The 57,548-nt window shown below is 46.3% G+C and overlaps 7 non-coding genes across 7 annotated transcripts; all 7 read right to left on the reverse strand.

Annotated features, from left to right (window-relative positions):
* Positions 1 to 3,612: 3,612 nt before the first annotated feature.
* TRNAM-CAU (transfer RNA methionine (anticodon CAU)) lies at positions 3,613 to 3,685 on the reverse strand. Its single transcript has one exon. It is a non-coding gene; the product is annotated as a tRNA-Met (tRNA).
* Positions 3,686 to 17,883: 14,198 nt separating this feature from the next.
* Positions 17,884 to 17,956, reverse strand: TRNAM-CAU (transfer RNA methionine (anticodon CAU)). The gene has a single exon. It is a non-coding gene; the product is annotated as a tRNA-Met (tRNA).
* A 7,124-nt stretch (positions 17,957 to 25,080) lies between these two features.
* On the reverse strand, positions 25,081 to 25,153 carry TRNAM-CAU (transfer RNA methionine (anticodon CAU)). The gene has a single exon. It is a non-coding gene; the product is annotated as a tRNA-Met (tRNA).
* Positions 25,154 to 32,278: 7,125 nt separating this feature from the next.
* TRNAM-CAU (transfer RNA methionine (anticodon CAU)) lies at positions 32,279 to 32,351 on the reverse strand. The gene has a single exon. It is a non-coding gene; the product is annotated as a tRNA-Met (tRNA).
* Positions 32,352 to 39,474: 7,123 nt separating this feature from the next.
* TRNAM-CAU (transfer RNA methionine (anticodon CAU)) lies at positions 39,475 to 39,547 on the reverse strand. Its single transcript has one exon. It is a non-coding gene; the product is annotated as a tRNA-Met (tRNA).
* A 7,125-nt stretch (positions 39,548 to 46,672) lies between these two features.
* TRNAM-CAU (transfer RNA methionine (anticodon CAU)) lies at positions 46,673 to 46,745 on the reverse strand. Its single transcript has one exon. It is a non-coding gene; the product is annotated as a tRNA-Met (tRNA).
* A 7,123-nt stretch (positions 46,746 to 53,868) lies between these two features.
* Positions 53,869 to 53,941, reverse strand: TRNAM-CAU (transfer RNA methionine (anticodon CAU)). Its single transcript has one exon. It is a non-coding gene; the product is annotated as a tRNA-Met (tRNA).
* Positions 53,942 to 57,548: the final 3,607 nt, after the last annotated feature.

A 57,548-nucleotide genomic window follows, 5' to 3' on the forward strand; every position in this document is an offset into this window, starting at 1 on the left:
CGGGTCCTTTCTATTCATTTTAAAGAGGTTTCAGACGGCAGCAGCTTCAGGGCAATCACTAGTTAATTTAAGTCGCTTAACAGCAGGGGTCTTTGCATGGAGTGGATGGGCCTCGAGTACTGGGCTTGCAGATGGTCTACAAGCCCAGTCCAGTCCTCCAGAGTAAAAAACGCTATAAAGGGTAGATGACCTGTCCGGGCACTGGCCCCTTTATTTTATGTTTTTATCTTTACTTACTATTTGTGATCACGTCGGCCCACGTGCATGCACAAATAATGTCTTCTGCTGTCCACCTCGGCTGGGTTGCAGGGCTGGGTTGAGCTAGGCAGAGCCTTCTGTTGGCCTGCTGTAGCTCCGGATAGAGGCCTTGTCGCTGTTGTTACACTTGCAAGTTGCATGTGCTTTGCTTTGCAACAGCCAGAGGGCCAGAGGCCTGCAGGCTGCTACTCCATGTCAACAATTCCTTCCTTGTTTACCAAATGTGCGGGGGGCTGTCGTGGTGAGTGACCGACCGCACCCAGACCCAGCAGCACAATACACCATGCACATGCGGTCCGCTCACGTGATTGACTGCCAAGCCAGCCCAAGCCACATTGCAGCAGCAGGCCCCTGGCAGTTGCCTGGCCGCTGCCCCGACGCTCACAGCGAGGAGGACTATACACTAGGCAGGTCACCCCGCGCACCACCCTCCCCCAAAACAAACATGCACACAACACAGGACAGGAAGCGCCCACATCAGAAGGCGAGCTCTCAGCTCTCTCCCTCCCAACCCCCAGGACAATTTGTTACAATTTGGTGTTTAATCAAAGTGCGGCTGCCTCCTGGCACCACACCGGCAGATGGCTGGGGACACACACTGCCCATCACGGCCTCAGCTATTGTGTGCATTCATCAAAGCAAAGTTAACACTTACTAAGTGTTAACCTTCTTTGAAGGATGCCTGCTGCATTCCATCAGCTGTGCGGCGGCGAGTAACTCAGAGCAATATGTAACATTACCTTGCCTAAAGTAACTTAAGTTACTCAATCGCAAAAATAATGTTATATTCCAAACTGGCCCCAGGGTGGCTTGTAAAACTGGCCCCAGGCCATCCCAAGTCCGAATTGCATTCTGCCGGTGGCAGAACGTCCCATAGGGCAGTCCGCCCCTGACAGCAGTGAAGGAAATGAGATGCAAACTACAGTGCCCTGAATCCCCTGAGGTATAAATACAGGGTTTAAGCAACTCTCAACTTTTGTTTGGGGGGAGGTTGCATTTTGGTGGCTGATGGACAGTTTTGAAAAGTGGGTTACAAGTGGAGCCATGCAGGGTCACCCAACGCCTAGTGCCCCTCCAAGTGCCTGCAAGCCCACTATCAATTGTGCCTATGTTTTGTGCACTCTTACCTCGGTAACCCACAGCATACAAACGTGTCTCTCTGCACCCGACTGACATGAGGAAAATATGTGAAGCTTAATGTCAGTGCTGATAAGTTATCTGTGCTGCGAATCAAACAGGGCAACTTCTCGAGACCAGGCGAGATGACTAAAGTTCCCAGCTTATCAAGCAAACATGCATCAGAGTCTCACCAGAACTGGATGTGTGGCCTGCAGGTTATACAGAGAGGTCTGAAGTCAGTCCATTAACCCATTGGGCACTCTTATCAGGTTTCAAACTGGGGACTTGCACATTTCAAATTCGGAGGAGCGCTTCTGGAAAATCAGGTGTTCCGAATGCAGGTCGGAATCTGTCAGTTACTGGCCATGCAAATAACTTTCAGGTGTGTCATTTATTCATTGGAGATGACCCCCACACACCGCTCCCTGCCACTCCTGACCCCAGGGGAGTATACAGCATTGCAAGAGTGGGGGAGCGAGCCACAAAAAAGTCCTGCAACATGTCCCCCAAACACAGCTTGGAAAATTCAGACTAAACTGACATGCAATCGTTTCCGCCGCGCCGTTTGATAAACAACGGCGTGTGCGCTGCAGCTAGAACTTTACTTTCTTAAGTCCCTGAGCGCATTCACTAGTCCGATTTCAGAAATTAGTCAAATCATTTCTTTCTGGAGTCGTACACTCTGACCCCGGAAAGAAATGACCTGACTTCTTTCAGAAGTTCAGACTAGTAAATGCGCGCAGGACTGGAGCTGAAGTCAGAGCATGCAACACTGTCTGGTGTCCATGTCCCTCACCGCTCCAGGCTGCATCTGATGCAGCAGCCCAGAATGAGGTGGGACATGGGCACCTATTTCCGTGTGCTCTTGGTCGAATGGCAACACCCTCATTGTTAGGGTGGACAACTTCACAAAATGGTTTCACAGGACACTGTCCTTGCCCTTCCGAACTCCCAAGCATCCAATATCCCATTTGGTGTGTTATGTGCCCCACCGAGACCTATCAAACCTTGGGGATTGTCCCAGGGTCTCTGGGTTTTCATGCTCTTCTCCGAGTACCTGGGGAAGAGCAAGAAATCTCTGGGTTTGTATGGGCCTGCAATAAAATGCAGTGCCTGTCTTCTCTCATATCTCGTCGGTGATCTGAGGATGGCTGTGAGACAAGCAAGGTAAACAACCCCGCTAAGGCAGAAAAGAGCGACCACCGTGGTATTTGAAAACTTAACATCTCTTTGTAATCGTCAGAGAATAGCAATGAGGGGACATTAGTTATTTTGTAGCACAAAGCCCAAAATAAAGCTGCAGAGAGTTATCCAAGTCTTTGCCTGTTTTCAAGGCAAAAACATTTGAACTGTTTCTCATTTTCAGGCCCCTGCCGGCAGTGAATTCACTGAATCACTGGCACCGTTAACAGCGGTGCCAGTGATTCAGTGGTTCTCAATGGGCACTTACCGTGACTGCGCCAGCTGTAATATCCCGGTAATATCGGGATATCGGGCGGTGGAAGCAGTAAGCTGTGTTTGCTGTTGGCGGCTTACCGGCAAACTCGTAAGGAACACCATAGTCTTTCCGATAAAAGACATGCCGCTACTCTGGGCTGGCAAGTACCCGCCCATTTAAAGCACATTAGTACATAATGCCCCGTGAGTAGATGATGCTAGACTTTGGTTTTTGTGTTGTGTTTCAATGTACAGCTCAGATGAAGCAACTGCAGTTGTCTTGTTCTCGGACCCAAAATGGGATGCTTTCTTGAATCTATAGGTTGCCTTGATAACTAACAGGTAGGCTTTCAAAGGCACTGGACCATTCTTATTGACAGGAGTGGATATCAAGAAAATGGCAGACCTGTGTGATTTTGGGAATTCATTTTTTGGAATCTCCTGTCAACCTTCAACGTTATCCGTGATGAGATTCCCCCGGATCCATATATATTGGTTTGAGTGCGGCACCATACGTTGCCTGGATCACATGCTTTTTTACACACGAGCACAAACTATCTTTCTCCTGCACTTTGAATGACATGAGCTGGTATTCCCGCGTTCCTTTGAGATTAATCGAAAACCAGGCCACTGTTACTGCAATTAATGTGATTTATTAATGGATGACTTGATATATGAATGGATGAATTGGAGTGAGAATGTGCAGTGATTTCATGGATCTGCACAACAGCCGAAGGAGAATAATATTTAAAAGTAAAGGCCCGAAGCAGTTAATTCTAATGAATAGTCAAATGTAAATGCCCTCTGTGAGGCGCGAACTCACGACGTTCAGATTATGAGACTGACGCGCTGCCAACTGCGCTAAGAAGGCACTGTTATCATATACCTCAACACGGCTCATACCAGAAATGCAGGCCAATCGCATTCATTTATATCGGCTTCCATGCTGTCACTACTATCATTACATTCAAACTCTCCTTAAGACTACCAATAATAGTTTTCAGATTGGATTTTGTTCTGCATATGCTAATGATTCTGAATCTAAAACTTGCCACAATACTACAGAATCGGATAAAAAAAACAATGTTGAAAAGTAGAACACCTGCTGAGCTCATTTCACCCATAAACATTTTTACTGAAGGTGATTTCCCTTGCAGAAAAAGTCGTCTACAACCAGAGAGGGTGAGGGGAGTTAGTCATGCTGATCGAATTTCACCGCTAGACGGCGCAGAAAGTTGTCAACAGTGAAGGAAATGTGATGTATACTAGAATGGCCTGCATCCCTTGCGGTATAGATCCAGGGATGGAGCCAGCCTCCATTTTGGGATGCTGGAGGGAAGGTTTGCCTGCTGATCAGCTTCCTGCATGACCACGAGAGTGCGTAAAAGCTGTCATATAGCAGTCAGGCTCGGACTGGGACAAGAAAGACGGCCGGGCACCTAAAAGAAAAGTGGCCAGTCCTTCGCATCAAAAAGAGGGGCCCTCAAACCAGCATCCGTGAATCACGTCAATTCACAACATTGCATGCACCGGTGAGATAACCAAATGGGCGACTACACCTGCTGCAGAAATCTGTGGAGGCATGTTATGGTATCAGGTGTGACCTGCCTTACAGAGGCAGCTCACATCCTGTAAGCTGGTCTTGAGTACCTGGCACACACTGCCAACAACTCCCACACTTTGTTGGGGCCACCTGTTACCGCTGGCGATACCACAACTCTCTGAACTTCCAGGGCATAGCTCCTGCAAGAACACGTTATGCTGGAGAAGAATCACAGATACACCCCACGTTGTGAATGTGAGTACCTGGGCTGGCCCACGCTGCCTCAATCTACCACTCTCCATTGGTGCCACCGCGGACCCCAAGCCAATCCGACAACTCACCCCTGCAAGAACAGGCTATGCATGAAAAGGAGTGGATTAATGCATGTGCTGTACAATTCTGGGGACTGTGATGTGTGCAGTGGTGCAAGTGGAAATAAGAAACTAGTGGTACTCTGGCTGCATCCAAAAAGGAGGGAGTGGGATGGCCAAACAGCTGGTGGAGGGGGTGGGTGGAATGGACTAGGAGGATCACAAACTTTGGCTGAACGCTAAGCGCCACTCTTCAAATTTGATCACATACCTTCCAAGCTTGACTGGGTACAAATAGTTTGGATTTCAAGGCCTTCGGTAATAATGTCTTATAGAGTTTACTTACAAAAAACAGAAATGGCATGATCGAGCCACATGACAACATGTAAATCCGTATAGCAACATGTTAAGCCAAAAGAATATTTTGTGGCTTTAATTTTCACATCCTGAATAGTAAGCTATACGTCCCAGAAGGTGAGATAATGGCAACCTGAAAAATATATATAAACACACTGTACTTTCAGTGATTTAACACATGCAACACAATAAGTTGTGCAATAAACACTGATATGGAGATTCATTGTCACAAAATTCCAGCTGGCCCAACTTCCTCCTGCCCATCCATCCATCCATGGATCCATTACTATATACACCAACCTATGCCGTCCATCCATCCATTCATCCATCCATTGGTCAAGGCACTCTGTAGCGCATAAAGGAATTCAGGTGGGAATTCATGAACCTTGAAGAGGGTTTTTCTTTTAAACAGGTGCTTTTTGGTTGGTGAAGCTCTGTTGCTGGCACACAGATAGCTGCATCATAAGAGCAGCAGAGTAAATATGTAAACTTTGTGTCTCAATGATGCTTCTGCGCTTTGCTCTGTTAAGCGAGTCCACTTAAAAAAGGCACATAATTAGGATAATACATTAATGCACTTTCTGGCTCCATATTTACAGTCTCGTTCACAGGACTGAGCAAAATTTGCAGTGAACTGCATGTGCCTGCAGTTTCTGGGGCATTTCCACGTAAGCGCACTCACATGCTGAGCGGCAATAGACAGGGACTCTATGCCTGAAAAGTTCCCATTGCCATCAACTCTCAGATCCTCCAGCACACGGCTGGCCCTTACAGCAGTAGTGGTGGAAGAAGGGTGCATCAAACTGGCTGTGCTAGGTCAAAACTGTGTGGAGTGTGCTCGGCGTTGAATGAACGAGCCACGTTTCAAGAGACCTAAAACTGAACAGATCTAATCTTTTGCCCTGCATTTCCAAGCACTAATTCAACTTATTTTTTCATCAGAAGCATACACATTGAACCACCATTCTCCAATCTGTCTACCTGCCCCAGGCTAACCACAAGGTACTCTCCCCAGAGAACCGGACCTGATGCATCAGCAGATTAATAATTGCTGGAATGCCTCATCTGCTCGTTGTCCATGAAAGCGATGTTGAAAACATTTGATTAGTGACATAAAGCAACTACTTTTGGTGCATATTTCAAGATATCAGTCATCATGTGGAGCGTGCTGTGTTGCTGACCTGCACCAACCATAAAGAAGATCACTGCAGGTAAAAGGGAAGTTTAGAAATAAAAAAAATATTTGTATGCATATGCAGTGTGTGTGTGCGTCGCAAATTGATATCAGCACAGGGTGGGTTAGTCTCTCCAAAACATCTCTGCAGTCATGGACCTCGTCTCGGCCGATTTAAATGAACATAAAACACGCAGAATGTGTGGAGGCATGTAGTCCGTTTACACACACTTCCATGTACTGCACGATCCTACAGAGAGAGAGTTACAGAAATGGGCAGGGCCAGCCGCACAATGGAACTTAATTGTTTGAAAAAGAAACTAAACTCGGAGCATGATTTCCTGAACTATACAGAATGGAACAGACAGTTGTGTTAGATCAAACAAATCATTGAACTCTGCCATGCGTACACTTTAGCGTATTCACTGTTAGAAATGTAAAAGATAAGGGAATGGGATCTTAGGGCACATATTTCTTTAAGATATATAGATTGTTACTGGGACATTTCACTCTGTCAAAAAGGATGTTTTCATGATGTCATGTTCCATTGAAGTATGTGTACATTGGGCAGTTTACCCGCTGGGTATGTCATTTCAGTTATACACACTCTGCTATCTGGTGCTGGGAATTATTTTCTTGTTCATTCAGTTAACTTAATAAAGGTTCATTTTTAACAAATACATATATTTTTAGATTTACTGGTAGCACTAGGAATACTAGTAACAAGAGAATAAAAGTACAAAGCAAGCAAAACTGCAAAATAAACGGTGTGCTCTTAGCGGCATGCCTACAGTGACTTCTAAATGAAGCAATGCTTCAACGGGTCTATGGCATGGTTGGGTGCTCTGCTTTCTTTCTCCTTTTGACCTTCAGCACATCTATCCTTTTCAAGGAGTAGCCGGGTCCTTTCTATTCATTTTAAAGAGGTTTCAGGCGGCAGCAGCTTCAGGGCAATCACTAGTTAATTTAAGTCGCTTAACAGCAGGGGTCTTTGCATGGAGTGGATGGGCCTCGAGTACTGGGCTTGCAGACGGTCTACAAGCCCAGTCCAGTCCTCCAGAGTAAAAAACGCTATAAAGGGTAGATGACCTGGCCGGGCACTGGCCCCTTTATTTTATGTTTTTATCTTTACTTACTATTTGTGATCACGTCGGCCCACGTGCATGCACAAATAATGTCTTCTGCTGTCCACCTCGGCTGGGTTGCAGGGCTGGGTTGAGCTAGGTGGAGCCTTCTTTTGGCCTGCTGTAGCTCCGGATAGAGGCCTTGTCGCTGTTGTTACACTTGCAAGATGCATGTGCTTTGCTTTGCAACAGCCAGAGGGCCAGAGGCCTGCAGGCTGCTACTCCATGTCAACAATTCCTTCCTTGTTTACCAAATGTGCGGGGGGCTGTCGTGGTGAGTGACCGACCGCACCCAGACCCAGCAGCACAATACACCATGCACATGCGGTCCGCTCACGTGATTGACTGCCAAGCCAGCCCAAGCCACATTGCAGCAGCAGGCCCCTGGCAGTTGCCTGGCCGCTGCCCCGACGCTCACAGCGAGGAGGACTATACACTAGGCAGGTCACCCCGCGCACCACCCTCCCCCAAAACAAACATGCACACAACACAGGACAGGAACCGCCCACATCAGAAGGCGAGCTCTCAGCTCTCTCCCTCCCAACCCCCAGGACAATTTGTTACAATTTGGTGTTTAACCTGGCACCATACCGGCAGATGGCTGGGGACACACACTGCCCATCACGGCCTCAGCTATTGTGTGCATTCATCAAAGCAAAGTTAACACTTACTAAGTGTTAACCTTCTTTGAAGGATGCCTGCTGCATTCCATCAGCTGTGCGGCGGCGAGTAACTCAGAGCAATATGTAACATTACCTTGCCTAAAGTAACTTAAGTTACTCAATCGCAAAAATAATGTTATATTCCAAACTGGCCCCAGGGTGGCTTGTAAAACTGGCCCCAGGCCATCCCGAGTCCGAATTGCATTCTGCCGGTGGCAGAACGTCCCATAGGGCAGTCCGCCCCTGACAGCAGTGAAGGAAATGAGATGCAAACTACAGTGCCCTGAATCCCCTGAGGTATAAATACAGGGTTTGAGCAACTCTCAACTTTTGTTTGGGGGGAGGTTGCATTTTGGTGGCTGATGGACAGTTTTGAAAAGTGGGTTACAAGTGGAGCCATGCAGGGTCACCCAACGCCTAGTGCCCCTCCAAGTGCCTGCAAGCCCACTATCAATTGTGCCTATGTTTTGTGCACTCTTACCTCGGTAACCCACAGCATACAAACGTGTCTCTCTGCACCCGACTGACATGAGGAAAATATGTGAAGCTTAATGTCAGTGCTGATAAGTTATCTGTGCTGCGAATCAAACAGGGCAACTTCTCGAGACCAGGCGAGATGACTAAAGTTCCCAGCTTATCAAGCAAACATGGATCAGAGTCTCACCAGAACTGGATGTGTGGCCTGCAGGTTATACAGAGAGGTCTGAAGTCAGTCCATTAACCCATTGGGCACTCTTATCAGGTTTCAAACTGGGGACTTGCACATTTCAAATTCGGAGGAGCGCTTCTGGAAAATCAGGTGTTCCGAATGCAGGTCGGAATCTGTCAGTGACTGGCCATGCAAATAACTTTCAGGTGTGTCATTTATTCATTGGAGATGACCCCCACACACCGCTCCCTGCCACTCCTGACCCCAGGGGAGTATACAGCATTGCAAGAGTGGGGGAGCGAGCCACAAAAAAGTCCTGCAACATGTCCCCCAAACACAGCTTGGAAAATTCAGACTAAAATGACATGCAATCGTTTCCGCCGCGCCATTTGATAAACAACGGCGTGTGCGCTGCAGCTAGAACTTTACTTTCTTAAGTCCCTGAGCGCATTCACTAGTCCGATTTCAGAAATTAGTCAAATCGTTTCTTTCTGGAGTCGTACACTCTGACCCCGGAAAGAAATGACCTGACTTCTTTCAGAAGTTCAGACTAGTAAATGCGCGCAGGACTGGAGCTGAAGTCAGAGCATGCAACACTGTCTGGTGTCCATGTCCCTCACCGCTCCAGGCTGCATCTGATGCAGCAGCAAAGAAAGAGGTGGTTCATGGGCACCTATTTCCGTGTGCTCTTGGTCGAATGGCAACACCCTCATTGTTAGGGTGGACAACTTCACAAAATGGTTTCACAGGACACTGTCCTTGCCCTTCCGAACTCCCAAGCATCCACAATCCCATTTGGCGTGTTATGTGCCCCACCGAGACCTATCAAACCTTGGGGATTGTCCCAGGGTCTCTGGGTTTTCATGCTCTTCTCCGAGTACCTGGGGAAGAGCAAGAAATCTCTGGGTTTGTATGGGCCTGCAATAAAATGCAGTGCCTGTCTTCTCTCATATCTCGTTGGTGATCTGAGGATGGCTGTGTGACAAGAAAGGTAAACAACCCCGCTCAGGCAGAAAAGAGCGACCACCGTGGTATTTGAACACTTAATATCTCTTTGTAATCGTCAGTGAGTAGTAATGAGGGGACATTAGTTATTTTGTAGCTCAAAGCCCAAAATTAAGCTGCAGAGAGTTATCCAAGTCTTTGCCTGTTTTCAAGGCAAAAACATTTGAACTGTTTCTCATTTTCAGGCCCCTGCCAGCAGTGAATTCACTGAATCACTGGCACCGTTAACAGCGGTGCCAGTGATTCAGTGGTTCTCAATGGGCACTTACCATGACTGCGCCAGCTGCAATATCACGGTAATATTGGGATATCGGGTGGTGGAAGCAGTAAGCTGTGTTTGCCGTTGGCGTCTTACCGGCAAACTCGTAAGGAACACCATAGTCTTTCCGATAAAAGGCATGCCGCTACTCTGGGCTGGCAAGTACCCGCCCATTTAAAGCACATTAGTACATAATGCCCCGTGAGTAGATGATGCTAGACTTTGGTTTTTGTGTTGTGTTTCAATGTACAGCTCAGATGAAGCAACTGCAGTTGTCTTGTTCTCGGACCCAAAATGGGATGCTTTCTTGAATCTATAGGTTGCCTTGATAACTAACAGGTAGGCTTTCAAAGGCACTGGACCATTCTTATTGACAGGAGTGGATATCAAGAAAATGGCAGACCTGTGTGATTTTGGGAATTCATTTTTTGAAATCTCCTGTCAACCTTCAACGTAATCCGTGATGAGATTCCCCCGGATCCATATATATTGGTTTGAGTGCGGGACCATACCTTGCCTGGATCACATGCTTTTTTACACACGAGCACAAACTATCTTTCTCCTGCACTTTGAATGACATGAGCTGGTAATCCCGCGTTCCTTTGAGATTAATCGAAAACCAGGCCACTGTTACTGCAATTAATGTGATTTATTAATGGATGACTTGATTTATGAATGGATGAATTGGAGTGAGAATGTGCAGTGATTTCATGGATCTGCACAACAGCCGAAGAAGAATAATATTTAAAAGTAAAGGTTGAAAAGGCCCGAAGCAGTCAATTTCTAATGAATAGTCAAAAGCATATGCCCTCTGTGAGGCTCGAACTCACGACCTTCAGATTATGAGACTGACGCGCTGCCTACTGGTTAGAAGGCACCGTCGTTTTATCCCTCAACACGACTTATACCAGAAACCCAGGCCAATTGCATTTATTTATATTGGCTTCCATGCTGTCACTGCTATCATTACATTCAAACTCTCCTTAAGACTACCAATAATAGTTTTCAGATTCGATTTTGTTCTGCATATGCTAATGATTCTGAATCTAAAACTTGCCACAATACTACAGAATCGGATAAAAAAAACAATGTTGAAAAGTAGAACACCTGCTGAGCTCATTTCACCCATAAACATTTTTACTGAAGGTGATTTCCCTTGCAGAAAAAGTCGACTACAACCAGAGAGGGTGAGGGGTGTTAGTCATGCTGATCGAATTTCACCGCTAGACGGCGCAGAAAGTTGTCAACAGTGAAGGAAATGTGATGTATACTAGAATGGCCTGCATCCCTTGCGGTATAGATCCAGGGATGGAGCCAGCCTCCATTTTCTGGTGGGATGCTGGAGGGAAGGTTTGCCTGCTGATCAGCTTCCTGCATGACCACGAGAGTGCGTAAAAGCTGTCATATAGCAGTCAGGCTCGGACTGGGACAAGAAAGACGGCCGGGCACCTAAAAGAAAAGTGGCCAGTCCTTCGCCTCAAAAAGAGGGGCCCTCAAACCAGCATCCGTGAATCACGTCAATTCACAACATTGCATGCACCGGTAAGATAACCAAATGGGCGACTACACCTGCTGCAGAAATCTGTGGAGGCATGTTATGGTATCAGGTGTGACCTGCCTTACAGAGGCAGCTCACATCCTGTAAGCTGGTCTTGAGTATCTGGCACACACTGCCAACAACTCCCACACTTTGTTGGGGCCACCTGTTACCGCTGGCGATACCACAACTCTCTGAACTTGCAGGGCATAGCTCCTGCAAGAACACGTTATGCTCGAGGCCACGCACCGGTATGATAATCCAGTGGGTGAACACACCTGCCGCAGGAATCTGTTGAATTAGGTTGTGTGTCGCACAGGCATCACCCGGCATTACAGAAGAATCACAGATACACCCCACGTTGTGAATGCGAGTACCTGGGCTGGCCCACGCTGCCTCAATCTACCACTCTCCATTGGTGCCACCGCGGACCCCAAGCCAATCCGACAACTCACCCCTGCAAGAACAGGCTATGCATGAAAAGGAGTGGATTAATTCATGTGCTGTACAATTCTGGGGACTGTGATGTGTGCAGTGGTGGAAGTGGAAATAAGAAACTAGTGGTACTCTGGCTGCATCCAAAAAGGAGGGAGTGGGATGGCCAAACAGCTGGTGGAGGGGGGTGGGTGGAATGGACTAGGAGGATCACAAACTTTGGCTGAATACCTTCCAAGCTTGACTGGGTACAAATAGTTTGGATTTCAAGGCCTTCAGTAATAATGTCTTATAGAGTTTACTTACAAAAAACAGAAATGGCATGATCGAGCCACATGACAACATGTAAATCCGTATAGCAACATGTTAAGCCAAAAGAATATTTTGTGGCTTTAATTTTCACATCCTGAATAGTAAGCTATACGTCCCAGAAGGTGAGATAATGGCAACCTGAAAAATCTATATAAACACACTGTACTTTCAGTGATTTAACACATGCAACAAAATAAGTTGTGCAATAAACACTGATATGGAGATTCATTGTCACAAAATTCCAGCTGGCCCAACTTCCTCCTGCCCATCCATCCATCCATGGATCCATTACTATATACACCAACCTATGCCGTCCATCCATCCATTCATCTATCCATTGGTCAAGGCACTCTATAGCGCATAAAGGAATTCAGGTGGGAATTCAAGAACCTTGAAGAGGGTTTTTCTTTTAAACTGGTGCTTTTTGGTTGGTGAAGCTCTGTTGCTGGCACACAGATAGCTGCATCATAAGAGCAGCAGAGTAAATATGTAAACTTTGTGTCTCAATGATGCTTCTGCGCTTTGCTCTGTTAAGCGAGTCCACTTAAAAAAGGCACATAATTAGGATAATACATTAATGCACTTTCTGGCTCCATATTTACAGTCTCGTTCACAGGACTGAGCAAAATTTGCAGTGAACTGCATGTGCCTGCAGTTTCTGGGGCATTTCCACGTAAAGCGCACTCACATGCTGAGCGGCAATAGACAGGGACTCTATGCCTGCAAAGTTCCCATTGCCATCAACTCTCAGATCCTCCAGCACACGGCTGGCCCTTACAGCAGTAGTGGTGGAAGAAGGGTGCATCAAACTGGCTGTGCTAGGTCAAAACTGTGTGGCGTGTGCTCGGCGTTGAATGAACGAGCCACGTTTCAAGAGACCTAAAACTGAACAGATCTAATCTTTTGCCCTGCATTTCCAAGCACTAATTCAACTTATCTTTTCATCAGAAGCATACACATTGAACCACCATTCTCCAATTTGTCTACCTGCCCCAGGCTAACCACAAGGTACTCTCCCCAGAGAACCAGACCTGATGCATCAGCAGATTAATAATTGCTGGAATGCCTCATCTGCTCATTGTCCATGAAAGCGATGTTGAAAAAATTTGATTAGTGACATAAAGCAACTACTTTTGGTGCATATTTCAAGATATCAGTCATCAGGTGGAGCGTGCTGTGTTGCTGACCTGCACCAACCATAAAGAAGATCACTGCAGGTAAAAGGGAAGTTTAGAAATAAAAAAAATATTTGTATGCATATGCAGTGTGTATGTGCGTCGCAAATTGATATCAGCACAGGGTGGGTTAGTCTCTCCAAAACATCTCTGCAGTCATGGACCTCGTCTCGGCCGATTTAAATGAACATAAAACACGCAGAATGTGTGGAGGCATGTAGTCCGTTTACACGCACTTCCATGTACTGCACGATCCTACAGAGAGAGAGTTACAGAAATGGGCAGGGCCAGCCGCACAATGGAACTTAATTGTTTGAAAAAGAAACTAAACTCGGAGCATGATTTCCTGAACTATACAGAATGGAACAGACAGTTGTGTTAGATCAAACAAATCATTGAACTCTGCCATGCGTACACTTTAGCGTATTCACTGTTAGAAATGTAAAAGATAAGGGAATGGGATCTTAGGGCACATATTTCTTTAAGATATATAGATTGTTACTGGGACATTTCACTCTGTCAAAAAGGATGTTTTCATGATGTCATGTTCCATTGAAGTATGTGTACATTGGGCAGTTTACCCGCTGGGTATGTCATTTCAGTTATACACACTCTGCTATCTGGTGCTGGGAATTATTTTCTTGTTCATTCAGTTAACTTAATAAAGGTTCATTTTTAACAAATACATATATTTTTAGATTTACTGGTAGCACTAGGAATACTAGTAACAAGAGAATAAAAGTACAAAGCAAGCAAAACTGCAAAATAAACGGTGTGCTCTTAGCGGCATGCCTACAGTGACTTCTAAATGAAGCAATGCTTCAACGGGTCTATGGCATGGTTGGGTGCTCTGCTTTCTTTCTCCTTTTGACCTTCAGCACATCTATCCTTTTCAAGGAGTAGCCGGGTCCTTTCTATTCATTTTAAAGAGGTTTCAGACGGCAGCAGCTTCAGGGCAATCACTAGTTAATTTAAGTCGCTTAACAGCAGGGGTCTTTGCATGGAGTGGATGGGCCTCGAGTACTGGGCTTGCAGACGGTCTACAAGCCCAGTCCAGTCCTCCAGAGTAAAAAACGCTATAAAGGGTAGATGACCTGGCCGGGCACTGGCCCCTTTATTTTATGTTTTTATCTTTACTTACTATTTGTGATCACGTCGGCCCACGTGCATGCACAAATAATATCTTCTGCTGTCCACCTCGGCTGGGTTGCAGGGCTGGGTTGAGCTAGGCGGAGCCTTCTGTTGGCCTGCTGTAGCTCCGGATAGAGGCCTTGTCGCTGTTGTTACACTTGCAAGTTGCATGTGCTTTGCTTTGCAATAGCCAGAGGGCCAGAGGCCTGCAGGCTGCTACTCCATGTCAAAAATTCCTTCCTTGTTTACCAAATGTGCGGGGGGCTGTCGTGGTGAGTGACCGACCGCACCCAGACCCAGCAGCACAATACACCATGCACATGCGGTCCGCTCACGTGATTGACTGCCAAGCCAGCCCAAGCCACATTGCAGCAGCAGGCCCCTGGCAGTTGCCTGGCCGCTGCCCCGACGCTCACAGCGAGGAGGACTATACACTAGGCAGGTCACCCCGCGCACCACCCTCCCCCAAAACAAACATGCACACAACACAGGACAGGAACCGCCCACATCAGAAGGCGAGCTCTCAGCTCTCTCCCTCCCAACCCCCAGGACAATTTGTTACAATTTGGTGTTTAATCAAAGTGCGGCTGCCTCCTGGCACCACACCGGCAGATGGCTGGGGACACACACTGCCCATCACGGCCTCAGCTATTGTGTGCAATCATCAAAGCAAAGTTAACACTTACTAAGTGTTAACCTTCTTTGATGGATGCCTGCTGCATTCCATCAGCTGTGCGGCGACAAGTAACTCAGAGCAATATGTAACATTACCTTGCCTAAAGTAACTTAAGTTACTCAATCGCAAAAATAATGTTATATTCTAAACTGGCCCCAGGGTGGCTTGTAAAACTGGCCCCAGGCCATCCCGAGTCCGAATTGCATTCTGCCGGTGGCAGAACGTCCGATAGGGCAGTCCGCCCCTGACAGCAGTGAAGTTAATGAGATGCAAACTACAGTGCCCTGAATCCCCTGAGGTATAAATACAGGGTTTGAGCAACTCTCAACTTTTGTTTGGGGGGAGGTTGCATTTTGGTGGCTGATGGACAGTTCTGAAAAGTGTGTTACAAGTGGAGCCATGCATGGTCACCCAACGCCTAGTGCCCCTCCAAGTGCCTGCAAGCCCACTATCAATTGTGCCTATGTTTTGTGCACTCTTACCTCGGTAACCCATAGCATACAAATGTGTCTCTCTGCACCCGACTGACATGAGGAAAATATGTGAAGCTTAATGTCAGTGCTGATAAGTTATCTGTGCTGCGAATCAAACAGGGCAACTTCTCGAGACCAGGCAAGATGACTAAAGTTCCCAGCCTATCAAGCAAACATGCATCAGAGTCTCACCAGAACTGGATGTGTGGCCTGCAGGTTATACAGAGAGGTCTGAAGTCAGTCCATTAACCCATTGAGCACTCTTATCAGGTTTCAAACTGGGGACTTGCACATTTCAAATTCGGAGGAGCGCTTCTGGAAAATCAGGTGTTCTGGAATGCAGGTCGGAATCTGTCAGTGACTGGCCATGCAAATAACTTTCAGGTGTGTCATTTATTCTTTGGAGATGACCCCCACACACCGCTCCCTGCCACTCCTGACCCCAGGGGAGTATACAGAATTGCAAGAGTGGGGGAGCGAGCCACAAAAATGTCCTACAACATGTCCCCCAAACACAGCTTGGAAAATTCAGACTAAACTGACATGCAATCGTTTCCGCCGCGCCATTTGATAAACAACGGCGTGTGCGCTGCAGCTAGAACTTTACTTTCTTAAGTCCCTGAACGCATTCACTAGTCCGATTTCAGAAATTAGTCAAATCATTTCTTTCTGGAGTCGTACACTCTGACCCCGGAAAGAAATGACCTGACTTCTTTCAGAAGTTCAGACTAGTAAATGCGCGCAGGACTGGAGCTGAAGTCAGAGCATGCAACACTGTCTGGTGTCCATGTCCCTCACCGCTCCAGGCTGCATCTGATGCAGCAGCCCAGAACGAGGTGGGACATGGGCACCTATTTCCGTGTGCTCTTGGTCGAATGGCAACACCCTCATTGTTAGGGTGGACAACTTCACAAAATGGTTTCACAGGACACTGTCCTTGCCCTTCCGAACTCCCAAGCATCCAATATCCCATTTGGCGTGTTATGTGCCCCACCGAGACCTATCAAACCTTGGGGATTGTCCCAGGGTCTCTGGGTTTTCATGCTCTTCTCCGAGTACCTGGGGAAGAGCAAGAAATCTCTGGGTTTGTATGGGCCTGCAATAAAATGCAGTGCCTGTCTTCTCTCATATCTCGTCGGTGATCTGAGGATGGCTGTGAGACAAGCAAGGTAAACAACCCCGTCCAGGCAGAAAAGAGGGACCACCGTGGTATTTGAACACTTAACATCTCTTTGTAATCGTCAGAGAATAGCAATGAGGGGACATTAGTTATTTTGTAGCACAAAGCCCAAAATAAAGCTGCAGAGAGTTATCCAAGTCTTTGCCTGTTTTCAAGGCAAAAACATTTGAACTGTTTCTCATTTTCAGGCCCCTGCCGGCAGTGAATTCACTGAATCACTGGCACCGTTAACAGCGGTGCCAGTGATTCAGTGGTTCTCAATGGGCACTTACCGTGACTGCGCCAGCTGTAATATCCCGGTAATATCGGGATATCGGGCGGTGGAAGCAGTAAGCTGTGTTTGCCGTTGGCGGCTTACCGGCAAACTCGTAAGGAACACCATAGTCTTTCCGATAAAAGACATGCCGCTACTCTGGGCTGGCAAGCACCCGCCCATTTAAAGCACATTAGTACATAATGCCCCGTGAGTAGATGATGCTAGACTTTGGTTTTTGTGTTGTGTTTCAATGTACAGCTCAGATGAAGCAACTGCAGTTGTCTTGTTCTCGGACCCAAAATGGGATGCTTTCTTGAATCTATAGGTTGCCTTGATAACTAACAGGTAGGCTTTCAAAGGCACTGGACCATTCTTATTGACAGGAGTGGATATCAAGAAAATGGCAGACCTGTGTGATTTTGGGAATTCATTTTTTGAAATCTCCTGTCAACCTTCAACGTAATCCGTGATGAGATTCCCCCGGATCCATATATATTGGTTTGAGTGCGGCACCATACGTTGCCTGGATCACAGGCTTTTTTACACACGAGCACAAACTATCTTTCTCCTGCACTTTGAATGACATGAGCTGGTAATCCCGCGTTCCTTTGAGATTAATCGAAAACCAGGCCACTGTTACTGCAATTAATGTGATTTATTAATGGATGACTTGATTTATGAATGGATGAATTGGAGTGAGAATGTGCAGTGATTTCATGGATCTGCACAACAGCCGAAGGAGAATAATATTTAAAAGTAAAGGTTGAAAAGGCCCGAAGCAGTTAATTCTAATGAATAGTCAAAAGTAAATGCCCTCTGTGAGGCTCGAACTCACGACCTTCAGAATATGAGACTGACGCGCTGCCTACTGCGCTAAGAAGGCACTGTCGTTCTGTACCTCAACACGGCTTATACCAGAAACCCAGGCCAATTGCATTTATGTATATTGGCTTCCATGCTGTCACTGCTATCATTACATTCAAACTCTCCTTAAGACTACCAATAATAGTTTTCAGATTCGATTTTGTTCTGCATATGCTAATGATTCTGCATCTAAAACTTGCCACAATACTACAGAATCGGATAAAAAAAAACAATGTTGAAAAGTAGAACACCTGCTGAGCTCATTTCACCCATAAACATTTTTACTGAAGGTGATTTCCCTTGCAGAAAAAGTCGTCTACAACCAGAGAGGGTGAGGGGAGTTAGTCATGCTGATCGAATTTCACCGCTAGACGGCGCAGAAAGTTGTCAACAGTGAAGGAAATGTGATGTATACTAGAATGGCCTGCATCCCTTGCGGTATAGATCCAGGGATGGAGCCAGCCTCCATTTTCTGGTGGGATGCTGGAGGGAAGGTTTGCCTGCTGATCAGCTTCCTGCATGACCACGAGAGTGCGTAAAAGCTGTCATATAGCAGTCAGGCTCGGACTGGGACAAGAAAGACGGCCGGGCACCTAAAAGAAAAGTGGCCAGTCCTTCGCCTCAAAAAGAGGGGCCCTCAAACCAGCATCCGTGAATCACGTCAATTCACAACATTGCATGCACCGGTAAGATAACCAAATGGGCGACTACACCTGCTGCAGAAATCTGGGGAGGCATGTTATGGTATCAGTTGTGACCTGCCTTACAGAGGCAGCTCACATCCTGTAAGCTGGTCTTGAGTACCTGGCACACACTGCCAACAACTCCCACACTTTGTTGGGGCCACCTGTTACCGCTGGCGATACCACAACTCTCTGAACTTGCAGGGCATAGCTCCTGCAAGAACACGTTATGCTCGAGGCCACGCACCGGTATGATAATCCAGTGGGTGAACACACCTGCCGCAGGAATCTGTTGAATTAGGTTGTGTGTCGCACAGGCATCACCCGGCATTACAGAAGAATCACAGATACACCCCACGTTGTGAATGCGAGTACCTGGGCTGGCCCACGCTGCCTCAATCTACCACTCTCCATTGGTGCCACCGCGGACCCCAAGCCAATCCGACAACTCACCCCTGCAAGAACAGGCTATGCATGAAAAGGAGTGGATTAATGCATGTGCTGTACAATTCTGGGGACTGTGATGTGTGCAGTGGTGGAAGTGGAAATACGAAACTAGTGGTACTCTGGCTGCATCCAAAAAGGAGGGAGTGGGATGGCCAAACAGCTGTTGGAGGGGGGTGGGTGGAATGGACTAGGAGGATCACAAACTTTGGCTGAACGCTAAGCGCCACTCTTCAAATTTGATCACATACCTTCCAAGCTTGACTGGGTACAAATAGTTTGGATTTCAAGGCCTTCAGTAATAATGTCTTATAGAGTTTACTTACAAAAAACAGAAATGGCATAATCGAGCCACATGACAACATGTAAATCCGTATAGCAACATGTTAAGCCAAAAGAATATTTTGTGGCTTTAATTTTCACATCCTGAATAGTAAGCGATACGTCCCAGAAGGTGAGATAATGGCAACCTGAAAAATCTATATAAACACACTGTACTTTCAGTGATTTAACACATGCAACAAAATAAGTTGTGCAATAAACACTGATATGGAGATTCATTGTCACAAAATTCCAGCTGGCCCAACTTCCTCCTGCCCATCCATCCATCCATGGATCCATTACTATATACACCAACCTATGCCGTCCATCCATCCATTCATCTATCCATTGGTCAAGGCACTCTGTAGCGCATAAAGGAATTCAGGTGGGAATTCATGAACCTTGAAGAGGGTTTTTCTTTTAAACAGGTGCTTTTTGGTTGGTGAAGCTCTGTTGCTGGCACACAGATAGCTGCATCATAAGAGCAGCAGAGTAAATATGTAAACTTTGTGTCTCAATGATGCTTCTGTGCTTTGCTCTGTTAAGCGAGTCCACTTAAAAAAGGCACATAATTAGGATAATACATTAATGCACTTTCTGGCTCCATATTTACAGTCTCGTTCACAGGACTGAGCAAAATTTGCAGTGAACTGCATGTGCCTGCAGTTTCTGGGGCATTTCCACGTAAAGCGCACTCACATGCTGAGCGGCAATAGACAGGGACTCTATGCCTGCAAAGTTTCCATTGCCATCAACTCTCAGATCCTCCAGCACACGGCTGGCCCTTACAGCAGTAGTGGTGGAAGAAGGGTGCATCAAACTGGCTGTGCTAGGTCAAAACTGTGTGGAGTGTGCTCGGCGTTGAATGAACGAGCCACGTTTCAAGAGACCTAAAACTGAACAGATCTAATCTTTTGCCCTGCATTTCCAAGCACTAATTCAACTTATTTTTTCATCAGAAGCATACACATTGAACCACCATTCTCCAATCTGTCTACCTGCCCCAGGCTAACCACAAGGTACTCTCCCCAGAGAACCGGACCTGATGCATCAGCAGATTAATAATTGCTGGAATGCCTCATCTGCTCGTTGTCCATGAAAGCGATGTTGAAAACATTTGATTAGTGACATAAAGCAACTACTTTTGGTGCATATTTCAAGATATCAGTCATCAGGTGGAGCGTGCTGTGTTGCTGACCTGCACCAACCATAAAGAAGATCACTGCAGGTAAAAGGGAAGTTTAGAAATAAAAAAAATATTTGTATGCATATGCAGTGTGTATGTGCGTCGCAAATTGATACCAGCACAGGGTGGGTTAGTCTCTCCAAAACATCTCTGCAGTCATGGACCTCGTCTCGGCCGATTTAAATGAACATAAAACACGCAGAATGTGTGGAGGCATGTAGTCCGTTTACACGCACTTCCATGTACTGCACGATCCTACAGAGAGAGAGTTACAGAAATGGGCAGGGCCAGCCGCACAATGGAACTTAATTGTTTGAAAAAGAAACTAAACTCGGAGCATGATTTCCTGAACTATACAGAATGGAACAGACAGTTGTGTTAGATCAAACAAATCATTGAACTCTGCCATGCGTACACTTTAGCGTATTCACTGTTAGAAATGTAAAAGATAAGGGAATGGGATCTTAGGGCACATATTTCTTTAAGATATATAGATTGTTACTGGGACATTTCACTCTGTCAAAAAGGATGTTTTCATGATGTCATGTTCCATTGAAATATGTGTACATTGGGCAGTTTACCCGCTGGGTATGTCATTTCAGTTATACACACTCTGCTATCTGGTGCTGGGAATTATTTTCTTGTTCATTCAGTTAACTTAATAAAGGTTCATTTTTAACAAATACATATATTTTTAGATTTACTGGTAGCACTAGGAATACTAGTAACAAGAGAATAAAAGTACAAAGCAAGCAAAACTGCAAAATAAACGGTGTGCTCTTAGCGGCATGCCTACAGTGACTTCTAAATGAAGCAATGCTTCAACGGGTCTATGGCATGGATGGCTGCTCTGCTTTCTTTCTCCTTTTGACCTTCAGCACATCTATCCTTTTCAAGAAGTAGCCGGGTCCTTTCTATTCATTTTAAAGAGGTTTCAGACGGCAGCAGCTTCAGGGCAATCACTAGTTAATTTAAGTTGCTTAACAGCAGGGGTCTTTGCATGGAGTGGATGGGCCTCGAGTACTGGGCTTGCAGACGGTCTACAAGCCCAGTCCAGTCCTCCAGAGTAAAAAAAGCTATAAAGGGTAGATGACCTGGCCGGGCACTGGCCCCTTTATTTTATGTTTTTATCTTTACTTACTATTTGTGATCACGTCGGCCCACGTGCATGCACAAATAATGTCTTCTGCTGTCCACCTCGGCTGGGTTGCAGAGCTGGGTTGAGCTAGGCGGAGCCTTCTGTTGGCCTGCTGTAGCTCCGGATAGAGGCCTTGTCGCTGTTGTTACACTTGCAAGTTGCATGTGCTTTGCTTTGCAATAGCCAGAGGGCCAGAGGCCTGCAGGCTGCTACTCCATGTCAAAAATTCCTTCCTTGTTTACCAAATGTGCGGGGGGCTGTCGTGGTGAGTGACCGACCGCACCCAGACCCAGCAGCACAATACACCATGCACATGCGGTCCGCTCACGTGATTGACTGCCAAGCCAGCCCAAGCCACATTGCAGCAGCAGGCCCCTGGCAGTTGCCTGGTCGCTGCCCCGACGCTCACAGCGAGGAGGACTATACACTAGGCAGGTCACCCCGCGCACCACCCTAACCCAAAACAAACATGCACACAACACAGGACAGGAACCGCCCATATCAGAAGGCGAGCTCTCAGCTCTCTCCCTCCCAACCCCCAGGACAATTTGTTACAATTTGGTGTTTAACCTGGCACCACACTGCAGATGGCTGGGGACACACACTGCCCATCACGGCCTCAGCTATTGTGTGCATTCATCAAAGCAAAGTCAACACTTACTAAGTGTTAACCTTCTTTGATGGATGCCTTCTGCATTCCATCAGCTGTGCGGCGGCGAGTAACTCAGAGCAATATGTAACATTACCTTGCCTAAAGTAACTTAAGTTACTCAATCGCAAAAATAATGTTATATTCCAAACTGGCCCCAGGGTGGCTTGTAAAACTGGCCCCAGGCCATCCCGAGTCCGAATTGCATTCTGCCGGTGGCAGAACGTCCGATAGGGCAGTCCGCCCCTGACAGCAGTGAAGGAAATGAGATGCAAACTACAGTGCCCTGAATCCCCTGAGGTATAAATACAGGGTTTGAGCAACTCTCAACTTTTGTTTGGGGGGAGGTTGCATTTTGGTGGCTGATGGACAGTTTTGAAAAGTGTGTTACAAGTGGAGCCATGCATGGTCACCCAACGCCTAGTGCCCCTCCAAGTGCCTGCAAGCCCACTATCAATTGTGCCTATGTTTTGTGCACTCTTACCTCGGTAACCCACAGCATACAAACGTGTCTCTCTGCACCCGACTGACATGAGGAAAATATGTGAAGCTTAATGTCAGTGCTGATAAGTTTTCTGTGCTGCGAATCAAACAGGGCAACTTCTCGAGACCAGGCGAGATGACTAAAGTTCCCAGCCTATCAAGCAAACATGCATCGGAGTCTCACCAGAACTGGATGTGTGGCCTGCAGGTTATACAGAGAGGTCTGAAGTCAGTCCATTAACCCATTGGGCACTCTTATCTGGTTTCAAACTGGGGACTTGCACATTTCAAATTCAGAGGAGCGCTTCTGGAAAATTAGGTGTTCTGGAATGCAGGTCGGAATCTGTCAGTGACTGGCCATGCAAATAACTTTCAGGTGTGTCATTTATTCTTTGGAGATGACCCCCACACACCGCTCCCTGCCACTCCTGACCCCAGGGGAGTATACAGCATTGCAAGAGTGGGGGAGCGAGCCACAAAAAAGTCCTGCAACATGTCCCCCAAACACAGCTTGGAAAATCCAGACTAAACTGACATGCAATCGTTTCCGCCGCGCCATTTGATAAACAACGGCGTGTGCGCTGCAGCTAGAACTTTACTTTCTTAAGTCCCTGAGCGCTTTCACTAGTCCGATTTCAGAAATTAGTCAAATCATTTCTTTCTGGAGTCGTACACTCTGACCCCGGAAAGAAATGACCTGACTTCTTTCAGAAGTTCAGACTAGTAAATGCGCGCAGGACTGGAGCTGAAGTCAGAGCATGCAACACTGTCTGGTGTCCATGTCCCTCACCGCTCCAGGCTGCATCTGATGCAGCAGCCCAAAACGAGGTGGGACATGGGCACCTATTTGCCGTGTGCTGTTGGTCGAATGGCAAAACCCTCGTTGTTAGGGTGGACAACTTCACAAAATGGTTTCACAGGACACTGTCCTTGCCCTTCCGAACTCCCAAGCATCCACAATCCCATTTGGCGTGTTATGTGCCCCACCGAGACCTATCAAACCTTGGGGATTGTCCCAGGGTCTCTGGGTTTTCATGCTCTTCTCCGAGTACCTGGGGAAGAGCAAGAAATCTCTGGGTTTGTATGGGCCGGCAATAAAATGCAGTGCCTCTCTTCTCTCATATCTCGTCGGTGATCTGAGGATGGCTGTGTGACAAGCAAGGTAAACAACCCCGCTCAGGCAGAAAAGAGCGACCACCGTGGTATTTGAACACTTAACATCTCTTTGTAATCGTCAGTGAATAGTAATGAGGGGACATTAGTTATTTTGTAGCTCAAAGCCCAAAATTAAGTTGCAGAGAGTTATCCAAGTCTTTGCCTGTTTTCAAGGCAAAAACATTTGAACTGTTTCTCATTTTCAGGCCCCTGCCGGCAGTGAATTCACTGTATCACTGGCACCGTTAACAGCGGTGCCAGTGATTCAGTGGTTCTCAATGGGCACTTACCGTGACTGCGCCAGCTGCAATATCCCGGTAATATCGGGATATCGGGCGGTGGAAGCAGTAAGCTGTGTTTGCTGTTGGCGGCTTACCGGCAAACTCGTAAGGAACACCATAGTCTTTCCGATAAAAGACATGCCGCTACTCTGGGCTGGCAAGTACCCGCCCATTTAAAGCACATTAGTACATAATGCCCCGAGAGTAGATGATGCTAGACTTTGGTTTTTGTGTTGTGTTTCAATGTACAGCTCAGATGAAGCAACTGCAGTTGTCTTGTTCTCGGACCCAAAATGGGATGCTTTCTTGAATCTATAGGTTGCCTTGATAACTAACCGGTAGGCTTTCAAAGGCACTGGACCATTCTTATTGACAGGAGTGGATATCAAGAAAATGGCAGACCTGTGTGATTTTGGGAATTCATTTTTTGAAATCTCCTGTCAACCTTCAACGTAATCCGTGATGAGATTCCCCCGGATCCATATATATTGGTTTGAGTGCGGCACCATACGTTGCCTGGATCACATGCTTTTTTACACACGAGCACAAACTATCTTTCTCCTGCACTTTGAATGACATGAGCTGGTAATCCCGCGTTCCTTTGAGATTAATCGAAAACCAGGCCACTGTTACTGCAATTAATGTGATTTATTAATGGATGACTTGATTTATGAATGGATGAATTGGAGTGAGAATGTGCAGTGATTTCATGGATCTGCACAACAGCCGAAGGAGAATAATATTTAAAAGTAAAGGTTGAAAAGGCCCGAAGCAGTTAATTCTAATGAATAGTCAAAAGTAAATGCCCTCTGTGAGGCTCGAACTCACGACCTTCAGATTATGAGACTGACGCGCTGCCTACTGCGCTAAGAAGGCACTGTCGTTCTGTACCTCAACACGGCTTATACCAGAAACCCAGGCCAATTGCATTTATGTATATTGGCTTCCATGCTGTCACTGCTATCATTACATTCAAACTCTCCTTAAGACTACCAATAATAGTTTTCAGATTCGATTTTGTTCTGCATATGCTAATGATTCTGCATCTAAAACTTGCCACAATACTACAGAATCGGATAAAAAAAAACAATGTTGAAAAGTAGAACACCTGCTGAGCTCATTTCACCCATAAACATTTTTACTGAAGGTGATTTCCCTTGCAGATAAAGTCGTCTACAACCAGAGAGGGTGAGCGGAGTTAGTCATGCTGATCGAATTTCACCGCTAGACGGCGCAGAAAGTTGTCAACAGTGAAGGAAATGTGATGTATACTAGAATGGCCTGCATCCCTTGCGGTATAGATCCAGGGATGGAGCCAGCCTCCATTTTCTGGTGGGATGCTGGAGGGAAGGTTTGCCTGCTGATCAGCTTCCTGCATGACCACGAGAGTGCGTAAAAGCTGTCATATAGCAGTCAGGCTCGGACTGGGACAAGAAAGACGGCCGGGCACCTAAAAGAAAAGTGGCCAGTCCTTCGCCTCAAAAAGAGGGGCCCTCAAACCAGCATCCGTGAATCACGTCAATTCACAACATTGCATGCACCGGTAAGATAACCAAATGGGCGACTACACCTGCTGCAGAAATCTGTGGAGGCATGTTATGGTATCAGGTGTGACCTGCCTTACAGAGGCAGCTCACATCCTGTAAGCTGGTCTTGAGTACCTGGCACACACTGCCAACAACTCCCACACTTTGTTGGGGCCACCTGTTACCGCTGGCGATACCACAACTCTCTGAACTTGCAGGGCATAGCTCCTGCAAGAACACGTTATGCTCGAGGCCACGCACCGGTATGATAATCCAGTGGGTGAACACACCTGCCGCAGGAATCTGTTGAATTAGGTTGTGTGTCGCACAGGCATCACCCGGCATTACAGAAGAATCACAGATACACCCCACGTTGTGAATGCGAGTACCTGGGCTGGCCCACGCTGCCTCAATCTACCACTCTCCATTGGTGCCACTGAGGACCCCAAGCCAATCCGACAACTCACCCCTGCAAGAACAGGCTATGCATGAAAAGGAGTGGATTAATGCATGTGCTGTACAATTCTGGGGACTGTGATGTGTGCAGTGGTGGAAGTGGAAATACGAAACTAGTGGTACTCTGGCTGCATCCAAAAAGGAGGGAGTGGGATGGCCAAACAGCTGTTGGAGGGGGGTGGGTGGAATGGACTAGGAGGATCACAAACTTTGGCTGAACGCTAAGCGCCACTCTTCAAATTTGATCACATACCTTCCAAGCTTGACTGGGTACAAATAGTTTGGATTTCAAGGCCTTCAGTAATAATGTCTTATAGAGTTTACTTACAAAAAACAGAAATGGCATAATCGAGCCACATGACAACATGTAAATCCGTATAGCAACATGTTAAGCCAAAAGAATATTTTGTGGCTTTAATTTTCACATCCTGAATAGTAAGCTATACGTCCCAGAAGGTGAGATAATGGCAACCTGAAAAATCTATATAAACACACTGTACTTTCAGTGATTTAACACATGCAACAAAATAAGTTGTGCAATAAACACTGATATGGAGATTCATTGTCACAAAATTCCAGCTGGCCCAACTTCCTCCTGCCCATCCATCCATCCATGGATCCATTACTATATACACCAACCTATGCCGTCCATCCATCCATTCATCTATCCATTGGTCAAGGCACTCTGTAGCGCATAAAGGAATTCAGGTGGGAATTCATGAACCTTGAAGAGGGTTTTTCTTTTAAACAGGTGCTTTTTGGTTGGTGAAGCTCTGTTGCTGGCACACAGATAGCTGCATCATAAGAGCAGCAGAGTAAATATGTAAACTTTGTGTCTCAATGATGCTTCTGTGCTTTGCTCTGTTAAGCGAGTCCACTTAAAAAAGGCACATAATTAGGATAATACATTAATGCACTTTCTGGCTCCATATTTACAGTCTCGTTCACAGGACTGAGCAAAATTTGCAGTGAACTGCATGTGCCTGCAGTTTCTGGGGCATTTCCACGTAAAGCGCACTCACATGCTGAGCGGCAATAGACAGGGACTCTATGCCTGCAAAGTTTCCATTGCCATCAACTCTCAGATCCTCCAGCACACGGCTGGCCCTTACAGCAGTAGTGGTGGAAGAAGGGTGCATCAAACTGGCTGTGCTAGGTCAAAACTGTGTGGAGTGTGCTCGGCGTTGAATGAACGAGCCACGTTTCAAGAGACCTAAAACTGAACAGATCTAATCTTTTGCCCTGCATTTCCAAGCACTAATTCAACTTATTTTTTCATCAGAAGCATACACATTGAACCACCATTCTCCAATCTGTCTACCTGCCCCAGGCTAACCACAAGGTACTCTCCCCAGAGAACCGGACCTGATGCATCAGCAGATTAATAATTGCTGGAATGCCTCATCTGCTCGTTGTCCATGAAAGCGATGTTGAAAAAATTTGATTAGTGACATAAAGCAACTACTTTTGGTGCATATTTCAAGATATCAGTCATCAGGTGGAGCGTGCTGTGTTGCTGACCTGCACCAACCATAAAGAAGATCACTGCAGGTAAAAGGGAAGTTTAGAAATAAAAAAAATATTTGTATGCATATGCAGTGTGTATGTGCGTCGCAAATTGATACCAGCACAGGGTGGGTTAGTCTCTCCAAAACATCTCTGCAGTCATGGACCTCGTCTCGGCCGATTTAAATGAACATAAAACACGCAGAATGTGTGGAGGCATGTAGTCCGTTTACACGCACTTCCATGTACTGCACGATCCTACAGAGAGAGAGTTACAGAAATGGGCAGGGCCAGCCGCACAATGGAACTTAATTGTTTGAAAAAGAAACTAAACTCGGAGCATGATTTCCTGAACTATACAGAATGGAACAGACAGTTGTGTTAGATCAAACAAATCATTGAACTCTGCCATGCGTACACTTTAGCGTATTCACTGTTAGAAATGTAAAAGATAAGGGAATGGGATCTTAGGGCACATATTTCTTTAAGATATATAGATTGTTACTGGGACATTTCACTCTGTCAAAAAGGATGTTTTCATGATGTCATGTTCCATTGAAATATGTGTACATTGGGCAGTTTACCCGCTGGGTATGTCATTTCAGTTATACACACTCTGCTATCTGGTGCTGGGAATTATTTTCTTGTTCATTCAGTTAACTTAATAAAGGTTCATTTTTAACAAATACATATATTTTTAGATTTACTGGTAGCACTAGGAATACTAGTAACAAGAGAATAAAAGTACAAAGCAAGCAAAACTGCAAAATAAACGGTGTGCTCTTAGCGGCATGCCTACAGTGACTTCTAAATGAAGCAATGCTTCAACGGGTCTATGGCATGGATGGCTGCTCTGCTTTCTTTCTCCTTTTGACCTTCAGCACATCTATCCTTTTCAAGAAGTAGCCGGGTCCTTTCTATTCATTTTAAAGAGGTTTCAGACGGCAGCAGCTTCAGGGCAATCACTAGTTAATTTAAGTTGCTTAACAGCAGGGGTCTTTGCATGGAGTGGATGGGCCTCGAGTACTGGGCTTGCAGACGGTCTACAAGCCCAGTCCAGTCCTCCAGAGTAAAAAAAGCTATAAAGGGTAGATGACCTGGCCGGGCACTGGCCCCTTTATTTTATGTTTTTATCTTTACTTACTATTTGTGATCACGTCGGCCCACGTGCATGCACAAATAATGTCTTCTGCTGTCCACCTCGGCTGGGTTGCAGAGCTGGGTTGAGCTAGGCGGAGCCTTCTGTTGGCCTGCTGTAGCTCCGGATAGAGGCCTTGTCGCTGTTGTTACACTTGCAAGTTGCATGTGCTTTGCTTTGCAATAGCCAGAGGGCCAGAGGCCTGCAGGCTGCTACTCCATGTCAAAAATTCCTTCCTTGTTTACCAAATGTGCGGGGGGCTGTCGTGGTGAGTGACCGACCGCACCCAGACCCAGCAGCACAATACACCATGCACATGCGGTCCGCTCACGTGATTGACTGCCAAGCCAGCCCAAGCCACATTGCAGCAGCAGGCCCCTGGCAGTTGCCTGGTCGCTGCCCCGACGCTCACAGCGAGGAGGACTATACACTAGGCAGGTCACCCCGCGCACCACCCTAACCCAAAACAAACATGCACACAACACAGGACAGGAACCGCCCATATCAGAAGGCGAGCTCTCAGCTCTCTCCCTCCCAACCCCCAGGACAATTTGTTACAATTTGGTGTTTAACCTGGCACCACACCGGCAGATGGCTGGGGACACACACTGCCCATCACGGCCTCAGCTATTGTGTGCATTCATCAAAGCAAAGTTAACACTTACTAAGTGTTAACCTTCTTTGATGGATGCCTTCTGCATTCCATCAGCTGTGCGGCGGCGAGTAACTCAGAGCAATATGTAACATTACCTTGCCTAAAGTAACTTAAGTTACTCAATCGCAAAAATAATGTTATATTCCAAACTGGCCCCAGGGTGGCTTGTAAAACTGGCCCCAGGCCATCCCGAGTCCGAATTGCATTCTGCCGGTGGCAGAACGTCCGATAGGGCAGTCCGCCCCTGACAGCAGTGAAGGAAATGAGATGCAAACTACAGTGCCCTGAATCCCCTGAGGTATAAATACAGGGTTTGAGCAACTCTCAACTTTTGTTTGGGGGGAGGTTGCATTTTGGTGGCTGATGGACAGTTTTGAAAAGTGTGTTACAAGTGGAGCCATGCATGGTCACCCAACGCCTAGTGCCCCTCCAAGTGCCTGCAAGCCCACTATCAATTGTGCCTATGTTTTGTGCACTCTTACCTCGGTAACCCACAGCATACAAACGTGTCTCTCTGCACCCGACTGACATGAGGAAAATATGTGAAGCTTAATGTCAGTGCTGATAAGTTTTCTGTGCTGCGAATCAAACAGGGCAACTTCTCGAGACCAGGCGAGATGACTAAAGTTCCCAGCCTATCAAGCAAACATGCATCGGAGTCTCACCAGAACTGGATGTGTGGCCTGCAGGTTATACAGAGAGGTCTGAAGTCAGTCCATTAACCCATTGGGCACTCTTATCTGGTTTCAAACTGGGGACTTGCACATTTCAAATTCAGAGGAGCGCTTCTGGAAAATTAGGTGTTCTGGAATGCAGGTCGGAATCTGTCAGTGACTGGCCATGCAAATAACTTTCAGGTGTGTCATTTATTCTTTGGAGATGACCCCCACACACCGCTCCCTGCCACTCCTGACCCCAGGGGAGTATACAGCATTGCAAGAGTGGGGGAGCGAACCACAAAAAAGTCCTGCAACATGTCCCCCAAACACAGCTTGGAAAATCCAGACTAAACTGACATGCAATCGTTTCCGCCGCGCCATTTGATAAACAACGGCGTGTGCGCTGCAGCTAGAACTTTACTTTCTTAAGTCCCTGAGCGCATTCACTAGTCCGATTTCAGAAATTAGTCAAATCATTTCTTTCTGGAGTCGTACACTCTGACCCCGGAAAGAAATGACCTGACTTCTTTCAGAAGTTCAGACTAGTAAATGCGCGCAGGACTGGAGCTGAAGTCAGAGCATGCAACACTGTCTGGTGTCCATGTCCCTCACCGCTCCAGGCTGCATCTGATGCAGCAGCCCAAAACGAGGTGGGACATGGGCACCTATTTGCCGTGTGCTGTTGGTCGAATGGCAAAACCCTCGTTGTTAGGGTGGACAACTTCACAAAATGGTTTCACAGGACACTGTCCTTGCCCTTCCGAACTCCCAAGCATCCACAATCCCATTTGGCGTGTTATGTGCCCCACCGAGACCTATCAAACCTTGGGGATTGTCCCAGGGTCTCTGGGTTTTCATGCTCTTCTCCGAGTACCTGGGGAAGAGCAAGAAATCTCTGGGTTTGTATGGGCCGGCAATAAAATGCAGTGCCTCTCTTCTCTCATATCTCGTCGGTGATCTGAGGATGGCTGTGTGACAAGCAAGGTAAACAACCCCGCTCAGGCAGAAAAGAGCGACCACCGTGGTATTTGAACACTTAACATCTCTTTGTAATCGTCAGTGAATAGTAATGAGGGGACATTAGTTATTTTGTAGCTCAAAGCCCAAAATTAAGTTGCAGAGAGTTATCCAAGTCTTTGGCTGTTTTCAAGGCAAAAACATTTGAACTGTTTCTCATTTTCAGGCCCCTGCCGGCAGTGAATTCACTGTATCACTGGCACCGTTAACAGCGGTGCCAGTGATTCAGTGGTTCTCAATGGGCACTTACCGTGACTGCGCCAGCTGCAATATCCCGGTAATATCGGGATATCGGGCGGTGGAAGCAGTAAGCTGTGTTTGCTGTTGGCGGCTTACCGGCAAACTCGTAAGGAACACCATAGTCTTTCCGATAAAAGACATGCCGCTACTCTGGGCTGGCAAGTACCCGCCCATTTAAAGCACATTAGTACATAATGCCCCGAGAGTAGATGATGCTAGACTTTGGTTTTTGTGTTGTGTTTCAATGTACAGCTCAGATGAAGCAACTGCAGTTGTCTTGTTCTCGGACCCAAAATGGGATGCTTTCTTGAATCTATAGGTTGCCTTGATAACTAACCGGTAGGCTTTCAAAGGCACTGGACCATTCTTATTGACAGGAGTGGATATCAAGAAAATGGCAGACCTGTGTGATTTTGGGAATTCATTTTTTGAAATCTCCTGTCAACCTTCAACGTAATCCGTGATGAGATTCCCCCGGATCCATATATATTGGTTTGAGTGCGGCACCATACGTTGCCTGGATCACATGCTTTTTTACACACGAGCACAAACTATCTTTCTCCTGCACTTTGAATGACATGAGCTGGTAATCCCGCGTTCCTTTGAGATTAATCGAAAACCAGGCCACTGTTACTGCAATTAATGTGATTTATTAATGGATGACTTGATTTATGAATGGATGAATTGGAGTGAGAATGTGCAGTGATTTCATGGATCTGCACAACAGCCGAAGGAGAATAATATTTAAAAGTAAAGGTTGAAAAGGCCCGAAGCAGTTAATTCTAATGAATAGTCAAAAGTAAATGCCCTCTGTGAGGCTCGAACTCACGACCTTCAGAATATGAGACTGACGCGCTGCCTACTGCGCTAAGAAGGCACTGTCGTTCTGTACCTCAACACGGCTTATACCAGAAACCCAGGCCAATTGCATTTATGTATATTGGCTTCCATGCTGTCACTGCTATCATTACATTCAAACTCTCCTTAAGACTACCAATAATAGTTTTCAGATTCGATTTTGTTCTGCATATGCTAATGATTCTGCATCTAAAACTTGCCACAATACTACAGAATCGGATAAAAAAAAACAATGTTGAAAAGTAGAACACCTGCTGAGCTCATTTCACCCATAAACATTTTTACTGAAGGTGATTTCCCTTGCAGAAAAAGTCGTCTACAACCAGAGAGGGTGAGGGGAGTTAGTCATGCTGATCGAATTTCACCGCTAGACGGCGCAGAAAGTTGTCAACAGTGAAGGAAATGTGATGTATACTAGAATGGCCTGCATCCCTTGCGGTATAGATCCAGGGATGGAGCCAGCCTCCATTTTCTGGTGGGATGCTGGAGGGAAGGTTTGCCTGCTGATCAGCTTCCTGCATGACCACGAGAGTGCGTAAAAGCTGTCATATAGCAGTCAGGCTCGGACTGGGACAAGAAAGACGGCCGGGCACCTAAAAGAAAAGTGGCCAGTCCTTCGCCTCAAAAAGAGGGGCCCTCAAACCAGCATCCGTGAATCACGTCAATTCACAACATTGCATGCACCGGTAAGATAACCAAATGGGCGACTACACCTGCTGCAGAAATCTGTGGAGGCATGTTATGGTATCAGGTGTGACCTGCCTTACAGAGGCAGCTCACATCCTGTAAGCTGGTCTTGAGTACCTGGCACACACTGCCAACAACTCCCACACTTTGTTGGGGCCACCTGTTACCGCTGGCGATACCACAACTCTCTGAACTTGCAGGGCATAGCTCCTGCAAGAACACGTTATGCTCGAGGCCACGCACCGGTATGATAATCCAGTGGGTGAACACACCTGCCGCAGGAATCTGTTGAATTAGGTTGTGTGTCGCACAGGCATCACCCGGCATTACAGAAGAATCACAGATACACCCCACGTTGTGAATGCGAGTACCTGGGCTGGCCCACGCTGCCTCAATCTACCACTCTCCATTGGTGCCACTGCGGACCCCAAGCCAATCCGACAACTCACCCCTGCAAGAACAGGCTATGCATGAAAAGGAGTGGATTAATGCATGTGCTGTACAATTCTGGGGACTGTGATGTGTGCAGTGGTGGAAGTGGAAATACGAAACTAGTGGTACTCTGGCTGCATCCAAAAAGGAGGGAGTGGGATGGCCAAACAGCTGTTGGAGGGGGGTGGGTGGAATGGACTAGGAGGATCACAAACTTTGGCTGAACGCTAAGCGCCACTCTTCAAATTTGATCACATACCTTCCAAGCTTGACTGGGTACAAATAGTTTGGATTTCAAGGCCTTCAGTAATAATGTCTTATAGAGTTTACTTACAAAAAACAGAAATGGCATAATCGAGCCACATGACAACATGTAAATCCGTATAGCAACATGTTAAGCCAAAAGAATATTTTGTGGCTTTAATTTTCACATCCTGAATAGTAAGCTATACGTCCCAGAAGGTGAGATAATGGCAACCTGAAAAATCTATATAAACACACTGTACTTTCAGTGATTTAACACATGCAACAAAATAAGTTGTGCAATAAACACTGATATGGAGATTCATTGTCACAAAATTCCAGCTGGCCCAACTTCCTCCTGCCCATCCATCCATCCATGGATCCATTACTATATACACCAACCTATGCCGTCCATCCATCCATTCATCTATCCATTGGTCAAGGCACTCTGTAGCGCATAAAGGAATTCAGGTGGGAATTCATGAACCTTGAAGAGGGTTTTTCTTTTAAACAGGTGCTTTTTGGTTGGTGAAGCTCTGTTGCTGGCACACAGATAGCTGCATCATAAGAGCAGCAGAGTAAATATGTAAACTTTGTGTCTCAATGATGCTTCTGTGCTTTGCTCTGTTAAGCGAGTCCACTTAAAAAAGGCACATAATTAGGATAATACATTAATGCACTTTCTGGCTCCATATTTACAGTCTCGTTCACAGGACTGAGCAAAATTTGCAGTGAACTGCATGTGCCTGCAGTTTCTGGGGCATTTCCACGTAAAGCGCACTCACATGCTGAGCGGCAATAGACAGGGACTCTATGCCTGCAAAGTTCCCATTGCCATCAACTCTCAGATCCTCCAGCACACGGCTGGCCCTTACAGCAGTAGTGGTGGAAGAAGGGTGCATCAAACTGGCTGTGCTAGGTCAAAACTGTGTGGAGTGTGCTCGGCGTTGAATGAACGAGCCACGTTTCAAGAGACCTAAAACTGAACAGATCTAATCTTTTGCCCTGCATTTCCAAGCACTAATTCAACTTATTTTTTCATCAGAAGCATACACATTGAACCACCATTCTCCAATCTGTCTACCTGCCCCAGGCTAACCACAAGGTACTCTCCCCAGAGAACCGGACCTGATGCATCAGCAGATTAATAATTGCTGGAATGCCTCATCTGCTCGTTGTCCATGAAAGCGATGTTGAAAAAATTTGATTAGTGACATAAAGCAACTACTTTTGGTGCATATTTCAAGATATCAGTCATCAGGTGGAGCGTGCTGTGTTGCTGACCTGCACCAACCATAAAGAAGATCACTGCAGGTAAAAGGGGAGTTTAGAAATAAAAAAAATATTTGTATGCATATGCAGTGTGTATGTGCGTCGCAAATTGATACCAGCACAGGGTGGGTTAGTCTCTCCAAAACATCTCTGCAGTCATGGACCTCGTCTCGGCCGATTTAAATGAACATAAAACACGCAGAATGTGTGGAGGCATGTAGTCCGTTTACACGCACTTCCATGTACTGCACGATCCTACAGAGAGAGAGTTACAGAAATGGGCAGGGCCAGCCGCACAATGGAACTTAATTGTTTGAAAAAGAAACTAAACTCGGAGCATGATTTCCTGAACTATACAGAATGGAACAGACAGTTGTGTTAGATCAAACAAATCATTGAACTCTGCCATGCGTACACTTTAGCGTATTCACTGTTAGAAATGTAAAAGATAAGGGAATGGGATCTTAGGGCACATATTTCTTTAAGATATATAGATTGTTACTGGCACATTTCACTCTGTCAAAAAGGATGTTTTCATGATGTCATGTTCCATTGAAGTATGTGTACATTGGGCAGTTTACCCGCTGGGTATGTCATTTCAGTTATACACACTCTGCTATCTGGTGCTGGGAATTATTTTCTTGTTCATTCAGTTAACTTAATAAAGGTTCATTTTTAACAAATACATATATTTTTAGATTTACTGGTAGCACTAGGAATACTAGTAACAAAAGAATAAAAGTACAAAGCAAGCAAAACTGCAAAATAAACGGTGTGCTCTTAGCGGCATGCCTACAGTGACTTCTAAATGAAGCAATGCTTCAACGGGTCTATGGCATGGATGGCTGCTCTGCTTTCTTTCTCCTTTTGACCTTCAGCACATCTATCCTTTTCAAGAAGTAGCCGGGTCCTTTCTATTCATTTTAAAGAGGTTTCAGACGGCAGCAGCTTCAGGGCAATCACTAGTTAATTTAAGTTGCTTAACAGCAGGGGTCTTTGCATGGAGTGGATGGGCCTCGAGTACTGGGCTTGCAGACGGTCTACAAGCCCAGTCCAGTCCTCCAGAGTAAAAAAAGCTATAAAGGGTAGATGACCTGGCCGGGCACTGGCCCCTTTATTTTATGTTTTTATCTTTACTTACTATTTGTGATCACGTCGGCCCACGTGCATGCACAAATAATGTCTTCTGCTGTCCACCTCGGCTGGGTTGCAGAGCTGGGTTGAGCTAGGCGGAGCCTTCTGTTGGCCTGCTGTAGCTCCGGATAGAGGCCTTGTCGCTGTTGTTACACTTGCAAGTTGCATGTGCTTTGCTTTGCAATAGCCAGAGGGCCAGAGGCCTGCAGGCTGCTACTCCATGTCAAAAATTCCTTCCTTGTTTACCAAATGTGCGGGGGGCTGTCGTGGTGAGTGACCGACCGCACCCAGACCCAGCAGCACAATACACCATGCACATGCGGTCCGCTCACGTGATTGACTGCCAAGCCAGCCCAAGCCACATTGCAGCAGCAGGCCCCTGGCAGTTGCCTGGTCGCTGCCCCGACGCTCACAGCGAGGAGGACTATACACTAGGCAGGTCACCCCGCGCACCACCCTAACCCAAAACAAACATGCACACAACACAGGACAGGAACCGCCCATATCAGAAGGCGAGCTCTCAGCTCTCTCCCTCCCAACCCCCAGGACAATTTGTTACAATTTGGTGTGTAACCTGGCACCACACCGGCAGATGGCTGGGGACACACTGCCCATCACGGCCTCAGCTATTGTGTGCATTCATCAAAGCAAAGTTAACACTTACTAAGTGTTAACCTTCTTTGATGGATGCCTTCTGCATTCCATCAGCTGTGCGGCGGCGAGTAACTCAGAGCAATATGTAACATTACCTTGCCTAAAGTAACTTAAGTTACTCAATCGCAAAAATAATGTTATATTCCAAACTGGCCCCAGGGTGGCTTGTAAAACTGGCCCCAGGCCATCCCGAGTCCGAATTGCATTCTGCCGGTGGCAGAACGTCCGATAGGGCAGTCCGCCCCTGACAGCAGTGAAGGAAATGAGATGCAAACTACAGTGCCCTGAATCCCCTGAGGTATAAATACAGGGTTTGAGCAACTCTCAACTTTTGTTTGGGGGGAGGTTGCATTTTGGTGGCTGATGGACAGTTTTGAAAAGTGTGTTACAAGTGGAGCCATGCATGGTCACCCAACGCCTAGTGCCCCTCCAAGTGCCTGCAAGCCCACTATCAATTGTGCCTATGTTTTGTGCACTCTTACCTCGGTAACCCACAGCATACAAACGTGTCTCTCTGCACCCGACTGACATGAGGAAAATATGTGAAGCTTAATGTCAGTGCTGATAAGTTTTCTGTGCTGCGAATCAAACAGGGCAACTTCTCGAGACCAGGCGAGATGACTAAAGTTCCCAGCCTATCAAGCAAACATGCATCGGAGTCTCACCAGAACTGGATGTGTGGCCTGCAGGTTATACAGAGAGGTCTGAAGTCAGTCCATTAACCCATTGGGCACTCTTATCTGGTTTCAAACTGGGGACTTGCACATTTCAAATTCAGAGGAGCGCTTCTGGAAAATTAGGTGTTCTGGAATGCAGGTCGGAATCTGTCAGTGACTGGCCATGCAAATAACTTTCAGGTGTGTCATTTATTCTTTGGAGATGACCCCCACACACCGCTCCCTGCCACTCCTGACCCCAGGGGAGTATACAGCATTGCAAGAGTGGGGGAGCGAGCCACAAAAAAGTCCTGCAACATGTCCCCCAAACACAGCTTGGAAAATCCAGACTAAACTGACATGCAATCGTTTCCGCCGCGCCATTTGATAAACAACGGCGTGTGCGCTGCAGCTAGAACTTTACTTTCTTAAGTCCCTGAGCGCATTCACTAGTCCGATTTCAGAAATTAGTCAAATCATTTCTTTCTGGAGTCGTACACTCTGACCCCGGAAAGAAATGACCTGACTTCTTTCAGAAGTTCAGACTAGTAAATGCGCGCAGGACTGGAGCTGAAGTCAGAGCATGCAACACTGTCTGGTGTCCATGTCCCTCACCGCTCCAGGCTGCATCTGATGCAGCAGCCCAAAACGAGGTGGGACATGGGCACCTATTTGCCGTGTGCTGTTGGTCGAATGGCAAAACCCTCGTTGTTAGGGTGGACAACTTCACAAAATGGTTTCACAGGACACTGTCCTTGCCCTTCCGAACTCCCAAGCATCCACAATCCCATTTGGCGTGTTATGTGCCCCACCGAGACCTATCAAACCTTGGGGATTGTCCCAGGGTCTCTGGGTTTTCATGCTCTTCTCCGAGTACCTGGGGAAGAGCAAGAAATCTCTGGGTTTGTATGGGCCGGCAATAAAATGCAGTGCCTCTCTTCTCTCATATCTCGTCGGTGATCTGAGGATGGCTGTGTGACAAGCAAGGTAAACAACCCCGCTCAGGCAGAAAAGAGCGACCACCGTGGTATTTGAACACTTAACATCTCTTTGTAATCGTCAGTGAATAGTAATGAGGGGACATTAGTTATTTTGTAGCTCAAAGCCCAAAATTAAGTTGCAGAGAGTTATCCAAGTCTTTGCCTGTTTTCAAGGCAAAAACATTTGAACTGTTTCTCATTTTCAGGCCCCTGCCGGCAGTGAATTCACTGTATCACTGGCACCGTTAACAGCGGTGCCAGTGATTCAGTGGTTCTCAATGGGCACTTACCGTGACTGCGCCAGCTGCAATATCCCGGTAATATCGGGATATCGGGCGGTGGAAGCAGTAAGCTGTGTTTGCTGTTGGCGGCTTACCGGCAAACTCGTAAGGAACACCATAGTCTTTCCGATAAAAGACATGCCGCTACTCTGGGCTGGCAAGTACCCGCCCATTTAAAGCACATTAGTACATAATGCCCCGAGAGTAGATGATGCTAGACTTTGGTTTTTGTGTTGTGTTTCAATGTACAGCTCAGATGAAGCAACTGCAGTTGTCTTGTTCTCGGACCCAAAATGGGATGCTTTCTTGAATCTATAGGTTGCCTTGATAACTAACCGGTAGGCTTTCAAAGGCACTGGACCATTCTTATTGACAGGAGTGGATATCAAGAAAATGGCAGACCTGTGTGATTTTGGGAATTCATTTTTTGAAATCTCCTGTCAACCTTCAACGTAATCCGTGATGAGATTCCCCCGGATCCATATATATTGGTTTGAGTGCGGCACCATACGTTGCCTGGATCACATGCTTTTTTACACACGAGCACAAACTATCTTTCTCCTGCACTTTGAATGACATGAGCTGGTAATCCCGCGTTCCTTTGAGATTAATCGAAAACCAGGCCACTGTTACTGCAATTAATGTGATTTATTAATGGATGACTTGATTTATGAATGGATGAATTGGAGTGAGAATGTGCAGTGATTTCATGGATCTGCACAACAGCCGAAGGAGAATAATATTTAAAAGTAAAGGTTGAAAAGGCCCGAAGCAGTTAATTCTAATGAATAGTCAAAAGTAAATGCCCTCTGTGAGGCTCGAACTCACGACCTTCAGATTATGAGACTGACGCGCTGCCTACTGCGCTAAGAAGGCACTGTCGTTCTGTACCTCAACACGGCTTATACCAGAAACCCAGGCCAATTGCATTTATGTATATTGGCTTCCATGCTGTCACTGCTATCATTACATTCAAACTCTCCTTAAGACTACCAATAATAGTTTTCAGATTCGATTTTGTTCTGCATATGCTAATGATTCTGCATCTAAAACTTGCCACAATACTACAGAATCGGATAAAAAAAAACAATGTTGAAAAGTAGAACACCTGCTGAGCTCATTTCACCCATAAACATTTTTACTGAAGGTGATTTCCCTTGCAGATAAAGTCGTCTACAACCAGAGAGGGTGAGGGGAGTTAGTCATGCTGATCGAATTTCACCGCTAGACGGCGCAGAAAGTTGTCAACAGTGAAGGAAATGTGATGTATACTAGAATGGCCTGCATCCCTTGCGGTATAGATCCAGGGATGGAGCCAGCCTCCATTTTCTGGTGGGATGCTGGAGGGAAGGTTTGCCTGCTGATCAGCTTCCTGCATGACCACGAGAGTGCGTAAAAGCTGTCATATAGCAGTCAGGCTCGGACTGGGACAAGAAAGACGGCCGGGCACCTAAAAGAAAAGTGGCCAGTCCTTCGCCTCAAAAAGAGGGGCCCTCAAACCAGCATCCGTGAATCACGTCAATTCACAACATTGCATGCACCGGTAAGATAACCAAATGGGCGACTACACCTGCTGCAGAAATCTGTGGAGGCATGTTATGGTATCAGGTGTGACCTGCCTTACAGAGGCAGCTCACATCCTGTAAGCTGGTCTTGAGTACCTGGCACACACTGCCAACAACTCCCACACTTTGTTGGGGCCACCTGTTACCGCTGGCGATACCACAACTCTCTGAACTTGCAGGGCATAGCTCCTGCAAGAACACGTTATGCTCGAGGCCACGCACCGGTATGATAATCCAGTGGGTGAACACACCTGCCGCAGGAATCTGTTGAATTAGGTTGTGTGTCGCACAGGCATCACCCGGCATTACAGAAGAATCACAGATACACCCCACGTTGTGAATGCGAGTACCTGGGCTGGCCCACGCTGCCTCAATCTACCACTCTCCATTGGTGCCACTGAGGACCCCAAGCCAATCCGACAACTCACCCCTGCAAGAACAGGCTATGCATGAAAAGGAGTGGATTAATGCATGTGCTGTACAATTCTGGGGACTGTGATGTGTGCAGTGGTGGAAGTGGAAATACGAAACTAGTGGTACTCTGGCTGCATCCAAAAAGGAGGGAGTGGGATGGCCAAACAGCTGTTGGAGGGGGGTGGGTGGAATGGACTAGGAGGATCACAAACTTTGGCTGAACGCTAAGCGCCACTCTTCAAATTTGATCACATACCTTCCAAGCTTGACTGGGTACAAATAGTTTGGATTTCAAGGCCTTCAGTAATAATGTCTTATAGAGTTTACTTACAAAAAACAGAAATGGCATAATCGAGCCACATGACAACATGTAAATCCGTATAGCAACATGTTAAGCCAAAAGAATATTTTGTGGCTTTAATTTTCACATCCTGAATAGTAAGCTATACGTCCCAGAAGGTGAGATAATGGCAACCTGAAAAATCTATATAAACACACTGTACTTTCAGTGATTTAACACATGCAACAAAATAAGTTGTGCAATAAACACTGATATGGAGATTCATTGTCACAAAATTCCAGCTGGCCCAACTTCCTCCTGCCCATCCATCCATCCATGGATCCATTACTATATACACCAACCTATGCCGTCCATCCATCCATTCATCTATCCATTGGTCAAGGCACTCTGTAGCGCATAAAGGAATTCAGGTGGGAATTCATGAACCTTGAAGAGGGTTTTTCTTTTAAACAGGTGCTTTTTGGTTGGTGAAGCTCTGTTGCTGGCACACAGATAGCTGCATCATAAGAGCAGCAGAGTAAATATGTAAACTTTGTGTCTCAATGATGCTTCTGTGCTTTGCTCTGTTAAGCGAGTCCACTTAAAAAAGGCACATAATTAGGATAATACATTAATGCACTTTCTGGCTCCATATTTACAGTCTCGTTCACAGGACTGAGCAAAATTTGCAGTGAACTGCATGTGCCTGCAGTTTCTGGGGCATTTCCACGTAAAGCGCACTCACATGCTGAGCGGCAATAGACAGGGACTCTATGCCTGCAAAGTTCCCATTGCCATCAACTCTCAGATCCTCCAGCACACGGCTGGCCCTTACAGCAGTCGTGGTGGAAGAAGGGTGCATCAAACTGGCTGTGCTAGGTCAAAACTGTGTGGAGTGTGCTCGGCGTTGAATGAACGAGCCACGTTTCAAGAGACCTAAAACTGAACAGATCTAATCTTTTGCCCTGCATTTCCAAGCACTAATTCAACTTATTTTTTCATCAGAAGCATACACATTGAACCACCATTCTCCAATCTGTCTACCTGCCCCAGGCTAACCACAAGGTACTCTCCCCAGAGAACCGGACCTGATGCATCAGCAGATTAATAATTGCTGGAATGCCTCATCTGCTCGTTGTCCATGAAAGCGATGTTGAAAAAATTTGATTAGTGACATAAAGCAACTACTTTTGGTGCATATTTCAAGATATCAGTCATCAGGTGGAGCGTGCTGTGTTGCTGACCTGCACCAACCATAAAGAAGATCACTGCAGGTAAAAGGGGAGTTTAGAAATAAAAAAAATATTTGTATGCATATGCAGTGTGTATGTGCGTCGCAAATTGATACCAGCACAGGGTGGTTTAGTCTCTCCAAAACATCTCTGCAGTCATGGACCTCGTCTCGGCCGATTTAAATGAACATAAAACACGCAGAATGTGTGGAGGCATGTAGTCCGTTTACACGCACTTCCATGTACTGCACGATCCTACAGAGAGAGAGTTACAGAAATGGGCAGGGCCAGCCGCACAATGGAACTTAATTGTTTGAAAAAGAAACTAAACTCGGAGCATGATTTCCTGAACTATACAGAATGGAACAGACAGTTGTGTTAGATCAAACAAATCATTGAACTCTGCCATGCGTACACTTTAGCGTATTCACTGTTAGAAATGTAAAAGATAAGGGAATGGGATCTTAGGGCACATATTTCTTTAAGATATATAGATTGTTACTGGGACATTTCACTCTGTCAAAAAGGATGTTTTCATGATGTCATGTTCCATTGAAGTATGTGTACATTGGGCAGTTTACCCGCTGGGTATGTCATTTCAGTTATACACACTCTGCTATCTGGTGCTGGGAATTATTTTCTTGTTCATTCAGTTAACTTAATAAAGGTTCATTTTTAACAAATACATATATTTTTAGATTTACTGGTAGCACTAGGAATACTAGTAACAAAAGAATAAAAGTACAAAGCAAGCAAAACTGCAAAATAAACGGTGTGCTCTTAGCGGCATGCCTACAGTGACTTCTAAATGAAGCAATGCTTCAACGGGTCTATGGCATGGATGGCTGCTCTGCTTTCTTTCTCCTTTTGACCTTCAGCACATCTATCCTTTTCAAGAAGTAGCCGGGTCCTTTCTATTCATTTTAAAGAGGTTTCAGACGGCAGCAGCTTCAGGGCAATCACTAGTTAATTTAAGTTGCTTAACAGCAGGGGTCTTTGCATGGAGTGGATGGGCCTCGAGTACTGGGCTTGCAGACGGTCTACAAGCCCAGTCCAGTCCTCCAGAGTAAAAAAAGCTATAAAGGGTAGATGACCTGGCCGGGCACTGGCCCCTTTATTTTATGTTTTTATCTTTACTTACTATTTGTGATCACGTCGGCCCACGTGCATGCACAAATAATGTCTTCTGCTGTCCACCTCGGCTGGGTTGCAGAGCTGGGTTGAGCTAGGCGGAGCCTTCTGTTGGCCTGCTGTAGCTCCGGATAGAGGCCTTGTCGCTGTTGTTACACTTGCAAGTTGCATGTGCTTTGCTTTGCAATAGCCAGAGGGCCAGAGGCCTGCAGGCTGCTACTCCATGTCAAAAATTCCTTCCTTGTTTACCAAATGTGCGGGGGGCTGTCGTGGTGAGTGACCGACCGCACCCAGACCCAGCAGCACAATACACCATGCACATGCGGTCCGCTCACGTGATTGACTGCCAAGCCAGCCCAAGCCACATTGCAGCAGCAGGCCCCTGGCAGTTGCCTGGTCGCTGCCCCGACGCTCACAGCGAGGAGGACTATACACTAGGCAGGTCACCCCGCGCACCACCCTAACCCAAAACAAACATGCACACAACACAGGACAGGAACCGCCCATATCAGAAGGCGAGCTCTCAGCTCTCTCCCTCCCAACCCCCAGGACAATTTGTTACAATTTGGTGTTTAACCTGGCACCACACCGGCAGATGGCTGGGGACACACACTGCCCATCACGGCCTCAGCTATTGTGTGCATTCATCAAAGCAAAGTTAACACTTACTAAGTGTTAACCTTCTTTGATGGATGCCTTCTGCATTCCATCAGCTGTGCGGCGGCGAGTAACTCAGAGCAATATGTAACATTACCTTGCCTAAAGTAACTTAAGTTACTCAATCGCAAAAATAATGTTATATTCCAAACTGGCCCCAGGGTGGCTTGTAAAACTGGCCCCAGGCCATCCCGAGTCCGAATTGCATTCTGCCGGTGGCAGAACGTCCGATAGGGCAGTCCGCCCCTGACAGCAGTGAAGGAAATGAGATGCAAACTACAGTGCCCTGAATCCCCTGAGGTATAAATACAGGGTTTGAGCAACTCTCAACTTTTGTTTGGGGGGAGGTTGCATTTTGGTGGCTGATGGACAGTTTTGAAAAGTGTGTTACAAGTGGAGCCATGCATGGTCACCCAACGCCTAGTGCCCCTCCAAGTGCCTGCAAGCCCACTATCAATTGTGCCTATGTTTTGTGCACTCTTACCTCGGTAACCCACAGCATACAAACGTGTCTCTCTGCACCCGACTGACATGAGGAAAATATGTGAAGCTTAATGTCAGTGCTGATAAGTTTTCTGTGCTGCGAATCAAACAGGGCAACTTCTCGAGACCAGGCGAGATGACTAAAGTTCCCAGCCTATCAAGCAAACATGCATCGGAGTCTCACCAGAACTGGATGTGTGGCCTGCAGGTTATACAGAGAGGTCTGAAGTCAGTCCATTAACCCATTGGGCACTCTTATCTGGTTTCAAACTGGGGACTTGCACATTTCAAATTCAGAGGAGCGCTTCTGGAAAATTAGGTGTTCTGGAATGCAGGTCGGAATCTGTCAGTGACTGGCCATGCAAATAACTTTCAGGTGTGTCATTTATTCTTTGGAGATGACCCCCACACACCGCTCCCTGCCACTCCTGACCCCAGGGGAGTATACAGCATTGCAAGAGTGGGGGAGCGAACCACAAAAAAGTCCTGCAACATGTCCCCCAAACACAGCTTGGAAAATCCAGACTAAACTGACATGCAATCGTTTCCGCCGCGCCATTTGATAAACAACGGCGTGTGCGCTGCAGCTAGAACTTTACTTTCTTAAGTCCCTGAGCGCATTCACTAGTCCGATTTCAGAAATTAGTCAAATCATTTCTTTCTGGAGTCGTACACTCTGACCCCGGAAAGAAATGACCTGACTTCTTTCAGAAGTTCAGACTAGTAAATGCGCGCAGGACTGGAGCTGAAGTCAGAGCATGCAACACTGTCTGGTGTCCATGTCCCTCACCGCTCCAGGCTGCATCTGATGCAGCAGCCCAAAACGAGGTGGGACATGGGCACCTATTTGCCGTGTGCTGTTGGTCGAATGGCAAAACCCTCGTTGTTAGGGTGGACAACTTCACAAAATGGTTTCACAGGACACTGTCCTTGCCCTTCCGAACTCCCAAGCATCCACAATCCCATTTGGCGTGTTATGTGCCCCACCGAGACCTATCAAACCTTGGGGATTGTCCCAGGGTCTCTGGGTTTTCATGCTCTTCTCCGAGTACCTGGGGAAGAGCAAGAAATCTCTGGGTTTGTATGGGCCGGCAATAAAATGCAGTGCCTCTCTTCTCTCATATCTCGTCGGTGATCTGAGGATGGCTGTGTGACAAGCAAGGTAAACAACCCCGCTCAGGCAGAAAAGAGCGACCACCGTGGTATTTGAACACTTAACATCTCTTTGTAATCGTCAGTGAATAGTAATGAGGGGACATTAGTTATTTTGTAGCTCAAAGCCCAAAATTAAGTTGCAGAGAGTTATCCAAGTCTTTGGCTGTTTTCAAGGCAAAAACATTTGAACTGTTTCTCATTTTCAGGCCCCTGCCGGCAGTGAATTCACTGTATCACTGGCACCGTTAACAGCGGTGCCAGTGATTCAGTGGTTCTCAATGGGCACTTACCGTGACTGCGCCAGCTGCAATATCCCGGTAATATCGGGATATCGGGCGGTGGAAGCAGTAAGCTGTGTTTGCTGTTGGCGGCTTACCGGCAAACTCGTAAGGAACACCATAGTCTTTCCGATAAAAGACATGCCGCTACTCTGGGCTGGCAAGTACCCGCCCATTTAAAGCACATTAGTACATAATGCCCCGAGAGTAGATGATGCTAGACTTTGGTTTTTGTGTTGTGTTTCAATGTACAGCTCAGATGAAGCAACTGCAGTTGTCTTGTTCTCGGACCCAAAATGGGATGCTTTCTTGAATCTATAGGTTGCCTTGATAACTAACCGGTAGGCTTTCAAAGGCACTGGACCATTCTTATTGACAGGAGTGGATATCAAGAAAATGGCAGACCTGTGTGATTTTGGGAATTCATTTTTTGAAATCTCCTGTCAACCTTCAACGTAATCCGTGATGAGATTCCCCCGGATCCATATATATTGGTTTGAGTGCGGCACCATACGTTGCCTGGATCACATGCTTTTTTACACACGAGCACAAACTATCTTTCTCCTGCACTTTGAATGACATGAGCTGGTAATCCCGCGTTCCTTTGAGATTAATCGAAAACCAGGCCACTGTTACTGCAATTAATGTGATTTATTAATGGATGACTTGATTTATGAATGGATGAATTGGAGTGAGAATGTGCAGTGATTTCATGGATCTGCACAACAGCCGAAGGAGAATAATATTTAAAAGTAAAGGTTGAAAAGGCCCGAAGCAGTTAATTCTAATGAATAGTCAAAAGTAAATGCCCTCTGTGAGGCTCGAACTCACGACCTTCAGAATATGAGACTGACGCGCTGCCTACTGCGCTAAGAAGGCACTGTCGTTCTGTACCTCAACACGGCTTATACCAGAAACCCAGGCCAATTGCATTTATGTATATTGGCTTCCATGCTGTCACTGCTATCATTACATTCAAACTCTCCTTAAGACTACCAATAATAGTTTTCAGATTCGATTTTGTTCTGCATATGCTAATGATTCTGCATCTAAAACTTGCCACAATACTACAGAATCGGATAAAAAAAAACAATGTTGAAAAGTAGAACACCTGCTGAGCTCATTTCACCCATAAACATTTTTACTGAAGGTGATTTCCCTTGCAGAAAAAGTCGTCTACAACCAGAGAGGGTGAGGGGAGTTAGTCATGCTGATCGAATTTCACCGCTAGACGGCGCAGAAAGTTGTCAACAGTGAAGGAAATGTGATGTATACTAGAATGGCCTGCATCCCTTGCGGTATAGATCCAGGGATGGAGCCAGCCTCCATTTTCTGGTGGGATGCTGGAGGGAAGGTTTGCCTGCTGATCAGCTTCCTGCATGACCACGAGAGTGCGTAAAAGCTGTCATATAGCAGTCAGGCTCGGACTGGGACAAGAAAGACGGCCGGGCACCTAAAAGAAAAGTGGCCAGTCCTTCGCCTCAAAAAGAGGGGCCCTCAAACCAGCATCCGTGAATCACGTCAATTCACAACATTGCATGCACCGGTAAGATAACCAAATGGGCGACTACACCTGCTGCAGAAATCTGTGGAGGCATGTTATGGTATCAGGTGTGACCTGCCTTACAGAGGCAGCTCACATCCTGTAAGCTGGTCTTGAGTACCTGGCACACACTGCCAACAACTCCCACACTTTGTTGGGGCCACCTGTTACCGCTGGCGATACCACAACTCTCTGAACTTGCAGGGCATAGCTCCTGCAAGAACACGTTATGCTCGAGGCCACGCACCGGTATGATAATCCAGTGGGTGAACACACCTGCCGCAGGAATCTGTTGAATTAGGTTGTGTGTCGCACAGGCATCACCCGGCATTACAGAAGAATCACAGATACACCCCACGTTGTGAATGCGAGTACCTGGGCTGGCCCACGCTGCCTCAATCTACCACTCTCCATTGGTGCCACTGCGGACCCCAAGCCAATCCGACAACTCACCCCTGCAAGAACAGGCTATGCATGAAAAGGAGTGGATTAATGCATGTGCTGTACAATTCTGGGGACTGTGATGTGTGCAGTGGTGGAAGTGGAAATACGAAACTAGTGGTACTCTGGCTGCATCCAAAAAGGAGGGAGTGGGATGGCCAAACAGCTGTTGGAGGGGGGTGGGTGGAATGGACTAGGAGGATCACAAACTTTGGCTGAACGCTAAGCGCCACTCTTCAAATTTGATCACATACCTTCCAAGCTTGACTGGGTACAAATAGTTTGGATTTCAAGGCCTTCAGTAATAATGTCTTATAGAGTTTACTTACAAAAAACAGAAATGGCATAATCGAGCCACATGACAACATGTAAATCCGTATAGCAACATGTTAAGCCAAAAGAATATTTTGTGGCTTTAATTTTCACATCCTGAATAGTAAGCTATACGTCCCAGAAGGTGAGATAATGGCAACCTGAAAAATCTATATAAACACACTGTACTTTCAGTGATTTAACACATGCAACAAAATAAGTTGTGCAATAAACACTGATATGGAGATTCATTGTCACAAAATTCCAGCTGGCCCAACTTCCTCCTGCCCATCCATCCATCCATGGATCCATTACTATATACACCAACCTATGCCGTCCATCCATCCATTCATCTATCCATTGGTCAAGGCACTCTGTAGCGCATAAAGGAATTCAGGTGGGAATTCATGAACCTTGAAGAGGGTTTTTCTTTTAAACAGGTGCTTTTTGGTTGGTGAAGCTCTGTTGCTGGCACACAGATAGCTGCATCATAAGAGCAGCAGAGTAAATATGTAAACTTTGTGTCTCAATGATGCTTCTGTGCTTTGCTCTGTTAAGCGAGTCCACTTAAAAAAGGCACATAATTAGGATAATACATTAATGCACTTTCTGGCTCCATATTTACAGTCTCGTTCACAGGACTGAGCAAAATTTGCAGTGAACTGCATGTGCCTGCAGTTTCTGGGGCATTTCCACGTAAAGCGCACTCACATGCTGAGCGGCAATAGACAGGGACTCTATGCCTGCAAAGTTCCCATTGCCATCAACTCTCAGATCCTCCAGCACACGGCTGGCCCTTACAGCAGTAGTGGTGGAAGAAGGGTGCATCAAACTGGCTGTGCTAGGTCAAAACTGTGTGGAGTGTGCTCGGCGTTGAATGAACGAGCCACGTTTCAAGAGACCTAAAACTGAACAGATCTAATCTTTTGCCCTGCATTTCCAAGCACTAATTCAACTTATTTTTTCATCAGAAGCATACACATTGAACCACCATTCTCCAATCTGTCTACCTGCCCCAGGCTAACCACAAGGTACTCTCCCCAGAGAACCGGACCTGATGCATCAGCAGATTAATAATTGCTGGAATGCCTCATCTGCTCGTTGTCCATGAAAGCGATGTTGAAAAAATTTGATTAGTGACATAAAGCAACTACTTTTGGTGCATATTTCAAGATATCAGTCATCAGGTGGAGCGTGCTGTGTTGCTGACCTGCACCAACCATAAAGAAGATCACTGCAGGTAAAAGGGGAGTTTAGAAATAAAAAAAATATTTGTATGCATATGCAGTGTGTATGTGCGTCGCAAATTGATACCAGCACAGGGTGGGTTAGTCTCTCCAAAACATCTCTGCAGTCATGGACCTCGTCTCGGCCGATTTAAATGAACATAAAACACGCAGAATGTGTGGAGGCATGTAGTCCGTTTACACGCACTTCCATGTACTGCACGATCCTACAGAGAGAGAGTTACAGAAATGGGCAGGGCCAGCCGCACAATGGAACTTAATTGTTTGAAAAAGAAACTAAACTCGGAGCATGATTTCCTGAACTATACAGAATGGAACAGACAGTTGTGTTAGATCAAACAAATCATTGAACTCTGCCATGCGTACACTTTAGCGTATTCACTGTTAGAAATGTAAAAGATAAGGGAATGGGATCTTAGGGCACATATTTCTTTAAGATATATAGATTGTTACTGGCACATTTCACTCTGTCAAAAAGGATGTTTTCATGATGTCATGTTCCATTGAAGTATGTGTACATTGGGCAGTTTACCCGCTGGGTATGTCATTTCAGTTATACACACTCTGCTATCTGGTGCTGGGAATTATTTTCTTGTTCATTCAGTTAACTTAATAAAGGTTCATTTTTAACAAATACATATATTTTTAGATTTACTGGTAGCACTAGGAATACTAGTAACAAAAGAATAAAAGTACAAAGCAAGCAAAACTGCAAAATAAACGGTGTGCTCTTAGCGGCATGCCTACAGTGACTTCTAAATGAAGCAATGCTTCAACGGGTCTATGGCATGGATGGCTGCTCTGCTTTCTTTCTCCTTTTGACCTTCAGCACATCTATCCTTTTCAAGAAGTAGCCGGGTCCTTTCTATTCATTTTAAAGAGGTTTCAGACGGCAGCAGCTTCAGGGCAATCACTAGTTAATTTAAGTTGCTTAACAGCAGGGGTCTTTGCATGGAGTGGATGGGCCTCGAGTACTGGGCTTGCAGACGGTCTACAAGCCCAGTCCAGTCCTCCAGAGTAAAAAAAGCTATAAAGGGTAGATGACCTGGCCGGGCACTGGCCCCTTTATTTTATGTTTTTATCTTTACTTACTATTTGTGATCACGTCGGCCCACGTGCATGCACAAATAATGTCTTCTGCTGTCCACCTCGGCTGGGTTGCAGAGCTGGGTTGAGCTAGGCGGAGCCTTCTGTTGGCCTGCTGTAGCTCCGGATAGAGGCCTTGTCGCTGTTGTTACACTTGCAAGTTGCATGTGCTTTGCTTTGCAATAGCCAGAGGGCCAGAGGCCTGCAGGCTGCTACTCCATGTCAAAAATTCCTTCCTTGTTTACCAAATGTGCGGGGGGCTGTCGTGGTGAGTGACCGACCGCACCCAGACCCAGCAGCACAATACACCATGCACATGCGGTCCGCTCACGTGATTGACTGCCAAGCCAGCCCAAGCCACATTGCAGCAGCAGGCCCCTGGCAGTTGCCTGGTCGCTGCCCCGACGCTCACAGCGAAGAGGACTATACACTAGGCAGGTCACCCCGCGCACCACCCTAACCCAAAACAAACATGCACACAACACAGGACAGGAACCGCCCATATCAGAAGGCGAGCTCTCAGCTCTCTCCCTCCCAACCCCCAGGACAATTTGTTACAATTTGGTGTGTAACCTGGCACCACACCGGCAGATGGCTGGGGACACACTGCCCATCACGGCCTCAGCTATTGTGTGCATTCATCAAAGCAAAGTTAACACTTACTAAGTGTTAACCTTCTTTGATGGATGCCTTCTGCATTCCATCAGCTGTGCGGCGGCGAGTAACTCAGAGCAATATGTAACATTACCTTGCCTAAAGTAACTTAAGTTACTCAATCGCAAAAATAATGTTATATTCCAAACTGGCCCCAGGGTGGCTTGTAAAACTGGCCCCAGGCCATCCCGAGTCCGAATTGCATTCTGCCGGTGGCAGAACGTCCGATAGGGCAGTCCGCCCCTGACAGCAGTGAAGGAAATGAGATGCAAACTACAGTGCCCTGAATCCCCTGAGGTATAAATACAGGGTTTGAGCAACTCTCAACTTTTGTTTGGGGGGAGGTTGCATTTTGGTGGCTGATGGACAGTTTTGAAAAGTGTGTTACAAGTGGAGCCATGCATGGTCACCCAACGCCTAGTGCCCCTCCAAGTGCCTGCAAGCCCACTATCAATTGTGCCTATGTTTTGTGCACTCTTACCTCGGTAACCCACAGCATACAAACGTGTCTCTCTGCACCCGACTGACATGAGGAAAATATGTGAAGCTTAATGTCAGTGCTGATAAGTTTTCTGTGCTGCGAATCAAACAGGGCAACTTCTCGAGACCAGGCGAGATGACTAAAGTTCCCAGCCTATCAAGCAAACATGCATCGGAGTCTCACCAGAACTGGATGTGTGGCCTGCAGGTTATACAGAGAGGTCTGAAGTCAGTCCATTAACCCATTGGGCACTCTTATCTGGTTTCAAACTGGGGACTTGCACATTTCAAATTCAGAGGAGCGCTTCTGGAAAATTAGGTGTTCTGGAATGCAGGTCGGAATCTGTCAGTGACTGGCCATGCAAATAACTTTCAGGTGTGTCATTTATTCTTTGGAGATGACCCCCACACACCGCTCCCTGCCACTCCTGACCCCAGGGGAGTATACAGCATTGCAAGAGTGGGGGAGCGAGCCACAAAAAAGTCCTGCAACATGTCCCCCAAACACAGCTTGGAAAATCCAGACTAAACTGACATGCAATCGTTTCCGCCGCGCCATTTGATAAACAACGGCGTGTGCGCTGCAGCTAGAACTTTACTTTCTTAAGTCCCTGAGCGCATTCACTAGTCCGATTTCAGAAATTAGTCAAATCATTTCTTTCTGGAGTCGTACACTCTGACCCCGGAAAGAAATGACCTGACTTCTTTCAGAAGTTCAGACTAGTAAATGCGCGCAGGACTGGAGCTGAAGTCAGAGCATGCAACACTGTCTGGTGTCCATGTCCCTCACCGCTCCAGGCTGCATCTGATGCAGCAGCCCAAAACGAGGTGGGACATGGGCACCTATTTGCCGTGTGCTGTTGGTCGAATGGCAAAACCCTCGTTGTTAGGGTGGACAACTTCACAAAATGGTTTCACAGGACACTGTCCTTGCCCTTCCGAACTCCCAAGCATCCACAATCCCATTTGGCGTGTTATGTGCCCCACCGAGACCTATCAAACCTTGGGGATTGTCCCAGGGTCTCTGGGTTTTCATGCTCTTCTCCGAGTACCTGGGGAAGAGCAAGAAATCTCTGGGTTTGTATGGGCCGGCAATAAAATGCAGTGCCTCTCTTCTCTCATATCTCGTCGGTGATCTGAGGATGGCTGTGTGACAAGCAAGGTAAACAACCCCGCTCAGGCAGAAAAGAGCGACCACCGTGGTATTTGAACACTTAACATCTCTTTGTAATCGTCAGTGAATAGTAATGAGGGGACATTAGTTATTTTGTAGCTCAAAGCCCAAAATTAAGTTGCAGAGAGTTATCCAAGTCTTTGCCTGTTTTCAAGGCAAAAACATTTGAACTGTTTCTCATTTTCAGGCCCCTGCCGGCAGTGAATTCACTGTATCACTGGCACCGTTAACAGCGGTGCCAGTGATTCAGTGGTTCTCAATGGGCACTTACCGTGACTGCGCCAGCTGCAATATCCCGGTAATATCGGGATATCGGGCGGTGGAAGCAGTAAGCTGTGTTTGCTGTTGGCGGCTTACCGGCAAACTCGTAAGGAACACCATAGTCTTTCCGATAAAAGACATGCCGCTACTCTGGGCTGGCAAGTACCCGCCCATTTAAAGCACATTAGTACATAATGCCCCGAGAGTAGATGATGCTAGACTTTGGTTTTTGTGTTGTGTTTCAATGTACAGCTCAGATGAAGCAACTGCAGTTGTCTTGTTCTCGGACCCAAAATGGGATGCTTTCTTGAATCTATAGGTTGCCTTGATAACTAACCGGTAGGCTTTCAAAGGCACTGGACCATTCTTATTGACAGGAGTGGATATCAAGAAAATGGCAGACCTGTGTGATTTTGGGAATTCATTTTTTGAAATCTCCTGTCAACCTTCAACGTAATCCGTGATGAGATTCCCCCGGATCCATATATATTGGTTTGAGTGCGGCACCATACGTTGCCTGGATCACATGCTTTTTTACACACGAGCACAAACTATCTTTCTCCTGCACTTTGAATGACATGAGCTGGTAATCCCGCGTTCCTTTGAGATTAATCGAAAACCAGGCCACTGTTACTGCAATTAATGTGATTTATTAATGGATGACTTGATTTATGAATGGATGAATTGGAGTGAGAATGTGCAGTGATTTCATGGATCTGCACAACAGCCGAAGGAGAATAATATTTAAAAGTAAAGGTTGAAAAGGCCCGAAGCAGTTAATTCTAATGAATAGTCAAAAGTAAATGCCCTCTGTGAGGCTCGAACTCACGACCTTCAGATTATGAGACTGACGCGCTGCCTACTGCGCTAAGAAGGCACTGTCGTTCTGTACCTCAACACGGCTTATACCAGAAACCCAGGCCAATTGCATTTATGTATATTGGCTTCCATGCTGTCACTGCTATCATTACATTCAAACTCTCCTTAAGACTACCAATAATAGTTTTCAGATTCGATTTTGTTCTGCATATGCTAATGATTCTGCATCTAAAACTTGCCACAATACTACAGAATCGGATAAAAAAAAACAATGTTGAAAAGTAGAACACCTGCTGAGCTCATTTCACCCATAAACATTTTTACTGAAGGTGATTTCCCTTGCAGATAAAGTCGTCTACAACCAGAGAGGGTGAGGGGAGTTAGTCATGCTGATCGAATTTCACCGCTAGACGGCGCAGAAAGTTGTCAACAGTGAAGGAAATGTGATGTATACTAGAATGGCCTGCATCCCTTGCGGTATAGATCCAGGGATGGAGCCAGCCTCCATTTTCTGGTGGGATGCTGGAGGGAAGGTTTGCCTGCTGATCAGCTTCCTGCATGACCACGAGAGTGCGTAAAAGCTGTCATATAGCAGTCAGGCTCGGACTGGGACAAGAAAGACGGCCGGGCACCTAAAAGAAAAGTGGCCAGTCCTTCGCCTCAAAAAGAGGGGCCCTCAAACCAGCATCCGTGAATCACGTCAATTCACAACATTGCATGCACCGGTAAGATAACCAAATGGGCGACTACACCTGCTGCAGAAATCTGTGGAGGCATGTTATGGTATCAGGTGTGACCTGCCTTACAGAGGCAGCTCACATCCTGTAAGCTGGTCTTGAGTACCTGGCACACACTGCCAACAACTCCCACACTTTGTTGGGGCCACCTGTTACCGCTGGCGATACCACAACTCTCTGAACTTGCAGGGCATAGCTCCTGCAAGAACACGTTATGCTCGAGGCCACGCACCGGTATGATAATCCAGTGGGTGAACACACCTGCCGCAGGAATCTGTTGAATTAGGTTGTGTGTCGCACAGGCATCACCCGGCATTACAGAAGAATCACAGATACACCCCACGTTGTGAATGCGAGTACCTGGGCTGGCCCACGCTGCCTCAATCTACCACTCTCCATTGGTGCCACTGAGGACCCCAAGCCAATCCGACAACTCACCCCTGCAAGAACAGGCTATGCATGAAAAGGAGTGGATTAATGCATGTGCTGTACAATTCTGGGGACTGTGATGTGTGCAGTGGTGGAAGTGGAAATACGAAACTAGTGGTACTCTGGCTGCATCCAAAAAGGAGGGAGTGGGATGGCCAAACAGCTGTTGGAGGGGGGTGGGTGGAATGGACTAGGAGGATCACAAACTTTGGCTGAACGCTAAGCGCCACTCTTCAAATTTGATCACATACCTTCCAAGCTTGACTGGGTACAAATAGTTTGGATTTCAAGGCCTTCAGTAATAATGTCTTATAGAGTTTACTTACAAAAAACAGAAATGGCATAATCGAGCCACATGACAACATGTAAATCCGTATAGCAACATGTTAAGCCAAAAGAATATTTTGTGGCTTTAATTTTCACATCCTGAATAGTAAGCTATACGTCCCAGAAGGTGAGATAATGGCAACCTGAAAAATCTATATAAACACACTGTACTTTCAGTGATTTAACACATGCAACAAAATAAGTTGTGCAATAAACACTGATATGGAGATTCATTGTCACAAAATTCCAGCTGGCCCAACTTCCTCCTGCCCATCCATCCATCCATGGATCCATTACTATATACACCAACCTATGCCGTCCATCCATCCATTCATCTATCCATTGGTCAAGGCACTCTGTAGCGCATAAAGGAATTCAGGTGGGAATTCATGAACCTTGAAGAGGGTTTTTCTTTTAAACAGGTGCTTTTTGGTTGGTGAAGCTCTGTTGCTGGCACACAGATAGCTGCATCATAAGAGCAGCAGAGTAAATATGTAAACTTTGTGTCTCAATGATGCTTCTGTGCTTTGCTCTGTTAAGCGAGTCCACTTAAAAAAGGCACATAATTAGGATAATACATTAATGCACTTTCTGGCTCCATATTTACAGTCTCGTTCACAGGACTGAGCAAAATTTGCAGTGAACTGCATGTGCCTGCAGTTTCTGGGGCATTTCCACGTAAAGCGCACTCACATGCTGAGCGGCAATAGACAGGGACTCTATGCCTGCAAAGTTCCCATTGCCATCAACTCTCAGATCCTCCAGCACACGGCTGGCCCTTACAGCAGTCGTGGTGGAAGAAGGGTGCATCAAACTGGCTGTGCTAGGTCAAAACTGTGTGGAGTGTGCTCGGCGTTGAATGAACGAGCCACGTTTCAAGAGACCTAAAACTGAACAGATCTAATCTTTTGCCCTGCATTTCCAAGCACTAATTCAACTTATTTTTTCATCAGAAGCATACACATTGAACCACCATTCTCCAATCTGTCTACCTGCCCCAGGCTAACCACAAGGTACTCTCCCCAGAGAACCGGACCTGATGCATCAGCAGATTAATAATTGCTGGAATGCCTCATCTGCTCGTTGTCCATGAAAGCGATGTTGAAAAAATTTGATTAGTGACATAAAGCAACTACTTTTGGTGCATATTTCAAGATATCAGTCATCAGGTGGAGCGTGCTGTGTTGCTGACCTGCACCAACCATAAAGAAGATCACTGCAGGTAAAAGGGGAGTTTAGAAATAAAAAAAATATTTGTATGCATATGCAGTGTGTATGTGCGTCGCAAATTGATACCAGCACAGGGTGGTTTAGTCTCTCCAAAACATCTCTGCAGTCATGGACCTCGTCTCGGCCGATTTAAATGAACATAAAACACGCAGAATGTGTGGAGGCATGTAGTCCGTTTACACGCACTTCCATGTACTGCACGATCCTACAGAGAGAGAGTTACAGAAATGGGCAGGGCCAGCCGCACAATGGAACTTAATTGTTTGAAAAAGAAACTAAACTCGGAGCATGATTTCCTGAACTATACAGAATGGAACAGACAGTTGTGTTAGATCAAACAAATCATTGAACTCTGCCATGCGTACACTTTAGCGTATTCACTGTTAGAAATGTAAAAGATAAGGGAATGGGATCTTAGGGCACATATTTCTTTAAGATATATAGATTGTTACTGGGACATTTCACTCTGTCAAAAAGGATGTTTTCATGATGTCATGTTCCATTGAAGTATGTGTACATTGGGCAGTTTACCCGCTGGGTATGTCATTTCAGTTATACACACTCTGCTATCTGGTGCTGGGAATTATTTTCTTGTTCATTCAGTTAACTTAATAAAGGTTCATTTTTAACAAATACATATATTTTTAGATTTACTGGTAGCACTAGGAATACTAGTAACAAAAGAATAAAAGTACAAAGCAAGCAAAACTGCAAAATAAACGGTGTGCTCTTAGCGGCATGCCTACAGTGACTTCTAAATGAAGCAATGCTTCAACGGGTCTATGGCATGGATGGCTGCTCTGCTTTCTTTCTCCTTTTGACCTTCAGCACATCTATCCTTTTCAAGAAGTAGCCGGGTCCTTTCTATTCATTTTAAAGAGGTTTCAGACGGCAGCAGCTTCAGGGCAATCACTAGTTAATTTAAGTTGCTTAACAGCAGGG

Source organism: Ambystoma mexicanum (assembly GCF_040938575.1).
Source record: "Ambystoma mexicanum isolate Mex_15411 chromosome 12 unlocalized genomic scaffold, UKY_AmexF1_1 Mex_chr12_unloc.2, whole genome shotgun sequence".
Lineage (NCBI taxonomy): Eukaryota > Metazoa > Chordata > Amphibia > Caudata > Ambystomatidae > Ambystoma > Ambystoma mexicanum.